Here is a 60,948-nt window from a genome sequence, read left to right on the forward strand (position 1 = left end):
GTCTTGAAGATCTAGCTCACAATTCTGCACTCCTGGGTGTTGGAAGCTGTTTTCTCTTTTTCACCTAATTTATGCCCAATCTTAGGAAACCCTTGACCTTATACGTGTCCCACTCACGCCCATAAATCCAGGGGAAACATACTTAGAAGACTGCAAGGTCTGAAAAAATTATGTAGCAGTTACTCCATCTCACTAGCCCCTGCCCCCGCCCCCCTCCCAGGGTGCTTGACAAACTCTTGACTGACCAGTCACTGAAGGCATGGACTAGGGTCACCTTGCAGTAGGCCTCTTCTTAAGGTGGTTTAGTAGATTTTGTTAAACAGAGAGCATGGGTGAACTCTGTGCTGCTCTCCACAAAAATAACACCCAACCACCATCTAGGTGTGCATCCTTGGATTGTACTAGAGAACCCAAACCCAGACCTCTGGCTTAGTGAAAATTTTTTTCCTGGAAGAGGCTGCTGGACCCTCCCATCCTTCTCCTCCATCTAGTGGTGACAAGTGAAATCACACCTAACCTTCCACCAATTAAGCAAAGATTTCAGAGACTCTGCAGTAGACAACTGAGGCATGTGCAAAGTTGTCTAGACTCTCCAGAGTTCTCAAAGATAAATCTTCCTTCAAAATGATGCTAGACTTCATTAGAAGTGAGAAAGATCATGTTTTGCAGTTTCTTGTCTATGGAGATGATGGTGTCCTCAGTCAATCCATGAAAAATTATCTTCCTGGCATATACTCCCCAAACCACAGATTAAATGGCCCATCTCAACCAAGACCACCAACTCATGTTGAAAATGAAGATGGATGCATCAAGAAGATGATAGAACCCTTAAGCACAGGAGAGAGTGGCATGTGGCCTCTTCTCTTCTTTCTTTGGCCTGGACTCCTTTCCCACTTGCTGTCTATTGAAAAGTGAGAATATATGTTCAGTAGTACAATCGCCAAGAATCAACATCATAAAGGTGAGCTAGTTTCTTGGATCAATTATTAGTTCAGAAATATCATTTGAATAGAGAAGTCACTGAGAAGATACCCCCAAGTGCCTTCATCCTCTATAGCAGTAATTTGTGAACCTGATGAGATTTCAACTTGGATGAAGAATCTAGAATTTTCTAAAGGGTAATATGTAAAACCATGCTTTCTTCCCTTAGCTACCTCAGCATTTTGTAAAATACTTATTATGTACCTCTTTATCTCCCTAAAATGAAGTCTATAGATAAGAACATACCAGCAATCAACAAAACACCTTGACTGGAATACTACAAACTTTTTGAAGGAAGATATTTATACTCAAATATGTTTCACTCTGTAAATGCTTGAACAGGAGGCATGAGGTTAGTGATACAGAAGGTACTCTTAGGCAGTCACTGAATGTAGTTCCTGTGGTTACTGAGGAGTCGGGAAGCCAATGATACTGCTATGGTAGTGTTAGTTATCAGAAATGGGATGGAGTCTGAAAGATGCTGGAATAAGGGTCTCATTCATTTATATTCCTCCATTAAATGAAGTCTGTACCCATTAGCAATGTTGTTTCTGCTGGAGCTTTGCCTTGCAAATAGGAAATCTGGAAACTTTTATTCAGATTCAAAATAGAAGACTACACTGAGCATGTTGGCCTCAGACTAGGTTGCTGATTATGCATTTCCTAGAGGGCAGACCCGAAGTCCTTTGGAGGTAAACTCGCAACCATGGTCACTACCAAGTGATCCAGGAATAGTCACACATCCTACAGCCTCAGCAGAAAGGTTCTTCTGCTCACCAACATTGCCTACTGACACTGCTTAAACATCACTGTCAGTCAGCACCAATCCATAAGACATGGTCCTAGTTTAATTTTGCCTAGACAGCTGTAGACTCATGCAATCTCAGTGCCTTCTCAGATAGTCATCCAAAGGAGACTCATGCAGTCTCAGTGCCTGTTCAGATAAACAGTCATTCAAAGGAGACTCATGCACATTTCAGTGCCTTCTCAGATAGTCATCCAAAGGAGACTCATGCAATCTCAGTGACTGCCCAAACAGTCACCCAAGGGAGACTCATGCACATCTCAGTGCCTGTTCAGACAGCCATCCAATGGAGACTCATGCACGTCTCAGTGCCTGGAAACCACTGATCCATCCAATCCTCTGTGAAGGTCTCATCAGTCTCTATCCCATGGCAGATCCAGAAGGAATCCAGCCTGGGCTCCATCCTTTCTTAGTGCAATTAGAGAACTTTGCCACTCATGCAGGAATTTTCTAGCAGATGTGCATCTATCCGATCCAATAAGGTCAACTCTCCAACTTCAGTCTCGCAGTAGACCCTGAGGAGCCCAGTCAGCTGCGGGCATTTCTGTGAGATGTATCTGTATGAGTCACCAGAAAGGACATTATGACTCAGGCCCATAGCTGGAATATCCACACAAGTCAGTACATCCTTAGGTTCTCCCTATTACCATCCAGAAATGGGCTCCCCTCTGACCACAGAGCCACAGTAAAACTTGGAATAAATCTTTGCATAGACTGCCCCCTAGTACCAAAATGGCTACAGTGGCCACAGCTTAGAAAGCATAATAGTCAGTCAGCTTAGAGTCTCTGGAAATCCAACTGAAGAAACTGATCTCATACATCTACTAATTAGTTAATCATTTAAGTGCCTTCACCACACTATGAAGTCTGAAAGAAGCACCCAACTCTTCACTACACAGACATTGCTGCAGATGTACAAACACCAAGAGCATTCATTCACAGAGCTATGACCCCATCAGAGTGAATAAGGTGCCAATTATCAATCCTGAAGGCACAGTAATATGTGACTTCTCAAACTGAATTAATAGAAGATGTCTTCTATTATTGAGACTTCTATTAATAGAGGCAATATAAAAATAAGAGAAAAGCTCACAGATACTGAACTAAAAATAAATAAATAAATTCCTGAAATAAAAAAGTAACATGAATAAAACGAGAAGCTTGAGAGAGCATTATTCACTAAAGAAGCATGTATATGTCAATCAAAATACTAAATATAGGTTCATAATGTCCAGAATATATACTTATATATTAAGACTGAGAGATGCTGGAGAAACAGCTCAGCCGGCAAACTACTTACTACATGAGAGTGAGGCCTTGAGTTTGGGTCCCTGGGCTCCATGTAAAAAATCCATACATATCTGTAATCCCAGTGTAGGAACAGAGAAGAGAAGATCCCAGCGGCTTGCTAGCATGCCAGTCTTGCCAAACCAGTGAGTTCTGGGTTCAGCGAGAGACCCTGTCTCTCCAAAATCTTTGGATAAGTACTTGGAAAATAGTTCAGACTCTAACAAACCACAGATGCCAACCCAGACTGCTATACCCAGCAAAATTTTCAATCACAATAGATGGAGAAAAACAATTCTATGATAAAACCAAATTTAAGCAGTATCTATCTACAAATCTAGCCCTACAGAAGATGCTAGAAAGAAATATTCAACCTGAAAACATAAGGAAAAATAATCAACCCAGACTAGCAAAAAAGCACATCTCATTAATAACTTTCAACATTAATGGTCTCAGTTCCCCAGTAAAAAGACACAGACTAGCCGGGCGGTGGTGGTGCACGCCTTTAATCCCAGCACTCGGGAGGCAGAGCCAGGCGGATCTCTGTGAGTTCGAGGCCAGCCTGGGCTACCAAGTGAGTTCCAGGAGAGGCGCAAAGCTACACGGAGAAACCCTGTCTCGAAAAACCGAAAAAAAAAAAAAAAAAAAAAAAAAAAAAGACACAGACTAACAGAATGGGTGCAAAAGCAGTATCATCTTTCTGCTGCATCCAAGAAACACACCTTAACGTCAAGGATAGCTATCACCTGAGGGTAAAAAGATAAAAATATATATTCCTTGTTTCCTAGCTTCTCTGAAGCTATGGGTTGTAGTCTGATTATCCTTTGCTTTACCTCTACTATACACTTATGAATGAGTACATACCATATTTGTCTTTCTGAGTCTGGGTTACCACACTCAGGATGATATTTTCTAGTTCCATCCACTTGCCTGCAAATTTCATGATGTCACTGTTTTTTTGTTGTTGTTTTTTGTTTTGTTTTGTTTTTTTTACAACTGAGTAATACTCCATTGTGTTTATGTACCATATTTTCTTTATCCATTCTTTGGATGAGGGACATTTAGGCTGCTTCCAGGTTCTGGATACTACAATAATGCTGCTATGAACATAGTTGAGCAAGTGTCCTTGTGGTATGATTGAGCATTCCTTGGGTATATGCCCGAGGGGGATATCATTGGGTCTTGAGGTAGACTGATTCCCAATTTTCTGAGAAACCACCATAATGATTTCCAGAGTGGCTGTACAAGTTGCACTCCCACCAACAGTGGAGGGGTATTCCCCTTGCTCTACATCCTTTCCAAAATAAGCTGTCATCAGTGATTTTGATCTTAGTCATTCTGACAGGTGAAAGATGGTATCTCAGAGTCATTTTGATTTGCATTTCCCTGATGACTATGGATGTTGAGCAATTCATTAAATGTCTTTCTACCACTTGGGATTCTTCTGTTGAGAATTCTCTGTTTAGATCTGTGGCCCATTTTTTAATTGGATTGTTTGGTATTTTGTTGTCTAGTTTCTTGAGTTCTTTGTATATTTTGGAGATCAGCCCTCTCTCAGATGTGGGGTTTGTGAAGATCTTTTCCCATTCTGTAGGCTGTCTTATCTACTGTGTCCTTTACCTTACAGAAGCTTCTCAGTTTCAGGAGGCCCTAAGAGGGATGTAGGGATCACCTTGGGAAGCAGAAACAGAGGATATCTCCATGAGAAACTGGGGATGAGGAGTGCAATAGAAGGGAATGGATGGGGGATGAGAACATGAGAGAACAGGGTGGTCTAGTTGGGGGAGGGATGGAGTGGGAGTGCAACAAAAGAGTTATCTTGATAAAGGGAGAGATTACGGGATAAGGGAGAAACCTGGTGATAGAGAAATTCCCAGGAATCCACAAGGATGACCCCAGATTAGACTATTAGCAATAGTGGTGATGGTGCTCACCCTTGATGCAGGGGAGAGGAGCTTCAACTGAATGTACCAGGCTTTGCTGTCCCTTCATGGGAGAACTTACCTTTTGGAGGGGGGGAATGAGGGGTGAGTTGGCAGGGGGTTAGGTAGGAGTGTGGGGAGTGAGAGGAATGAGAAGGGAATCTGTGGTAGGTAAGTAAAATGAAAAAAAAATTAAGAAAAAATATATATTCCTAGTAAATGGGCCTAAAAAGCAAGCCAGTGCAGCCATTTTAATACCTGACAAAACAGACTTCAAATCAACACTAATACAAGTGTTATAGAAGGACACTACATACTCATCGAAGGAAAAACTCACCAAGAGAACATTGCAATTGATAACATGTATGCATCAAACAAAAGGGCACCCAAGTCAGAGAAAAAACAAACAAGCAAACAAACACTACTACAGCTTAAATTATGTGTAGACCCTATTGACCCTCACATAGTAATAGTGGATGGCTTCACTACCAGACTCTTGCCAATAGACAGGTCACCCAGACAAAAAACTAAACAAAGAAATTCTGGAATTAACTAACATTATAAACCAAATGGACCAGATATTTACAGCACATTTCACCCAAACAGAAAAGAATATACCTTCTTCTCAGCAGCTCATGGAACTTTCTCCTAAGTTTACCACACACTCAGACACAAAGCAAGTCCCAACAAATGCAAGAAAATTGAAATTAAAAAAAATGAAAATACAGTATGACCAAACTTATGGGATACAATGAAGGCAGTTCTGATAGAAAAGTTCATAGCATTAAGTGGCTATAAAAAATTTGGAGACATCTCATACTAGTAACTTAATAGTATGTCTGAAAGCTCCAGAACAAAAAGGGGAAATAATGTTCTAAAAGAGTAGATGGCAAGAAATAATCTAACCTGGGGCTGAAATCAACAAAATAAAACCAATAAACAAAAAATAATACAAAGAATCAATGAAACAGAGAGTTGTTTCTTTGAGAAAATCAGTAAGCTTGATAAATCCTTAGTGAAATTAATTAAAAGATCAAGGGAAAGATCCAAATTAATACAATTAGAGATGAAAAGGGGTACATAACAACAGGCACTGAGGAAATCCAGAGAATCATAATTTAAAAACCTATATTCAACCAAATTGGAAAATCTAAAAGATATGGATAATTTTCTTGATATATACCACCTACCAAAGCTAAATGAAGATCAGATTAGCAATTTAAATAGATATATAACCCCTAATGAAATAGAAATAATAATTATAAGTCTGCCAGCCAACAAAAGCCTGGAAGCAGATGGGTTTAGTGCAGAATTCTACCAGACTTTCAAAGACGAATCTGTGACAATATTTATCGAATTATTCAACAAAATAGACTCAGAAGGAACATTGACCAATTCATTTTTTGAGCCCATAGTGACCCTGGTAAATAACTAAATAATAAATAAAGACTAAACTAAACTAAATAAAGACCCAACAAAGAAAGAGAATTACAGAGTAATTTTCCTTATGAACATAGATGCAAAAAATTCCCAATAAAATACTTGCAAACAAAATCCAAGAACACATTAAAAAAGGAAGTTTAAGGCAAGTCTATCATCAATATCACATAAATGGGGAGAAACTCAAAGCAAGTCCACAAAAATCAGGAACAAGACAAGGATGTCCACTCTCTCCATATCTATTCAATATACTACTTGAAGCCTTAGCTAGAGCAATAAGAAAACTGAAGAAGATCAACTTGAAACAAATTAGAAAGGAAGAAGTCAAAGTATCTTTATTTTCAGATGATATGATAGTATAAATAAGTGACATAAAAAACTCCACCAAGAAACCACTATACCAGCCAGGCACTGGTAGCACACACATTTATCTCAGCACTCAGGAGGCAGAGGCAGGCAGATTTCTGTGAGTTTGAGCCCAGCCTGGTCTACAGAGCTAGTTCCAGGACAGCTAGGACTGTTACGCATAGAAATCCTGTCTTGAAAAACAAAAAAAGAAAAGAAGAAAAGAAAAAAAGAAGCCCCTACACCTAATAAACAGGTTCAATAAAGTATCTGGATGCAGAATCAACTCAAAAAAAATTCGATAATCCTCCTATATACAAATAAAAAATGATTTGAGAAAGAAATAAGGGAAACAGCACCTTTAATAATAGCCTCAAATTTATTTTATTTAAGAAAATGTTTATTCATTTTGCATATCAACCACAGATCCCCTTCTCATCCCTCTTCCCACTCCCCCCAACCCTGCCTTCCCCCTAGCCCACCCCCCCCATCCTCTCCTCCAAAAGGGTAAGGCCTCCCATTGGGGGACAACAAAGCCTGGAACATTCAACTAAGGCAGGACCAAGACCTAGCCCCTGCATCAAGAGTAAGCAAGGTGTCCAATCATAGGTAATGGGATCCAGACAGCCAGCTCATGCACCAGGGATAGATCCTGATCACACTTCCAGGGGCCCCTCCATCAGACCAAGCTACACAACTGTCTTCTGTGTGCAGATGTTCTAGTCTTATTCATGTAGGTTCCACACTTGTTGGTCTAAAGTTTGTGAGTTTCTATGATCTTGGTTCAGTTGTCTCTGTAGAGTTCCCCATCATGATCTTAACCCCCCCCCCCACTTACTCATATAATCCCTCTTCCCTCTATTAGACTGGACTCCCGGAGCTTGGCCTGCTGATTGATTGTGGATCTCTGCATCTGCTTCAACCAGTTACTGAATGAAGGCTCTATGATGACAGTTAGGGTATTTACCAATCTGATTACCAGGGTATAGCCTCAAATATTATAAAATATCTTGAGATAACTCAACCAAGCAAGTGAAAAATTTGTATGATAAAAATCTCAAGTCTTTGAAGAAAGAAATTGAAAAAGATATCAGAAGATGGAAAGATCTCCCATTCTCATGGAGTAAAAAATGGTATAATAAAATGGCCATCCCACCAAAAGCAATCTACAGACACAGTGCAATCCCCATCAGAATTCCAACATAATTCTTCATAGATCTTGAAAGGACAATATTAAGCTTCATATAGAAACAAAGAAAAAATAAACAACAAAAAAACCAAGATATTTAAATTCAATCCTGAATAATGAAAGAACTACTGGAGGTAGTACCATTCCCAACCTCAAGTTGTACTACAAGCTGTAATAATAAAAACTTCATGGTATTGGCACAAGAACAGACACAATGATCAGTGGGATAGAGTTAAAGACCCAGACATGAATTCATACACCGAGGGAAACCTGATTACTTTACAAGGAAGCCAGAAATACGCACTGTAAAGAAAGACATAATCTTCAACAAATAGTGCTAGTCAAACTGGATTTAAAAGAATCCAAATAGACACATATTTATTGCTTTAAACAAAAGCCAGCAAGACTTAACTCCAAATGGATCAAAGACCTCATCATAAAATACAATGAGCCTGGTAGAAGAGAAGGTGGAGAAGAACCTTGAACTCCTTTGTAGAGGAGAAAAAACTTTCTGAACACCATTAGTTCAGACACTAAGATCAATAATTAATACATGAGAGTTCACAAAACTGAGAAGATGCTGCATGGAAAAGGACACTGTCATTCAGACAAAGCAACGGCTTACAGGATGGAAAAAGATTTTTTAACAACTGCATCTGATACAGGGATAATATCCAAAATATATAAAGAACTCAAAATCTGGACATCAGGAAAACAAAAAAAGCAATTTTAAAATTGTCTAAACAGAGTCTTCTCAATAGAGGAAACTCCAGTTGTTTAGAAATACTTTTAAAAAATGTCAAACATCATCTTTCAAGGAAATGCAAATCAAAACTACTTTGAGATTTCATCTTATCTCTGTCAGAATGGCTAAGATCAGCAAAACAGGCGACAGCTCATCCCAGCAAGGATGTGAAGTAAGTAGCTAGTGGGAGTGCAAACTTGTATGGCCACTTTGGAAATCAATGTGGCAGTTCCTCAAAATGATGGGAACCTACCTCAACGTCCAGCTACTCCACAATTGGGCTCATACCCAAAGGATGATTCATCTTACCAAACAGACACTTGCTCAACCATGTACATTGTTGCTCTATTCATAATAGTCAGGAATTAAAAACAACTTAGAGGTCCCTGAACAGATGAGTGCATAAATAAAATGTGGTACATTTACACAATGCAGAATTATTCAAGTTTAAAAAAAAGACATCATGAAATTTGGAGACAAATAGACAGAACTAAAAAGAAATGATCTTGAGTGAAGTAATCAAGACACAAAAACACAAATATGGTAGTATATGCTTATATGTGAATATTAGCTGTTAAGTCAATGATAAACAAGCTACAATCCATAGAACCATAGAAGGTAGATATAGAGTAAGGTAGTAGAGGAAAAAGAAATTGAAGAAGATATTAGAAGATGGGAAGATGTCACATGCTCATGGATTTGTAGCCTTAACATATTAACAATAGCCATCCCATCAAAAGCAATCTACACATACAATTTAATCCCCATCAAAATTCCAACACGATTCCTATGGATCTACAAAGGTCAATGTTCAGCTTCATATAAAAACAAGAACAAACAAAGAAAAAGGATAGCTAAAGCAATCCTAAATTGTTTTACAATAGTTCTAGTTAGGGAAGGAAAACAGAATGTATATTTATGATGGATGGGAGTGTCTGAAATGGGAGAATAAAATGGAGAGAGACAGGGAAGAGAAGATAGTAAGAAGGAATATAGAGACAGTCAAAATTAAGGGCCATTTGAAGAGTACTATAGAAACTTAATATGGTAGAAACTGTCCAAAATATGTAATATCTAAAGGTAATCTAAATGAAATTACCAAATAATAGAGGAGACTGAGTCCCAAATGAACATCACTTGCCTCCAACTGAAGCTTCCAATACCAGGACTGAGTAACATCTAATAGAGCTGTTGGCCAAAGGGGCCCCACAGAAATCCCCAAACAACCCGGGAGGTTGCCAGGCTATAGATTGCTCTCCACAAACTGACAGAAAGACCCTGTTGCTAAAGATACATACACAACTCACTGAACATGGAGATGTCAAGTTGGTGCCTGAACAGAGCCTTCACAGCTATGCTCCAGAATCTTTGTTACAGAAAGGTACTCTGTATGCTATCAAAAGAGAAACATAAACACCAAGCCAGCCGCAAACTCTTTGTCTACAATGGTGTACTACTTGAAAGATATGCTAGGGCAATGGTGGCACAAAATTTGTAGGAGTAACCAACCAATAACTGCTCTGACTTAAGCCCCATTCCATGAGAAGGAACCCATGTCCAGCATTGCTTGGGTGACCATGAACCTGAGACTAGATAGCTCATGGACCTAGGGCAAAACCAAATAAGACTGGAAAGTCAAAAGAAAAAAAAGTAGTGATAAAATGACTCCTAATGATATTCAGCCATACTCATAGATCAAGTGCCTTCTTCAACCAGAGAAGCTTTCTCCTGCAGTAAGTAGGAATAAAAACAAGGAACCACAGCCAGATATTACACAGACAGTGAGAGACCTTGGGACACTCAGCCCTAAATGGGATGATTACCCTACCCAAGCATGTGAAAGACTTGTATAACAAAAACTTTAATACAGTGAAGAAAGAAATTGAGGAAAATATGAGAAGATGAAAAGATTTCCCATGTTCATACATCAGTATGATTGATATGGCAACAGTCATCCTACCAAAGGCAATCTACAGATTCAAAGCAATCTCATTAAAATTCCAACACAGTCTTCACAGATCTTGAAAGGTCAATATTCAGCTTCATATAGAAACACAACACACACACACACACACACACACACACACACACACACACACACACACACACACGGACAGTTAAAACATTCTTGAATAATGAAAGAATTACTGGAGGTACCAGCATTCTTGACCTCAAATTGTACTACAGAGCTGTAGTAATAAAAACAACATGGTATTGGCACAAAAACACACAAGTTGAACAGTAAAATTGAATTGAATATCCATAAATAAATCCTCACACCTACAGAAACCTGATTTTTGATAAAGAAGACAGAAATAAATACTGCAAAGAAAGACAGCATTTTAAGCAACTGGGACTGGTCAAACTGGATGGCTTTATTAGAAGCATCTAAATAGATCTATACTTGTCACCCTATACAAAACCTAACTCCAAATGGATCAAAGACCTCAAGATAAGGTCAGATGCACTAAACCTGATAGAAGAGAAAGTGGGGAACAGCACTGAACTCATTGGCACAGGAAAAGACTTTCTGAATAGAACACCATTAGTACAAACACTAAGATAACAATTAACAAATGGGATCTCATGAAACTTAAAATCTTCTTCATGGCAAAGGACACCATTAATATAACAAAGCAGCAGGATATAGAATGGAAAAAGATTTTCACCAACCAATCTGATAGAATGTCCAAAATTTATTAGAAACTCAAAAAGTTGATATCAAGAAAACAAATAACCCAATTAAAAATGAGGTACAGATCTAAACATAGAACTCAAATGGCTGAGAAACACTTTTTAAAATGTCTGTGGAGGCCAGGCGGTGGTGGTGCACGCCTTTAATCCCAGCACTTGGGAGGCAGAGCCAGGCGAATCTCTGTGAGTTCGAGGCCAGCCTGGGCTACCAAGTGAGTTCCAGGAAAGGCGCAAAGCTACACAGAGAAACCCTGTCTCGAAGGAAAAAAAATGTCTGTGGCAACATGCTCAGGGTCACCACCACTCTGCATCTGATGGGATCCTGGAGTTGAAAGAAGTGGACACAATGCCCCACTCCTAACCCAGAAGCTATCTCCAGTTTGTGACCACTTGCAAATGAGTATGTGGTTTTCTCCAAGAGAGTCTCACTGGGAAAACAAACTACTCTTAAGAGGAGCCTGCATGTGCAAGCACAAGATGGCCCTCAGAAAATGAACTCAACAGCATCTTTGGAGGCTCCTTGTCCCATAATGTCTTGTCAGGGATTTTTCTTTTAGTTTTATCTTTTCTTAATAATTTTTATTTTTTCGTTTTGGTTTTTGTTTTTAATTTGTTTGTTTTCAGGACAGGGTTTCGCTGTGTAGCCCTTCTGTCCTTGGACTCACCCTGTAGACCAGGCTGGCCTTGAACTCTGCCTGCCTCTTTTTCCTGAGTGCTGGGTGCACTACCACCAACTGGCTATTTTTTCTTAATTTTTATTTTCTTTTATTATTGATTGATTAATTGGTTGATTACCCTACAGGTCCTTGGCATATATATGATGGCTTCTAGTTTTGTGTTTTTATGGGATTCCTGAGTGTGTGAGTGAGTGGGTCTCTGCGTCCATAGATGTTTCTTTTACCTTTTCTTGGGCACTTTTCCTTCTGTTTTTGTCCTATTCCAATGTGTTTGTTTTTGTTTTAACACAATCTATTGTATTATATTTATTTTATTATATTAATTATATTATATTCACTTATATGTCTGTTTGTTTTCTAATGAGAGACAGAAAGTGGGTAGATCTGGTTAGAAGGGGACATGGGGAGGAGCTGGGAGTAGTAGAGGAAGGAGAAATTGAAATCTATATATATTATATGAAAAAATCTATTTTCAATAAAAGAAAAAATGTAGAAGCACAAAATATTAATGGATCAACCAAAAAATTATAGCTTTATCATAATGTGCTCAACCCCTGTTCCAAAGTGTATTCAGCTCTATAACATAAAAAATAAAAACATGTATTTAAAAAAACAAAAATTATATTATACCTACACACACAGATTAATGTCCGTCGTGTCCCTTTTGTCTGTGTGTCTGTGTGCTTATGTCAGATACAGACTCTTTTGATATTACACATTTGTTCTACTGTTTGTACCGGTTCCTGTGATGGTCTAGCTTGATTCCTTCCACTAGAGATCAGGTTGACTATAGTGGGTGTTTGATGGTGGCAGCTTGTGAATTTTGTTATTGTGAGTTTTCTTTTCTTTTTCAGTTTTGAGAAAACTGTTCTTGATATTTTGAAGAATTACATTGAATCTTCAGATATTTTTCAGATAATATATTTTTAATAATATTCATTCTTCCAATCCATGAGCATAGGCTGTCTGTCCAATTTTTATATTTTATATTGTTTCATCAATATCTAAATTTTTTATTTCACTCATTTTTGTTTTCTTGCCTTACTATTCAGGGTTTCCTAGAGAAACAGAACAGAGAAAATGAATAGATACATAGATAGATAGATAGATAGATAGATAGATAGATAGATAGATAGATATAGATAGATAGATAGATAGATAGATAATGAGAATTTATTAGATTGGCTTACATGTTATGGTCTGGGAAGTTGATTAATAGCTGTCTCATACCAGGAGGCTGAGAATCCAGAGGTCACTCAGCCCACAAGGCTGGCTATGTCAGTAGTTCCAATCTGGCACCAAAAGCCTAGAGGATTTCTAGAGGGCTACTGGTCTTCATTCTGCTTTGGAAGCCCCACAAAAAGCTGATTCTAACACCAGCAAAGGCATGCAGCAACAAGAGGACAGGTGGATTGCCAGCAAGAACTGGAAGCCAAAAGCCAAGTTTCCTTCCATCTTCTTTTTTTTTTTTTTTTTTTTTTTTTATTAATTTATTTTGCAATACAATTCAGTTCTACATATCAGCCACGGATTCCCTTGTTCTCCCCCCTCCCGTCCCTTCTTCTTTTAATCTGTCACCACACCGAGGCGCTGCCTCCATTCAGCATGACTCCTGTATGACCCTGGAAGTCCCCAGTGGCTCTTCTTTTCAGTTGACTCCAGATCCAGTCACACTGACGACCATTATTAACCATCATACTTGCTTAAATTTGTCTTGTTAGTGCTTGGTTTCCATTCGTGTGAATGTTTTCTAGCCTTTCACTTCCAGTCTTTACATTTGTTTTTATGTGTGAAGTGAGTTCCTTTTTTGGGTCATATTAATTATTCCTTCACCCACTCAATATCTTTTGACTGTACATTTTAAATTCTTTTACATTAAGGATTTTTGCTGGTAGGTAACATTTATTCCTGCTGTGTTACTGTTTTCCAAACATTTTGCATATTATTTGTCCCTTCTTTTTGCTGTTCATCTTTGTGATTTGATTGTTTTCTGTTGTACTAACTTATTTGGGATGAAACCAGATAAAATGAATCTATGATTTGTTATTGCTGTTAATTTTCATTGTATGTTATTGTATATGGTACCCTGTGTATATACATTAAAGACATTTCACTACAAACACTACTACCCCAGACCTTTTTTCCCTGTTTTCCTAGTCCACTCTGTTACCTAAGACAATTTCACTTACACTTTTATGCAACATATACATAAATGATTTCATATATTTGTTTAAAATTTGGGAAGAATAAAGAAAACAAAGCTATTATCTCTCTGATACTATAGTTTAGGAAAGCTAGCGGCAGAAAGTTAATCACCACGCAGTTGCATCAATTTTCCTACAGATAACATAACTTCATTTTTATGGCTAAAAGTTTCATCATGCATATACACTGTGCTGACTTTATCTAGTCCTCTACTGATGGACAGCGAGGCTGGTTCCATAATTTAGCTATTGAGAACAGCATTGCAACGAGAACCAGTGTGCAAACGGCTCTGAGATGTTGCCTTGAGTCCTTCAAGATCTAGTCTTCATTTTTTAACTTACCTCCATACTAACTTCTGTAATAGCCAAGCTAGTTTATAGTCCTAGCCATAGTAATTTGTCCACACTATCGGAATAATTTGTTATTTTTCCCAGATTGCCCCCTTTTTTTTTTTTTTTTTTGGCCTGGTGGACTCACCATTTGGCACACAACTGAAGGCAATGATAATTGTCTCTCCCCCCAGATTCCGTCACGTGCCAATAGTTCAGCAATGAGTAGTAGAGCTCCATGACTCCATCCTGGCTGTTGACGGGTTCAGTCTTGTGTAGTCCCCATGCAGGCAGCCACAGCTGTGGTGAGGTCATGTTTGCCATGGTGGTGTTATGCCCTAAAGACATTGCACTTCTCTGTATCTTTCAGCTGTGGCATTCTTTCCAATCCCTTTTTACAGTGTTCTCTGAGGCTTAAAGGAAAGTCAAAGGACTATCACAGGGTGTGTCCACATGTGGAACTGAACTCCATATAGCCATAAAAGGCACCAGGATTGAGCTTGATGAAGCAACTGTACATCAGAGAGATTACAGTTAATGACATGCTGCATAGGAGAGAGCTGGTAAGAGAGCAGATTGTGCACATGCCCAGCACCAGAAGCTAAGTAGTCACATGATGCTTATATAAATCACTTGATTTAGTTGCTTGACAATGTGCACACAAATAAGGACATCATGTTTTATATTGTGAACATATGTAAATTTTAATTGCAAAACTTATCATTTTAACAGGAGCTATAAGTACTGATGGAAAATGCAGAAAGTTTTTATATTATTGACCAAAAAAATAAGTGTTATGTAAAGCATCATTTGATATAAATGGACAAAAGGAATTCAAGGAGATTTACTTTTTCTTTCCTCAGACAGAAGGTATGTGGACAGAAGGTACGTGGACAACAGGCTGAGGACCACCAGGGAGGTTGATGGAGTCCCAAGTGACTTATCTGCTGTACCATATGACACTTCCCATTCCAGCATCGGTTCACCTAAGGAAAGATCACAGCCATATTCGCTCCTTCAAAAGTCCGCCTGAAAAGAGAGACTAGGAGAAATACTGTTTGTCATTCTGTTGGGTTCTCAGTCAGACATCAGCACATACTGTGTTCTGGACTCCATCTATTCAAGGCTGTGTCCATCATCACCTTTAAGTGTTTATTTGTTGAGGCCTTGCCCGTGCCAATGCTGAGGCTTTCAAGCAAAGGAAGGATTTAGCCCTCAAGCCTTTTGTTCACCTTCTTGCTTTGGAGAAAAAGAAAACTGCAACTGAAGGACATCAGGGGGAGGACCCCAGCTTCCCACACTGACAAGGTGGCTGCATCCTGGAACCCGCATATGCCACACCAGTTGGTCTATCTCATCTACATGATAATGAGCCAGTGGAGTCCATGTCCATTCCATGATTATCTACAGGAGGTTCTGAACAACACATGGCAGTCAGTAACTCCCGGGTACCCTGAGAGGCCTTCCCTCATTCAGTCAATAACTCCCGGGTACCCTGAGAGGCCTTCCCTCATTCAGTCAATAACTCCCGGGTACCCTGAGAGGCCTTCCCTTATTCAGTCAGTAACTCCCGGGTACCCTGAGAGGCCTTCCCTCATTCAGTCAGTAACTCCCGGGTACCCTGAGAGGCCTTCCCTCATTCAGTCAGTAACTCCCGGGTACCCTGAGAGCCATACCTTCAGACATCAGCAGAGATTCTGTTGGTCAGAGAGAGACTTGAGCTTTGGAAAACCAAAGCTCATTTCCCTTAGAGGAAACAATTTTTTCAGGATCTGAAAAGTGCCTAACCCACAAACACCTGAAAGGGCTCTTCAGCTGCCATAGCACAACTGCCAGGAGAAGGTACCCCTGGAAACAGCATTGGTCCTGAGCTGGTGCCTCCCCAGAGACAAGGGGTCCATACCCCAGTCCCACAGGCCTTTTCACCTCATTTCTCCTTCATTAAAAGATGGGTTTATCAAATATCTGTCTTCCTCCTCTTCCTCCTCCTCCTCCTCCTCCTCCTCCTCCTTCTCAATTCTTCCCATCCTAAAAAATTGAGTCCCCAGGACCAATATCTGAGGGAATTTCCCACTGTCTCCAGTGCCCAATAACAACTCTCCACTCTGCATATTCAATGTCAGTTTTTAAATTCCACACGTAGGTGTGGTTATGTGGTGTTTGTCTTTCTATGCTTTAACTTAGTGTCCTCCAGCCCTGTTGATGATACTGGTAATGACCAGATCTATTTTTTAAAGAAAAACTGTATTACATGATGTAGATATACCACATTTTCTTTGCATATTCTTTAGTTGATAAATAGATGCATTCCATCATTTTAGCACAGTGAATAGTGCTGCAGTGATCAGGAGAGTAGAGATATTTTGTAACTGCATTGTTTTCATTGAGTTCTTAAGCTTTTCTGAACACAACTACATTCCTATCTTCCATGTTAGATGTTGAATATTTTATGTTTACCTTTCTCTTTTAAATTCACAGATGGAATTGTGTGCATCTCCCATGAAAAGTGTGATAGTCTGCCATGCTTCTGCTAGGTGGAATAAATGAATCAAGATAATTAATGCATGCAAGACTCAGTCGCTCATTTTTAATTAGCACTGCATTCTTGTATAAAGGGGTTTCATTATGATGTTGCTGTGCATTCTTAGAATGATCATGTCTACCTCCTCTATTTTTTCTCGCCCTTCCTGCTACCCTCTTTTCTCTTTCTTCTGAATATATAGTAATCTTCCCTCTGCTTTCCAATCTTTCTCCTACACTCAAGTTCTATATATGAAAGAATGCATGTGACCCCTGTCTTTATGGCTGGGGAAATCAGGGTGTGTACACCCAAGTTCTATATATGAAAGAATACATGGGACCTCTGTCTTTATGGCTGGGGAAATCAGGGTGTGTACACCCAAGTTCTATATATGAAAGAATACATGGGACCTCTGTCTTTATGGCTGGGGAAATCAGGGTGTGTATGTACCACACCTTCTTATCACTTTTTCTGTTCATGGCTCCCATGACTGATCCCATAGTGGGCTACTATGAGTAACACCATGACAAACACAAGTTTTCAGGCTTCTCTATTGTAGACTGACTTGAATTCTTCTGGGTTTATACTCAAAAACGATATGGGTGGAACATATGATAGAGTTACTTTTGTTTTGTTTTGTTTTAAGGGACTTAACACTGATTTCCAAAGTGACTGCACTGTTTATAATCCCAGAAACAATAAAAGAGCAATCCTTTTTCTCTGGACCTCCACTAGGATTTGTTATAGCTGTTTGTGTGTGTGCATGTTTGTTTGTATGTGTGGTGTGTGTCTGTATGTGGTGTGTGTGGGTGTGTGTCTCTATATGTGTTTGTGTGTATGTGTATATGGTGTGTGTATGTGGCCAAGACCCTGAAACTGGGCAGGCCCACAGCAAAATGGAAGGCTGTTTCTGATTCTGAGCATCTTCATTTGCAGGGAACAGCTGCCCTACGAACAGAGTAAACGCTTCTTGCCGAGGGCTTTAGTCGTGCTGCACTGAACAAGCAGAATGCTTTGGGCAGTTCACCTCATGGCCAAACTGTTCAATTATTTGCAGTCTGGTGTGTAAGCAGGTGGATGAGCACCACACTCCAAGTGAAAGTACAAAGGAACAGTGTAGCACTGACTGAACACTGATTTAAAGGTCCCCTGATAACCTTCAGCCAAGTATACTTTGGAGGTGTTGACTATGCGGGGGTGGGGCAGGTCAAATCAGGCTTCCTTTTGTCTTCACTCTGTCTTTCTTATGCGTCCAGGGATGCCCTCTCCATGTGCTAGACTCTTGGATCATAGGGATCATTCATAGTAGAAAATATCCCATAAATATTTTCAAGTTGTCAGCCACTCCATGTCAACAACACACATGAACCACTGTAGTGTGGCTGCAGATACCCTGTGCCTATTTGGCTTATATTTCTGCATAGTCCACAATTCTCTTGGGATGGAAGTGAGTGGTAGGGATTCAGGGCAAGAAAATAAGTCTTTAGATTGGGAAGATAACAGGACCAAAAGCTGATGATGTCATTCTAGATCCTTGCCACTATCAAAGACTGAATTCAGTGAAGAGACAAAGAAAAGATGTGGGAGCACTTGGTGTGTTTGTATGTACAAATCAAGGTATGTTCACACTTGCATGTATATGCTTGTAGGATATGTGTGTGCATGTGCACACCTGTGCACACCCACATGTGTAGGCCAAAGCTGGAGGTTGAGTATCCTCCTCAGTTACTCTCTATTTTCTGAGACAGGGTCTCACTGGGCCTAGAGCTGGCTAACTCACCTAGTCTAGCTGGGCAAATAGTATAAGGTGCCTGTCTCTCCTCTGACTCCCAGCTCCAGGGTTACAGGCTTGTGTCACCACACTCAGATGTTATGTGAGTACTGTAACTAGAACTCAAGTCCTCATGCCTGAGCCACCACCATTTTACAGACTGAGCATGCTCTCCTGGAAAATGCACACACTCCAGGGGTGAAAAAGGACATCTCAGGGAGAGTTGATTGTACAGGATTGGGGGAAGGGACATTACTCTAAATCTAGAGGGTTTGACACAAGGGTAGGTAGTTATTCTTTCACGACAGTGACTTAACAAGGGATTCTTTGCTTCTTACTTTTGTCAGAATGCAGGTTAGAAGCTCAGATGTGATCTGAATGCTCAGCGTATAAGAGCGATGGGTGCTCTTCCAGAGGATCTGGGGTTAATTCCCAGCACCCACATGGCAGTTCACAACTTTTTGTAACTCCATTTCCTGAGGATCTGGCACCCTCACACAGACATACTGAAAGACCCTAACCCTTCAGGCTTACATCCCCCAAGCCCCAGGAGAAGGAGGAACTAAAAAGAAAACTAGTTCCAAGGGCAAGCTGACTCAATCATTACTCAACTACCCCCCTGCAACAATGTAACAATGTAAAAAGATTTCTGTTAAGAGATGTGCTCAACTGTGACTGGGATAGTTGCAAGTGTTCCAGGAAGGACCACTGTGACTTTTGTGTAAACTCCACTCCCGCCCTGATACGCCCCTTGAGGTTTCAGGAAGAATGTACATGCGGACGTGACTGTACTCACTCTGTGATCAGACCATGATCTTGTGAAACGAAATTGTATGGGAATTGTAATCTTATGACTTTTGTGGGTTTTTCCTTTAAAAGCCCCCATGTGGCTGCAGTAAGATGCAGCTCTTGCTCTTAGGAGCAGAGTTTGCCTGACTGTACAGCCGCAACAATAAACGCCTCTTGCTGTTGAATCAACTGAACTAGAGTCTGGGTTCTTGGGGCACCCACTTGAGACCCTAGATTTTGGGGTCCAACAATACATGCAGGCAAAACACCAATGCACATAAAAATTTTTAAAAACAAATCATTTTTATAAAAACGAGTCCAGATGCTATCTTCCATTTAATATAAAGCTAAGCTGGACACAGATCCACCCCCTCAACAAGCTACTACAGAAGTTTAGGCTATAAGTTTCTGCTTACTTACTCTTTTATTTTTTATTTTTACTTTTGTTTTGAAACAGAGCCTCACTATGTAGACCTGGCAGACCTGGAACTCACTATATTAACCAGCCTGGATTAGAATTCACAGAGATGCTCCTGCCTCTGCTTTCTGGGTGGGGAGATTAAATATCCACCCCATCATGCCCTACTAATTTTACATTCATCTTGGATTTCATTGCTTTTTTTTCCTTTTTGCTCCTTTGCCAATAAAATTGGCTGTTGTTGGCTGGTTCATTTTCATTATCTGCTTTTTATTATCTGATTCAGGTTTCTGCTTTGTATTTTATTCTTATTTGCTTGTCAACTGTACAGGAGTTTGGTAGCAGTTTGAGTGACACCTGAACCAAAAGAATCAGCTGTGTCCAAGACATGCAGGGTCAGCCTGGGTCGCTGGTTTCCCAGTGCCAAATCTTCAGAAAACCCTTAGGCTCTGACTAAAATAATGACTGAGCACTGACAGGAAGAATGTTCTGTGTCATCTCAGGTGTTAAATGTCTTTTTGGTGAAGCAACATTTTGTGACATCTGTACTTGAGTGTCTTAAAACAAATGTCTGCTCTGTGATGGGGACATTTGTCAGCATCCTTATCTTGGACATTTTCAGTTAGTGTTTGCACTGTGCATGGGATGACAGTACACCTGGTGCCTGCAGAAGATAAGGAATAAAAAGAATTTGACTGACAAAGTTCCATGCCTTAACTCAGAGTCTGCACTTGAACACGTAGCAAAAACACCTGCAACTCCAGAACACCCTGTGTCATAGGTAGAGTCATTTCATGGGCACAAACAATGGGGCTTCATCGTGGGCAACACAAAGGTCCAAATAGAATGCCTCCCCAGTGCCCCTCTTATCTGTCGTCAGATGCTGTACTTAAAGGGCTTAATTGGACACAGAACCAAATTTTTCAGAAACTTCTTACAAGGCTATTGACCAGAAAATGATCATGATAGGAAGATTTAGGGAATTCCCATGGTGCAGAAAAGATTCCACACATTGAAACAATGGGAAATGTCATAGTCCCACAAAGGAATTCTAGAACAAACACAGCAGGAATTACCTTAGGGAGGTGATGTTGTGGTGGGTTTAATTAATATGCCTAGAGATCTCAAATGGAAATTGAAGTCGAATCCAGGCCATTTCCCCCCACAGTCACCATCCTGCATCCACACTGTCCCTTGCACTGCAGAGCCTCCTCATTCCTAGTATTTCTCCCAAGAGAGAGGCAGAAGAGAAAGAAGACGTGAATGACGAGATCCTGATTATCACTGCTGAAAGCCCAGCACATGACTGAGGAGCACATTCAAGCTTTCCACAGGACCCATCACTGACACCCCAGTGTGCATGCAACCCCTGTGCTGAGTGTGGTGCCTTTCACTATTTCAAAAGCAACACTGGGTTCCTCCAGAGACCATGCCCCCAGGCCAAGTTGTCCTTTCAAGATGCCTCCTACCTGGCAAATTCCCAGTATTCAGGCACCATGTCACCACACAAATAACCCACAGGTGCCACCAAATTCTGGGAAGCTAGAGAGTGTTTGGTTTTCAGGGTCTGGATGATCTCACTCAGCATGTCTTCTGCTTCTTCTGCTTTCATCCTTTGACCTGCAAACTTCACGGTTTACTTTTTCTTTACAACTGATTATAATTTCGTTGTATATATGTTTAGCATATTCATTATCCCTTCAGATAAAATTCAATAAGGGTGTTCCGTTTCCTATCTTTTGTATATAGAGAGGCAATGAACATGTCTGAGAAAGCATTTGTGGAATAGGATGTTGAATCCTTCAAGTATGTGCTGAGCCATGGTATAGCTGGGTCATATGGTAAATCTTCTTTCATGTTATTGAGAATTTGCCACACTAATTTTCAGATTAGCTGCACCAATTTTCACCCCACGGAGCAGTGAAATAAGGCTTCCTCTTTCCCCACATCCACACCAAATTTTTGTCATTTGGTTTTTTCATTTGAGCCAATCTGACCGTAGTAACACGAAATTACAAAGTAATTTTATTTTGCATTTCCCTAATTGTAAAGTATTTTGAACACTTTTAAAAGATATTTCTTAGACAATTTCGTTTCTTCTTTTGAGAGCTCTCTGTGTATATCCAGCCCATTTTTTTAATTGATCATTTGTTTTCTTGAATCTTTAATTTTTGGAATCCTTTATATACTCTGGATATTAATGATATATGGGATGTATATACATGATGTATATATGGGATAAATATATAGGATGTAAGTATGGGATGTATATACAGGATGTACATGTGGGATATGTATATGGGGTATATATATGGAATGTACATACTGGATGTAAGTATGGAATATGTATATAGGGTGTATATGTGGGATGTACAAATGAGGTGTGTATATGGGATGTATATAAATGATGTATGTATGGGATGTATATACAGGATATATAGCTGGTAAGGGTACTCTCTTGCTTTGTGGGCTTTAATTTTTTTCTTGATGTATCATGTCTTTTTCAGTCCAGACACTTTGATGTTGTATGAGATCTCATTTGTCAATTGTTGGCCTTAATTCATATGGTGGTGAAGTGCTATTTAGAAGTCCTTTCCTTTCCCCTCTTGCCTGCAAATATAAAAATGAAATAGCAGTTCGGAGAAACATGGGTGGAGCTACAAAAATATACCTTTTCCCCTCATGCTTGTACCCAAAAGGAAAGAAACTGTATGTCAATGCAAAATGCTATCCACAAATGTTCTAAGAGCAATATTCATAGCAATCAAAGACTTGGAGGAAACAAATATCCCTCCATAAAAGAATGGATAGACAAAATATGTATTCATATAAATGAATGTTTCAGCCATGAAAACATAAAAAGTACTGACACCTGCTGCAGTGTGAGTAGGTGTCGTCTGTGTTTTCTTCTAGCATTTTAGCTCTGTAGGCTCCACATCAATGTCTCTGTCCTTTAGGCAGTGATTTTTGTGCAGGGTAATAGATATGGGTCTAATTTCTCTCTCCTTATATGGGGACATCCAGGATTTCCCCCTCTTCGTGGGATCCTGCAACTCAGTGCGTGCTGATATGGCTCCTTAAGAATTGAATTATAATCATGATAATTCTAGGGTGACTAGGGGCAAAGCCAGGTGACAGACTGTGAGAGCCAAGTTTGTACAGCAACCCTGGAATCAGCAAGACACATGCCAACTATGATGAGGGCCAAGAGGTACCCTTAGCTGGAATGTCAGTTGAAACAAAGAGGAAAAATGCAGAATACCTATTTAATGACTTTCAGAATGTTGTCTCTTTTTCTTAATGAAATATGGAAGGACAGACTAATCTTCATTTACAGATCATCTCTCTACAAGTAACATGGAATGACTACGTAGAAACCTCAGTGTTCAAGGACTCCCAAAGGAAAAAAACAAGCAATATCAGAGGTGAGAAAAGAACTTACTGTCAGGATGTTGAAATGGAGTGTTGATTCCCCCATCTTTCAGTTTGACTTTAAGTGCATCAAGTACAAAAAAATGAACCAATATTTGGATCATGTTGGCTCTTCATCAAGAGAATGGCAAGAGAGAGACCCAAGGAAGGGTTCAGGAAATATGAACAGGAGCCATTATTTCATCCATGCAGCCAAACTGATTCCTTTTCCTAAGATATCCACCTTCCCAAGACTGGTTCATGTCACCTCCTTAGAAGAAATATTGTACAGAATAACTATATAGGGAATTACGACAACACTCTGTCCCAGAGATTTCCCTAAAGACCTTGGTGGAAGGTTGAGAACCCATCATTTGTGTTGCTATGGTTTCAGGCCTATCCCCTAAACTAGTAGGTTTTACATCTCTCACACTTCTTAGAGGACCTCCAAAATTTCAGAAGTTCTAGGGCACCTCTTGGTGTGGACAGCTTCCAGGAAGACAAGAAGCAGATTGAAGACAGCCTGCAGAGTCCCTTCCTGGTGAGAGGGACTCCATTCCAACAGTTTATGATTCCAGAAGGCCATTATCGTAAGTTCGTAGTTCAGCCCAGTGTGTTACCAGAGGATTGCAGAGACCAGAATCAGAGAGGAGTCAAGGAAATAAATATGACTGATACAAAGAACCCCAGAAGCACCAGGCATCGCTGTGGACTTCCTTTGGCTCTAATACCAGTTCTCAAGGATAGAAGAACTTTGAAGAAAAAATTGTGGATATGATTGCCGATATCAAACTGTGATTTTTTTCACTCAATCTTCTACAGTTCTAGGTTGTATCTAAAAGCTTAGCTGATAAAACTGAGGCCTAGTTATAACTGCTGTTCACCCTTTATGTCTCCTGAAGCTGAGGTGGAGCTTTCTGTGCTCCAAGGCTGCTGAGGAGAGGAACAAGTACATGGGATATCCTAAGATAGTCCCTGCCTTTGGCTCCTCATTTGTGCTTTACTTTCTTTTTAATGCAGATGTTGCTGTCATAGAGTTTTAGAATGTACTCTGGAATATTCTGCAATTTGAGGTATCAAAGTTCAGAAAATTCTTATTTGTCTAGTATATTTTCCATAGAAGTCAGAATAATAATAGAAAAAACGAAGACTTCTGCTTTTGCAGAAAGCAAAAGACAAATAAAAAAGACCATGCAGAATTGAAACTCCTGTCCAGAAAGAGGGTCTGCATGTCTCCCAGCATGCTGCTTGGGACTTGCACAGTCAGCAGAGAGCATGAGATCCTTGTGTCAGCCCTTCACAAAATCCTCATAGAAAAAAGTAGAAAGGTCAAACCCATCTCCAGTTTTCTTTCTTCTAACTCTTGTCTGCAAATGTAAAGTGAAATAACAATTCAGAGACAACTAGGGTAGGTCCTCAAAGAGATGTACATATATCTCTCCTCCACTGTTTTTACACAAGAGGAAAAAAAATCTTGTGCACAAATGTTCTAGGACCATTGCTTATAGTATCGAAAAATTATAGGAAGAAACAAATACCCAAACCACTGAAAATGGATTTAAAAATGAGTCTTTATATAAAGGAATGTTTTCAGCCATGAAAACATATAAAGTACTGACACCTGTTACAAAATGGATGGACTAGAAAAGTCTGATCTTGAATAATCCACACACAAAAGACAGCATAATGTATGAATCTTTTCATAACATGAATAGAACAGACAAGCCCATAGGGAAACGGGGTAATTTATAGACATGTAGAGGAGGGGAATTCAGACTGAATGTGACCAATAAACTTGGAACAATTTTTAAAGTGGTGTAAGTGTACTGGATCTTGATGACAGTGATAAATGCAGAACTCAGTGAAGATCACTGATCCACAACATACTCATTTTGAGATGGTAAATATTTTGCTATGTGCAGGATGCCCACAACAGTAATGATATATAGTATATATAAAATATATAAAAGGTACATATAAAGGCAAGATTGAAACCGATGATGTTACGACACATAGTGAGGAGAGTGAAGATCTTCTATGGAGACAGCCAGATGCACACATACCTGAGCTGGGTGTTCCAGGGGAAGGACAGCCCCACCTCTGAGGACCAGTTACCCTTGGCAGTGAAAGCTTTGCTAGAGGAGAGTGCTGCTGTGGAGGTGCTGATGTAGATGATGTCACCACTGAGCAATGCTGAGGCTCCAGGCACAGTCTGAGCTCCTCACACCTGCTCCTCCTGTCATTCTCACAGAACCACTGGGACAGTAGTTCATGGACAGTGGGTCAGAATCACATGGAAGGCCCAGGAGCAATGAGATTGCTGATCTTTATGATGCCTCTGATTCAGAAGGCCTGGGAAAGGGTTCATGAATGTGGTATTCTAGCAAGTTCCCAAGAATGCATGTGCTGGTGACTGGGAACTTCACAACAAAGAGTTTTTCCATTGCAGATAAGCAGTCTTGAGTGAGCCAGTTTGCAGGAGTGAGTGTTCCTGCAGTGGAGGTGGAGATGACAAATGGGTTGTGCACCTTCTTAATGAGGGAAAGTAATTTCGATGAATAGCAGACCAGCAGAGATCAGAAACACAACCAAGCTGTTGAATCTTCACCTGTGTCCCTCCTCCCAGCCCTGATCTCTTATTTTGCATGTCCAACTCTGCAGGCATGAGGGTACTAGGGGATGTGGAATGTGAATCCCAAGGTCCTAGGAGATAAATAACCAAGGCTCTGAAAACCGTTGCTTCATTTGAGGAGGGTACCTTCTCCCATGGTACAACACTAGAAAAAAAGGAACAGGACTCAGAAGGGCGTGTGTGTGTGTGTGTGTGTGTGTGTGTGTGTGTGTGTGTGTGGTATGTGTGTGTGAAAGAGAGAGATAGACAGAGAAAGAGACAGTTTATGGAACAATAATAATAAAAAGGAGAAATAAGAAGTCATGAATTTGAGAGGAAATGAAAAGTGGAGAAATTTGAGGAGGGACAAGAGAACTTGATGTGAATGCAACATACATTTGAGAAATTCCTGAAAGTAAAAATAAATATAAATTTTAAATAAATAGGTAAATAAATGATAGGTGAAATACAGTGCTCCATGGCACTCCACAGCACAGCATGGAAGACTTCGTTAAGGGCCATGACTACACTCACAACTGCCACAATGATGAGGCCCTGCAGTGAGGGAGTCACCTGAAGCAACACCCCCAACAGAGGAGAAGTTGGCTTTGTAGCCAAGGAGCACAGTAGGGCTCAGTACATGAAAATACCAAGAAGAGGCATCACAAGTGAAGGGATGCTGCTGGGCACACAGGACTATTGCTGCAGAGAGCCAGTGTGAGCAGATGCTGTCGGGGGCATGTGGAGCAAGAGGATCCTGACCACAGAGGGAGTGTGGTCAGGTAGGGCTGCAGAGAGTACCGCTCCTGCTATAATGGCATTCTGGTTCTTGAACGTAACTGGATGTGAAAAGGAGTGCACAGGGGGACAGCATGAGATGGAGTCTGACATGATTTGGGCCCAGCATCATTTCACAGATTTTGTATGGACAGGGTTTGTTGGTTTGTTTGTTTGTTTGGGGGTTGGTTTTAGGTTTCTGTTTTTTGTTTTGGGGGTTTTGTTTTTGCTTTGGGGTGCGTGTGCGTGTGCGTTTGCGTGTGTGTTTGAGACAGGGTTTCTTTGTGTAACATTCTTAGCTGCCCTGGAACTACCTCTACACACCAGGCTGGCTTCGAACTCACAGTGATCTGCCTTTCTCTACCTCCTGAGTGCTGAGATTAAAGGCATGCTCCACCACTGCCTGGCTGAACAAGTGTTTTGAATGACTGGCGTGAATATTCATACCTTCAGTTCTCTTGATTAATTTCATTCCCTACTCTCCAAAATTTGGTTTCCTAATATAAATTTAATTTCAGAGCACTTTGGGCATGGTAAGGTACAAGTGTAATTTTTTTTCTCCCCTATTATACGGGTCATGGTTGACATTGACCCAGGTTTATTCAGTTATTTTGGTAAGATTCTTGTGGGTACAGCTCCTGGTGTTATGAGGAGAAACAATCTCATCAGCAGAGACACTGGTTCTCTGGCTCTCACCATCTTTACGCTCCCTTTTCCCAAATGTTCCCTGGGCTTTAGCTGTGGGAGTGTTTTGTAGCTGTATCCACTGGGACTGGGATCCTCCACTAGTCAGCATTTTGATCAGATGTGGTTTTCTGGAATATATATGTATATGCAAATACATATATGCATATAAAAACAATTTATTAAAAAAGAGGCCATGGAGTTGAAGAACAGGAAGGGGTATCTGCAAGGCTTTGAAAGAAGATCAACCATGTTCATTGCTGCTCTATTCATTATAGCCCCAAACTACAAACAACCCAGATGTCCCTCAACAAAAGGATGATTTTAAGGTGGGTTAATTTGCCTTATTTAATAAGTGGGGCATAGGAATATTGCTAAAGTAGGAATCTTTAAAATTCTGCTGACTAGGACCAGGTGGGTACTAATATGCTTCTCTTACTCCTTATGCAACATCTTAAGGTTCTGGCCAGAGTTTACAAAGGATAAATGTAGTGTGGATTACTGTTATGTTTTCTTCACTAATAGGATGTAGAAAATTCAAGGGAGTATTTATGACTATGCTCTAAAAGCACAGGCAGACAACTGACACCTGCTGAATTCTTCCAATCAATCCAACTGGCAAACTTCTGGGTTTGATACAGTTTCATCCTAATTTACTGCTGGTTGTCATTCAAAAGTAAACCCTTTAAGTTTTCTATTACATACACTAAAATATACTGAGTTTATATATTTCCACTGAAAATGATTGTTTTTCACTTATGGCTCAATTCGTTTGAATAATACAGATCCACCTAAGTTTACAATTACTACCAAAATCAAGCAATTTATACAAAGCACTATTTCTACATTGCAATAAAGACTCAGAGCAAGCATCATTTTTAGCTCTCATATTTAAGTTATTTGACAGCTTCATTACTAAGGTTATATGGTGACATTACATTGATGTTATATCAGCTAATTTATGTATCTAAGCTGTCATATCTAATCCCCTCATTGACATATACATCAATTTGAAATAAAATAAATGGAAAAATGAAAAAAAAAGAAAGAAGGGAAGTGGAGGGGAAAATGTAATTAAATTATAATCTCAAAAAATAAAAATAAAATGACTATTATGTGAAAGGCCCAAGACATCTGTTTGTTTAGGCAAATTTAAATGCTATGTGGAACTTCAGACACCGAGATGCTAATGTCCGGGGAAGACTGTGTGAGCTTAGCTTTGGGAAACGTGAGTTCCCTAAAGCTGCTGATTCCAATGGGAAAGCTCAGCAAGGTGTGTCAGTTCAGACCTTCTGGCCTCTCTGTGCAGCATTCCTTCTTCCCAGGTGTGGGCAAACCCTCTGGGATGAAGGCCTGCTGTCCTGCTCCCTGACAGGCTAGCTCAGAGAAGCCCTGCAGAGGCAGCTCAGGGAAGAAATGCTGGGTGGGCACTTAGAACCTTTCTGGGTGCATTGCTTGGCAGGAAACGAATCACTGTTCTGATGAACAAGTGGGGCTATTTATCCACCTAGGCAAAAACACAGGGGTCACATTGTTGAAGTGGAATTTTTATTGAGTTTTTGGAGGTAACAGAAGGTTGATAAGAAAAAACAGAATTTGATCAAAGTTTAAAAATGTATTAAGCAGCCAGGTAGTGTTGGCAAACACCTTCAGTCCCAACACTTGGGAGGCAGAGGCAGGTGGATCTCTGAGAGTTAGAGGCCAGTCTGCTCTACAGAGGGAGTTCCAGGACAGCCAGGGCTGTTACGCGAGGAAACTGTGTCTTAAAAACAGAACAAAATAAAGCAGAACAAAACAAAACAACTTTTTATTAAGTCATATTATCAACACGGAAAAAACCATTCACCCAGGTGTCTAAGATAATTGAATGTTATTTATCTGGAAGTTATTTAAAACTCCAAATGTAAAAACAGAAGAACTAACAAAGCAAGTAAAAATCCCTGCTGTCAGAATGGCTGAGTGGGTAAAACTGTCTCCAACCTGAGTCCTGAGTTCAGGTACTCAGATCCCCATGCTACCAGGAGACAGCCTATGGCCACAAATTGTTCTCTTACTTTACTCAGATGACACAGACATATGGGTGTGTGTGTGTGTGTCTGTGTGTCTGTGTGTCTGTGTGTATTTGTCTATGTGTGTGTCAGTGTGTGTGGTAGGTATGTTTATCTCTCTCCATGTGTGTCTGTGTGTATGTAATCACCTTATCAGGATAACAAAACAAATATAAATTTTGAAACTCCTAAAATTCACCACAGCCACAAAATAAATGAACTAACAAAGGGCTAAGAGCTACTAAAGATTGCCTGTGAGTAAGATAACAATGAGAATTCAAATGATGAAAAGATTCTTGACAGCACAGATCCTTGGGAAACACAGCCAAGAGTCACTGCACACACTTGGGGAAGGCATCTTCAGAAAGAGAAACAGAGGACACACTGTGTGTCAGCAAAGAGTCTGACATCAGCACCCTTGGGCACGGCTAGAGGTCAAGGACAGTGGTGCCTGCTCTGTGTGAACAAGGAGAAAACTGGATTAGACACCCATCCGCTGCCCTTCTGAATGTGTACCCAAGCGATTAAAAGCAGAGGTTGGAAATACATTTGTCACCTAGTGGGACAGCAGTGTCACTAGCAAGAAGAAGGTGTAAAGACAGCCAGAGTTGCAACAAAGGCTGAGCAGATAAAGTGAAGATATCCACATGGAGGAGTAACTCAGCCTCAGAAACCATGAGACTGACACATGTGTGGGGACTGCCCACGTTGGAATGGCCATATGGCTTTATACAGTTGGAATAGTGATTTACTTCCATCATGACTGGAGTGTAGAGGGGGAAGCCAGCTTCATCCTGTAGCAGTCCTCAATGTCACACAGAAAACTGAGGGGTAGACAGATGTAGGACTCGGGAGAGAGGAGACACTGAGATCAGAATTTTAGTTTAGGAATACAGAATAACAAACTGCAGATCTATGGTGATGGCAGTTGAAAGACCGTGTGCATGTCCCTAATTCCATGTGCAGCTGAAAGATCAAACTTCCTGTTAGCCTATTGTAACAGTGAAAAAGTTATAGGTCTGAGTTTGTTTCTAAATGGATTCTAAATGGAGTCTTAAGAAGACATAAGCTGGTGAATAAGAATGTCATATAATTTCTTGTTTTAATCAAAGAACTTAGAACATGCTTTAAAAAGGTTTTTGGGGCTGGACGGTGGTGGCACTTGCCTTTAATCCCAGCACTTGGGAGGCAGAGGCAGGTGGATCTCTGTGAGTTAGAGGCCATCCTGGTCTACAGAGCGAGATCCAGGAAAGGCACCAAAACAACACAGAGAAACCCTGTCTTGAAAAAAAAAAAAGGTTTTTGGTGAACTATAATGGGAATATATCACTAGACATTATTTTCTACAGTGTACTTTACTGAATCATGAGGGTTAAGAATATTTATGGTTTATTTTCCTTAGTTGGCAAATAACAAGAGCTTCTACCTACACATTGTAAATTTATAGATGTTCCCTCACTTAAAAGCTGTCCAAACTCTATCTCACTTCCATCACTACCCTCTGTCAAATTAAAGCCCCTAAATTCAATCCCAAGGCAGAGACTAAAGAAACACAATGTAACCTCAGTGATGACAATCAAAGCAGACTCCAAAATAGGTCACTTCCCTGTTGTTCACCAAGGTTTGTGCAAAGACTTCACAACTTTTGCTGTAGCTACAGATGTGAGTTAAGAAAGACCCCAGAGTGAGCAGACAGGATGAGATGCATTACACGTGCCTTGATCCTCAGGACACTCCTCACCCCACTCCATTCCAAGGTTTGCTTGGACCATCTCCTTCCTGTTTCGGGATTGCCTTCCCCTAAAGATTCTTAGAAACCCGGTTGCTATCCTCCCTGATTCTGGGGAGAATGAGCCCAGAGTCTGTAACCACCAGGAGACCCAGCCTAGCTGTGAATTAAAGGGAAAACACTGGGCTAGAATATAACAGCTCATGGAGCAGCACTGGCAATGATTTTATTAAAATCTCTACTTCTAATAGAAGAGCAGAGTTATGTTGGAAATCCACATGGAGTTAACTAGAACCTTCTATCCTGAGTCAAGTGCCAAACCCTCTGTGAGAGGACTTTCTCACCTAATGTCACTAGACTCACACACTCTGCTTCCCTGGAGCAGGGACCCACTGCTCCCTTCCCCACAGTGCACCATGGCAGCCCACACCCAATGCCCCAGGACAGGGTGGAAATCAACATCAGTATGTGCCTGCAGTCCCACAGCCTGGAGGTTCTGTCCAATTGCCCACCCAGCCAATTGCAGGGAGGGGGAACTGGGCAGGAGCAGTGTCCTGGAGCCACAGATTTGGGATTTAAAGCCTGGATCCACATGCAGCTGGGACAGAGCCTGGGACCTCAGCAACCTCTGAAGACCTGAGACTGTGAAGAACACTTGCCCAGCTGGACCTCCCAGGTGAGCCCCAACGCTCCCCCAAGGCAGACTGAGAACTGACACTGGAGGAAAGCCCTAGAGAGACTCCATGCAGGACCATGCAGTTCCCTCAGGAATGAGAGTATCAACTCAACCTTAGCAGACCTGGTGTGGGGATGCAGAGTTGGGTGAATGGGGATCCCAGGAGGTCACCAACATTTCAGGGGACCTATGTTGTTCAGTATCCAAGTAAGTTGAAAGTCAAGGCCCAGGCACAGGAAGGACCAGCTTGTCCCCTAAACTCTGGCTGCCATGGGCATTACTCCAGTAGGAACACGAAACATCATTAGGCATATCACTGCCACAAAAAAACCCATCGGTCTACTGTGGCGGGGTGAGGAGATGAGCATATGCCATGTCTTTTGTTAATTGCCCTATCTTGAGTGTTGCATCAAAAACTTTTAAGACTGGAGCCTGGACTAGTCTGTCCTTCAGTCCCACGTATACAGGTGGTCTGTCATCCAATTAGCCTTGTGACCAGTCCTCATTGAGACAATGAAGTGGGGTTCTGAAGGCACATGCCAGTTATGGGGCAGACAGATTCCTAGCTGCTGTCCTTCCAAGATTTTCCAGAAAGGACATCCCAGAAAGATTTAAGACGGGAAGAAGCTAAGGGATAGTTGCTCTCTATGTGTACACTGGCCAAGAAAAAGATGGCTGGTACCCTCAAATCATGGAGATCTCTTTGTATGTACTATGGATCACACTGCATAAGTCTTGCTTAACTTAACTGAGCTCAATTGGATTGGCACAAAATCTGAGACAACTATGTCTAAAGAAGTTAATTGTGTTAGCCGGGCGGTGGCGGCGGCGTACGCCTTTAATTTCAGCACTCGGGAGGCAGAGGCAGGCGGATCTCTGTGAGTTTTAGGCCAGCCTGGGCTACAGAGTGAGTTCCAGGAAAGGCACAAAACTACACAGAGAAACCCTGTCTTGAAAAACAAACAACAAAAAAAAAGCTAATTGTTCCTTTAAGCTTCTGTGGTGGTATTGTGTTCACTAAAATATCGTGCACCCTAATAAACTTATCTGGGGTCAGAGAACAGAACATCCACTAGATACCAAGGCTAGAAAATGGTGGCACTCACGCCTTTAATCCTAGTACTCCAGAGGCAGAAATCCCTCTGGATCTCGGTGAGTTCAAGGCCAGGCATGGTGACACATGCCTTTAATACCAGAAAGTGAGCCTTTAATCCAAGGGAGTGATGACAGAAAGCAGAAAGGTATATAAAGCGTGAGGACCAGAAACTAGAAGCTTTTAGCTGGTTAAGCATTCAGGCTTTCGAGAAGCAGTTCAGCTGAGAGCCATTCTGGATGAGGACTGAGAAGCTTCCAGTCTGAGGAAACAGGAACAGCTGAGGAACTGGTGAGGTGAGGAAGCTGTGGCTTGTTCTGCTTCTCCGATCTTCCAGCATTCACCCCAATATCTGGCTCTGGGTTTGATTTTATTAACATGAACTTTTAAGATTCCTGCTACAAGCTTCTCAACCAGAAGGTGCATCTAGTCCCTGTGGTGAATTAAGTGCACAGTGCACACACTTCAAATCTTGGAGTCCTAGGCAACTGCTCTTCTTTTTTTTTTTTTTTTTTTTTTTTTTTTTTTTGACTGACGGACTCCCTCTACATATGTGTTTGAAAACAAATGGATTCTTAATCTTTTCAACAATCTTCATGTAAATCATTGATAGAATGGTTCAAATAATTTCATTCCATGGGGCATCCTGAATTTCTGGGGTAGAAATATGATTTTATTGAAGCACTGACATCATCAGAATCTCATTTCTTCTCCATCTCTAGATTCTGGGAACATGATTCCAATTTTCTTCCTGGCCACTCTTTGCTTGGGGCTGGTCTCAGCTGCTCCAACACATGATCCCAGTTTGGATGCTGAATGGCATGAATGGAAGACAAGACATGGGAAAACATACAGCATGGTTGGTACCATGAGAACTACCCAGAGGCAACACAAAGACATTGGTCCTTGCTGTGGCAAATTTAGATGGAGTTCACATCATGAAAGCCAGTTCCTCCCTGGCATGACCACAATTTACGAACACTGATGGCAAACCACCTTATTGACATGGGGTCTGGATTATGGCTTCCATACGTGTACAGCTTCCTTCAGTTTCCATCATCTATAGCAGCAGGTCCACTGAGGGAACTAGGGTTAGGCTTAAATTAAAATGACTATATACTGTATTCCAGAATGAAGAAGGACGGAAGAGAGCAGTGTGGGAGAACAATAGGAAAATGATTCAGCTGCACAATGAGGACTATGCGAAGGGGAAGCATGGTTTCAGTTTGGAGATGAATGCCTTTGGCGACTTGGTGAGTGTGACATGGATTACAGAACATGATTTCTTCTCTTCAGTTCTTTGCACATCATCTCTCCCTTTGCAATGATTTGTTTACTTTTTCTTGAAGACCAATATAGAATTCAAGGAACTGATGACTGGATTTCAAAGCATGGGACCCAAGGAGATGAAGGTATTCCAGGAGCCTCTGCTGGGTGATGTCCCCAAGTCTGTGGATTGGAGAAAGCATGGCTATGTGACTCCTGTGAAAGACCAGGTAGGCCATGTCACATTCTCAGGTGTCAGGGCCCCCCACAAGTCAAGAAAAAAATGCCATCATTGTCTTACTGACTGGAGCCAAATACAGTTCACTGCTTGTGAAATGACTGTGTCATGTGAATTTCTGTCAAATATCTGTATTAATTTTGTGGATGACAGCTTTTTCTTTCTTTTCTAGGGTAGTTGTAGCTCTTGTTGGGCATTTAGTGCTGTTGGTTCCCTAGAGGGACAAATGTTTCGGAAAACAGGCAAACTGGTTCCTCTGAGTGAACAGAATCTAGTGGACTGCTCCTGGTCATATGGCAACAAGGGCTGTGGTGGTGGCTTGATGGAGCATGCCTTCCAGTATGTGAAAGATAATGGAGGCTTGGACACCAGTGCGTCCTATCCTTATGAAGCACGGGTAAGTAGGAATCCTATGTTGTCATTCCAGTTCAGGTTTTAAAGCTCAGAACAATGGTGCAGACAGTACACTGTCCTAAGAACTCTTTTTTCAATGGTAGAATCTATCCTATTAAATCCTAATTGCTGCCATTAAAGTATTAGCCTTTGTATGCTGGTCAGATTCTACGGTTTCCATGCAGCTGTCCCTGCTTCTTTTTACATGGAGTATATGCAAACCATTCCACAAATAGTATGGATTTCTCCACTGTAGAACATTATTATTATTTATCTATGGGATGTCATAGAAGATGCATGAGCTTGTTTCTACCAGCCATTGAAATCTACCAGCTTGTCAGGACATGTGACATTTTATAAACACATACACTTGGAGATCCTAAACAGCAAATGCTGTCACCTGCAGTTTTGACTTATGCTCCGGGGAGGTGGATGGCAATAACCATGTTTTTGTTTTTGTTTCTTTTTTTTAACCTTTGTCTTTCAAAGAATGGAACCTGCAGGTACAATCCTAAAAACTCTGCTGCTAAAGTCATGGGCTTTGTAAAAGTCCCATCAAGCGAATCTGCCCTAGTGAAGGCTGTGGCCACTGTGGGGCCCATCTCAGTTTCAATTGATACTAAGCACCACTCATTCCAGTTCTATAAGGGTGGTAAGTGCTTTTCTTTTCAGTAATCACAAGAAAGAGCTGTGCGTCTGTGGTGGTATTGTGTTCCCTGAAATATTGTGCACCCTAATAAACTTATCTGGGGTCAGAGACAGAACAGCCACAATATTAAACATAGAGGATAGACAGTGGTAGCACACGCCTTTAATCCTATCATTCCAGAGGCAGAAATCCATGTGTTCAAGGATACAGTCCAAGCTTGGTGACTCATGCCTTTAATCCCAGAAAGTGAGCCTTTAATCCCAGGGAGTGATGGCAGAAAGCAAAAAGATATATAAGGCATGAGGACTAGAAACTAGAAGCATTTGGCTGGTTAAGCTTTTAGGCTTTGAGCAGCACAGTTCAGCAGAGACCCATTCTGGATGAGGACTCAGAGGCTTCCAGCTGAGGAACTGGTGAGGTGAGGTGAGGTAGCTGTGGCTTGTTCTGCTTCTCTGATCTTCCAGCGTTCACCCCAATACCTGCTCTAGGTTTGTTTTTATTAATAAGAACTTTTAAGATTCATGCTACATGCATCTCATCACAGTTCATCAACTTGATGGCTCATTTTGACATAAATAACTTGAGTTGTAAATATCACATTCAACAGAAAAAATATTGATATGTTTTGTTTTTGCTTGACATTAATTAAGAACAATCTTATGAACTTGTGTTCAATATTGGTTTTTAATTAGCAAGATCAGGTTTGATGTGGCTTAATTGTATTGAATTTTCTGCAGTTGCTGAATCTTTATGATTTTAAATAGATAGTCCATTTATGTAGTTCAGTCTCACAGATGCTTCTTGATTCCTGTATTTTGTATTTCATGTGTTTTCCTTGGACTGACACACTTTCTAGGTAGTATGGGTTTTTTTTACAACCATTCAAGCAAGTGTTTTCCCTAAGGATTTATGCTAACCTTTATTTCTGTTATGCTACATAAGAGCTTGTGTCCCAAGCCTTGCTAACTCAGAATCACTCCTGTCTGTATGTCATTGCACTGAAATTAGAAATGTTTCCATTATTGTGGGTGACAGCAGTCACTGTGGGGTCACTGGAGCCTCTCATTCAGCTTTGATTTTTATCTGCCAGGTATGTATTATGAGGCAGACTGCAGCAGCAATAATCTGGATCATGCTGTCCTGGTGGTCGGCTATGGTGAAGAATCAGATGGCAAGAAATACTGGCTGGTCAAGAACAGGTATAAATAGCCAAAAACATCTATGTTTGAAACACTAAAGGAAAGTACTGCGTGCAGGCAGTATTTGGGTACAAGTTTCAGCAATTTACCCCACATATTTTGAATACAGAAGTTCCAGGTTGTGGTTATTGTTAATATTCTGATCCTGCCCCTTGGTACCACCCTATGCCCTGACGTAGAAGCCTATTCTTTTTTTTTTATTAAGAAATTTTCGATTCATTTTACATACCAAATACAGATTCCCCCAACCCACCCTCCATTCCCACCTCCCCTAAGTCAAGGTCTACCACAGGGAGTCAGCAGAGCCTGGTACATTCAGTCAAGGCGGGTCCAAGCCCCTCCCTCCTGCACCAAGGCTGCACAAGGTGTCACACCTTAGGCACTGGGCTCCAAAAAGCCCGCTCCGCCCCTTCCTCTCTCTTCTTTTCCAGCTTTCCACCCACGAGGTACGCACCACTCGAACCCCTTGTGTCCCCCCTCTCTCTTTATCCCTCTCTCTCTCCCTCCTCCATCTGTCTTCCTCTTTCTCTTTCTGCCTCTTCATCTCTCTATTATATAATAAAACATTTCCACTCAGATGTATCTCCACCCACCGCCCCACTGCCAATGGGCTGCCCGCTAGCCCACCGCCGCATCTGGGGGTCCTTCCGCATACAATTCTTAACAATTACAATAATAAGATGTCATGATTTGGGAGTGTTAAGATGGAATTTGAACCACTGCATTTCTAATTCTGAGCCAAATGTGGGTGGGGAGATGCCTTGTCCTATTTCTGCTGTGATTCACAGTCCTGTTTCATGCAACATTGGTATTCAAGAGTTGACCCTCTGCCTTCTGGTCTATTAAGTGTGTGTGGCCTCTGTCTCTGTGTTTCAAACAGGACTTAAGTAATGATGCTTCTGCACTGTGTTCTTTCTACCTAATGGTGTATATGCTCTTCTTCCAGCTGGGGTGAATACTGGGGCATGAAAGGCTACATAAAGATGGCCCGAGACCGGAACAACAACTGTGGAATTGCTTCTGATGCTTCTTATCCCATCGTGTGAGGTACTGGACAACAAGAAGGAAGGAGTGGACAAGAGACAGCATGTACAGAGCAGGGCTATGCCATCTACCCCACTGTATGAGCTGCTGGAGAACAGGAAGAAGAGGATGGCATGTGCAGAGGAGGGCTTCCCCCTTCACGACCAGCCTCTGCTGTGGGGGGATGACACCTGAGTCTCTGAGGATCACCATTTAATGTGACTACTGGGACATTTTACGCCAATTAAATGTAACTGCCACTCTGCTGCTGTAAGTAGCTTTGTATCAATATGTTCTGAATTTTCATTTTTTTTGTAAGATGTACACAATTTTTATAAAACCTATGTATGAAAGACTGATGGTTCTTCCTTTTGTCTTTGTTTCGATGGCTTCTCTTAGTCAAACATGCAATTCAGTGTGAAGACACAGACAAGGTGGCGATGGTGTTTAGGGGAAAAGGATGGGTGACTCTGTCGTCAGGTCAATATTCCAGCCATGATCAGATAAAGTCACAGGCTTCGTGAAAGTCCCATCAAGCGAATCTGCCCTAATGAAGGCTGTGGCCACTGTGAGGCCCGTCTCACTTTCAACTGATGCTAAGCACCACCATCAACCATGGTCTGAAAATATGAGAAACTTTCAAAATCTTAAAGTTTTAACTCACACATATTTTCAAAGTGTAAATTATTTGCCATTCTGTGTAATGAGATGGCACTTTGGGCTATTCCATTGAACTGAGCCTGGGCCTTAACGCTTTTTAAGACAGCAGTCCTGTGTTCTGGCTGCCCTGTCACCCTGTGACAGAAGCCATCTCCGTAGCCAGGCCTACTATCACAGGATGCTAGCATGCTGAAGTGACACTTTCATAGCCCTACAGGGCCTTACAATGCTACATGGACACTGCTATTCTTTCACTTTTCTTAATAGTTACCATTGATAGCTCTTAGCACGTATAACAGATATGCATGAACTCAGAGATCCAGTGAGCCAACTATCTCAGAGCTACAGAAGAAGCACAGCTTATCCTGTCCCCAAGCATTTGGTGGTTGCAAAAAGAAACAAAACAGTCCATATAGGTTCAAAAAGAGCTTAACTAAAGAATACAGTTAACTTCCCCATTCTGCCCTTAAAGACCCCTTCTTCCATCTTTTCTGTCATTAAAACAACAAGCTTTGAATTGTGTATCTGTTCTCTCTTGAACTCTGGTCAATGAGTGACTGTGTCTTGTGCCCTGATCACCATGTGACTAGAACTTGAGACATCACCACTCTGGCATTAAATATATCCTGCTCTAGTTGATTTTGATCATCTAAACATCATCTTTTGTTTCTTCCTAACAAACTTAATCCTTATCCTTTCTTACATAAGGTCCATACAGGGCAGAGCTGAGTGGGATGATCAAACATCTGGCTCTTTATAGAAAGGATTGCTGCCAGTGATACATGTGCTGTGCACTGCAGTCAGGTAGTATGATGTGAGATTCAATTTGGGATGTGGACACATTACCATCCTGCTGACCAGGCACCTGTGGTAGGATGCAGGAACTGACACCTGAAGGTCAGGAAGCAGACAGTCAGAGGGAGGACTATGGAAGGAAGAGGGAAGAGCAGGTTCAAAGGGCCTGAGGAACCGACAGTTAACCTTGTCCATGAGAGAGAAAGACAGAATGGTGACTGTGCCAGGCCCAGAGTTTGGGCCTGGAGGTGCAGCTGATGAGTGCTGCGGAATGTGACTAGGGAGGGTAATATCTCACAGATGGAGTGGTGAGTTTAATTTGACCCAGGCCTGTGAGGCAGGTAGCTGTGAAGATTGCCTTAGGGTCAGAACTCCATCTCCCTGTCAGGCTTCAATGCCAGGTTCAGGGGAAACTGGAGCCTTGCTAGCAGGAGTCATTGACAGCCAAGGAAGATGTGCAGGTGTTTTCTGGTCTTATCTAGGCTCTGGTACTCTGTAAGGAGAAAAGAAATGGAGGCAGAAAGTCCCATGTAGGTGCTTTAAGCAAGTTGTTAAAACTCAAGAAGTGAGTATCACCTATCCTCCAAGACTACCTTCATGATCTTCTGGAGGATTCTAGGTCACCATTCTTGACTCCTGGCAGTTGGGAGCTGAGTTCACTTCTCCATCTGACCTCAGCCTGTACTGCTTTCCAGAGGTCTCTCTTCACCAAAGCCTTTGGGCTTTGACTGAAACACAGCTGAGAGTGACCGGAGAAGAATCTCTGTTGCCCCACGTTTGTCAGGTTTTGGTGAGGCAGTACTGTGTAAGCACTGTACGTAAGCCTCCTCAAACAAATGGCTCCTCTCTGCTTGCAGCCAAGCATCAGCATAATTATCTCAGACACTTTCAATTAGAGTTTGCACAGCACCAAGCATGGGGACAACACAGCACTTGGTGCTTGACAAGAGATAAGAAAGGAAAACAATCTATGATAAAGTACCCCGTTGTAGATAGTCTGGAGTAAGTCACACATGGTACAGTAAATTCATTGTCACTCACAATAAAGATTCCAAATGGGTGAAACAAAGGCCTGAACAGAATGTCTCCCCAGTGCACTCCACACACACTTATCATCAGATGCCATATTAAAAGGACTTATTTGGACACACAACAAAATTTTCAGAAACTTCTTACAAGGCTATTGACCAGAAATTAATCGTGATCAGAAGATTTAGGGAATTCCCATGGTGCAGAAAAGAATCCACACATTGAAACAATGAGAAATGTCATAGTCCCACAAAGGAATTCTAGAACAAACACAGCAGGAATTATCTTAGGGAGGTGATGTTGTGGTGGGTTTAATTAATATGCCTAGAGATCTCAAATGGAAATTGAAGTCGAATCCAGGCCATTTCCCCCCACAGTCACCATCCTGCATCCACACTGTCCCTTGCACTGCAGAGCCTCCTCGTTCCTAGTATTTCTCCCAAGAGAGAGGCAGAAGAGAAAGAAGACGTGAATGACGAGATCCTGATTATCACTGCTGAAAGCCCAGCACATGACTGAGGAGCACATTCAAGCTTTCCACAGGACCCATCACTGACACCCCAGTGTGCATGCAACCCCTGTGCTGAGTGTGGTGCCTTTCACTATTTCAAAAGCAACACTGGGTTCCTCCAGAGACCATGCCCCCAGGCCAAGTTGTCCTTTCAAGATGCTTCCTACCTGGCAAATTCCCAATATTCAGGCATCATGTCACCATACAAATAACCCACAGGTGCCATACAGTGCCTTAATTTGTTGTTGAGGATTTCATACAGTAGGACTGTGTCTATTCATTTCCAATCCTCCCTTTCCTTTCAATTCTTCTTATGTCCTCCCACCACATCTCTCAGATTCAGGACCTCGTCTATAAATTTTATTGTAGATAAAACCTACAAAATCCACTTAGAGTTGCTTGTATGTATATGTGTTTAAAGATGACCTGGGATTTTGTAATTTATCCAGAGACTTGTCCCTATACAAGACTGATTCTCCCGCACAGCAGCCATTGATTGCCTGGGGTTCTTCATCTGAGAGTGGAGCCTTGTGAAATTTCCACCATCTGTGCTGGCATTTCATAGGCTTTGCTGCTGGCTAGGGCTATTGTTTGCTTCTTTTCCCTTAGCAAGTGCATAGCATGTTTGGTAATGGAATATGATATATGACTTAGGGATCCGTTATACATACACCTTTGACCAATAACACAAAAGGAGGTTCCCTGTCGCCTGACACTGAGGTTTTTCTTAGTTTATGGCTCTTTGGAGAAGCATTATCACCCCATGTGATAGAATTCCAATAAAGCCACACAAGCGCGCGCGCGCGCGCACACACACACACACACACACACACACACATATATTGCATATGCATTTTTAAGAAAACATAGGATGATGCTCCCCTATGGGTTTTTCAGTCGCCTTTGGTGTTATTCACCCCTGCACCCCCCTCACTGTCCCCATTACCCTCCCCCCAGGAGACTGTCAAAGTGCCCCCAGTTTGTCTCAGCACCCCCATAGCATCTAAGTCCTGCTATCCCCCTCTACAGCTCCTTCTTCCACCTCAGGACCACTTTTTACTTTTCTGCTTTCTGTGATTACTCCAGGTTATATTCTCACGTCTAAAGACTCAAAGCTGGAATCCACACATAAGAGTGGACACGAAACATTTGTCTTCCTGGTCTGGGTGCCCTCACTCAGTGTAATGCTTTCTGCTTCCTTTCATTTACCTGCAAATTTCTGATAAGGCTGGGGTGGTGGAGTCTTAAGTAGCTCTAGCTAAACTCACTAGGTAGATGTGCTAACTAGTTTTATGCCAACTTGACATAAGCTGGTGTCATCAGAAAGGAAGGAGCCTCAGTTGAGAAAATGCCTCCATAAGATCAAGTTATAGGCAAATCTGTAGGGCATTTTCTTAATTAGTGATTGATGGGGGAGGGCCCAGCCCATTGCAGGTCCTGCACTGGTGGTCCTGGGTTATTAAGAAAGCAGATTGAGCAAGCCAGGGGAAGCAAACCAGTAAACAGCACCCCCTTATGGCCTCTACGTCAGCTCCTGCCCACTTACAGTTCCTGTGCTGACTTGATTCAAGGGTGGAACACTGATGTGGAAGTGTAAGCCAAATCAGCCCTTTGGTTCAGTCATGGTACTTCATCACAGCAATGATAAGCCCTTAACAGTAGACCAGGCTTGTAGCTAGAGTTTTCCTGCCTGGCCCACAGTCAGGACAAATCTCTCTCACCTGCCAGTCCCACAGCCGCTCAAACCCGACCAAGTAAACACAGAGACTTATATTGGTTACAAACTGTATGGCCATGGCAGGCTTCTTGCTAACTGTTCTTACAGCTTAAATTAATCCATTTCCATTAATCTATACCTTGACACATGGCTCGTGGCTTACCAGCATCTTCACATGCTGTTTGTCATCTTGGCGACTGGCAATGTCTCTCTGCCTCAGCCTTCCACTTCCCAGCTTTATTCTCCTCCTTGTCCTGCCTATACTTCCTGCCTAGCCACTGGCCAATCAGTGATTTATTTATTGACCAATCAGAGCAACACATTTGCCATATAGAACATCCCACAGCACCAGGCTGGTTGGAATTCACAGAGATGAGCTGCATCTGCAGCCTAGTGGCGTGCTGGAATTAAAGGCATATACCAATGCTCTCACTTTTCCTTATGATGGATGCAATAAAATTTCAGTATGTACATGAATTGCATCTGTACTATCATTCACAATTCAGTATTCTTCGTTTATTTTTTATATTTACAATCTGTCATCTACTGTATATAGAGTAGCGGTGAACATGTCTGAGAAAAGTCCTTCAGGCATATGTCTAGAAAGATGCAGGAAAGACAAATAGTAGATTTTTCAACTAACATTTAGAGAGTTACCTACCCTGATTTCCATAGGGGCCACACCAGATTGCACCAATAGTGAATAAGTGTTTCCTTTCTCCATATCCACAGCAAATGTGTTGTCTTATTTTTAAATCAGCTGTTATGAATGGGTTCAGATGAAATCTGAAAGCAGCTTTGATTTGAATTTCCCTAATTTCTAATGTTGTTCACACTTTTAAAGATATTTCTTAGCCATTTTTATTTTTTCTTTTTAAGACTGTACAAATCTACATCTGAATTTTTTATAGTTTTGTTTATTCTTCTCCATACAATGCATCCTGACTACAGCTTCCCCTTCCTACATTCCTCCCAGCCCCCACCCACCCACATCCCCTCTCCTTCAGATCCACTCCACCAGTATCCCCCCCACCTAAAAAAGAGCAGGCCTCCCAGGGACATCAGAGGAACAGGGCGCAGCAAGATACACTAAGATGAGACACAAACCCTCACATCGAGGCTGGGTGAGGCCAGCCAATAGGAGGGAAACAGTCTCAAGAACAGGGGGAAGAGTTAGAGACTCCCCCATTCTCACTGTCATGAATCCCCCAAACACCAAGCCAATGATCATAACATAGTTGCAGAGGACCTTGCACAGAACCACGCAAACTCCATGACGGCAGCTTCTCTGCGAGCTCCCACCAGCACTGCTTAGTTGATTCTGCAGACCTCGCTCTCCCAGCTACATCTGACTTTTAATTGGATCTTTTGTTTTCTTGACTGTGTTGGAATTCTTGTTACAGTATGGATAGAAATCCCTTGTGAGGTGTGCAACTGGCAAAGTTTGTTTTCCATTCTATGGGCTTCCTCTTCACCCCAGTGACTGTTCCCAATGCACTACAGAAGTTTTGTAGATTTGTGAAGTCCCATTTGTCAATTGCTGGCCTGATAGCCTGTGAGAATGGAGTCCTAGTAAGGAAGTCTGCACCTGTACCTACAGGGGAAGTTACTGTGTTTCCTTATAGGCTTTTAGCCTTGCAGGTTTCACATCGACCTCTCTGTGCACTTGGAAGTGATTTTGTGCACCATGATAGATGTGGGTCTAACTTCAGACCCCCCATGTGGACATCAAGGATTCCCACCTCTATGTGGAATCCCACAGTTCAGAGTGCAGAGCCGGGCGGTGGTGGCACACATCTTTAATCCCAGCACTTGGGAGGCAGAGGCAGGCAGATCTCTGTGAGTTCAAGGCCAGCCTGGTCTACAGAGCGAGATCCAGGACAGGCACCAAAACTACACAGAGAAACCCTGTCTCAGAAAAAAACTGAGCCAGAAAAAAAAACCACCACCACCACCAACAACATACTAACAGAAGTAAGACGGTGGGGACTGAGAAAGGAACACAAAGGGTTAAGTATGGTCCAAGTAAGTTCTATGCACATGTGAAAACATCAGTGTTAACCCACTACATTGTACATACAATGAATACAGCATAGTAAAAAATATGAAAGTGAAGAGAGACTGTAAACAGAAACAGGGTTTGGGGAAAGAGGAAAGAGCAGTGAAGGGACAATGGATATGGTGGAATATGTTATATTCATCTATTAAAGAATTGCAGAACAACCCATTATTTTATAAAATTAATATGTGATAAGAAAAATAAAATTTAATTATCTGCATTTTAAAAAGAAATAAAAAAACTGAGCCAGAAGCAGGGTGCCCAGGGGTAGAGCCAAGTGACAGATTGTGAGACCCTGGTTTGTGCAGAGAGCCTGGAATCAACAAGACATGTCCCAACAATGATGAAGGTCAAGAAGTACCCTTAGTTGGAATATTTTTTTGAAAAACAAAAGAGAAAAAGAAAACCCAGGACATATACTTAATGATTTTCACAATGTCGTTTCTTTTTCCTGATGAAACCTGGAAAGACAGACTAAACTTCATTTACAAAGCATCTTTCTACCAGTAACATGGAAAGACTACATGGAAATCTCGCTGTTCAAGGACTCTAAAAGGAGTAAACCAGCAAGCTCATTAGATCCATGGAGAAGAGGAATTACAAAACCTACATGTAATTGAATGAAGTTATGATTTTTCCATCTCTCAGTTTGACTGTAGGCTCCTCAAGTATAAGGAATGCGCCAGTGTTTAGACCATGATTCTTGTTCACAGAGCATGACAGGAAAGAAATTCAAGAAGGGTACAGGGAAATATGAGCAGGAACTATCTTTTCCTCCATGAGGCTGCTGTACTTTCTTTCTCTTAAGTTCTTGGCCTTCCCAACCATCTTTTCCTGTCACACTTTATACAGGGAATATTGTGCAAAAATCACTGCATAGGAAACAATAGCAAGACTCCGTCCTGGAGACTGGCCTGAAGAATTGGAGGAAAGCTTGAAGACCCGTCATTTTTCCCACTATAGAATCAGCCCCATTCTCTAAGCTAGCATATTTTACAATTCTCACCCTTTGGGGTAAATCTCAAATTCATTCATAGGTTCCAGCTTCCTGGAACATGGGTGCAAACGGAAGAAAGCTTGCAGAGCCCCTGCTGGTAGGAAGAGACAAGCTCCCACAGTTCATGGTAACAGAGAGCAGCACACAAGTTCACAAGTCAGTCCAACTTCTATTCACTCTAGTGTAGTGCAATGGGATTCTACACATGTACTCAGCTCAAAGCTGCAACCACGTACAGTGCACGGTTTCCCAGAGTCAGTGAGGTTGGCCTTCGGACACTATGTCATTTCTCAAGGATAGACCAATTATTGAGGAGGAAATTCTGAATGTGACTGCCTTTATCAAAATGCGATGTTTAATTTTTCTCTCAATCTCCCTTTTTTTAGGCCTAATTTATACTTTAACGTGGATGACTGTTTTACCTGCATGTGTGTCTGTGTATGACATGCATACCCAAATATTTCACTCAATCTTATGCAGTTGGGGTGGTCTCTATGATTTTAGAGAAAAAAAACCTGAGGCCTAGTCATATCTGCCATTCAGCCTTTATGTCTTCTGAACCTGAGGATGGAGCTGTTGATGCTCCAAAGCTGCTGCAGGAGATGAGCAAACACATGGAGTATCCTGAGACCGTTTCTGCCCGTGGCTCCTCACTTAGGCTTTACACTTTCTTTTCAATGTAAACATTGCTGGCATACAGTTTTAGAATGGAATTCTAAAGCATTATGCAATTTGAGGTATCTAGGTTCAGAAATTTTAGCAAAATATTCTTATTTGTGAAGTCCATAGTCTACCACAGTCAGAATAATTAAAGGAAAAAGAGGAGATTTCTACTTCTGCAGAGAGCATAAGACAGAAGAAAAGATCATGGAGAACTGGAACTCCTGTCCAGAGTGAGGGTCTGCATGTCTCCCAGCATACTGTCTGGGACCTGCAAAGTCAGCAAGAGCATGGAATCCTTGTGTAGCTGGTCAGCCCTTCACAAAATTCTTGAAAGCAGAAAGGTCAAACTCATTCCCAACTATCTTCCTCCCACCTGTTGTCTGCAAATGTGAAGTGAAATAGCATTATGGAGGCAACAAGGGTAAGTCCTCGAAAAGATGCACATATATCTCTCCTCAAATATTCTACCCAAGAAGAAAGAAAATGCATGTTCATACAAAATCTGTGCACAAATATTCTAGGGCCATTATTTATAGTACCCAAAAGTTACAGGAAGAAGCAAATACCCTTCCACTGAAAATGGATTAAGAAAATGAATACTCAACCACTTGACTAAATGTGTTTATCAGCTGTAGGAGTTCCCTGATAGAATTTTTGGGTTTACTTATACATACATTATCATATCATTTGTGAATAATGATACTTTGACTTCTTCCTTTCTAATTTGTATCCCCTTGTTGTCTTATTGCTCTAGCTAGAAGTTCAGATACTACACTGAATAGATATAAAGAGAGTAGACATTCTTGTCTTGTTCCTGGTTTTAGTGGAATTGCTTTGAGTTCCTCTCAATTTCATTTGATGTTGGCCATAGGCTTGCTGTTCATTTCCTTTATTTTTTAGGTATGTTCCTTGTATCCCTGATTTCTCCAAGACCTTTATCATGAAAGCGTGTTGGATTTTGTCAAAGGCTTTTTCAGCATCTAATTAGATGACCATGTGGGTTTTTTTTCTTTTAGTTTGCTTATATAGGGGATTTCATTGGCAGATTTTCATATGTTCAACCATCCCTGCATAAGAGTAACTCAAAAAATTAATAGCCCTCCTATATACAAATGATAAATGGGTTGAAAAAGAAATCAGGGAATCAACACTTTCACAATAGACTCAATAATATAAAGTATCTTCGTGTAACTCTAAGCAAGCAAGTGAAAGACCTGTATGACAAGAAATTCAAGTCTCTGAAAAGAGAAACAGAAGAAGATCTCAGAAAATGGAAAGCTCTCCCATGCTCATGGATCAGTAGGACTATCATAGTAAAAATGGCAATTTTACCAAAGGCATCTACAGATTCAATGCAATCTCCATTAAAATCCCAGCACAATTCTTTACAGACCTTGAAAAAACAATACTAATCTTCATATGAAAGAATAAAAACTAGGAGAGCTAAAATAATCCTGTACAATAAATGAACTTCTGGAAATAGCACCATCCCTGATTTCAAGCTCTACTACAGAGTTATAGTAATAAAAACCACATGGTATTGGCATAAAACAGACAAGTAGACCAATGGAATAGAATCAAAGACCTAGATGTAAATCCACACACCTTTAGACACCTGGTTTTTGACAAAGAGGCCAAAATTATACAATGGAAAAAGAAAGCACCTTCAACAAATGGTACTGGTCTAACTGGATGTCCGCATGTAGAAAAATGCAAATAGATCCATATCTATTACCCTGCACAAAACTCAAGTCCAAGTGCATAAAAGACTTCAACATAAATCCAGATACACTGAACCTGATAGAAGAGAAAATGGGGAATTAGCCTTAAATGCAGTGACACAGAAGAACACAGAGTGACTTCCTGAACAGGACACCAATAGTGTAGATACTAGGATCAAAAATTAGTAAATGGGACTTCATGAAACTGAAAATGTTCTGTAAGGGAAAGGACACTGTCAGTGGGTTCAAGGGAGAACACCCAGACTCTCTGGGAAGGAGAAATAGAAGAGATTTCATGAGTGGACTGGGGGCTGGTGGTGATGGGAACATGAGTGATCAGTTTGGGAGGGTTTGGAGGGAAAGAGTACTGAAAGAGACAACTGGAAATGGGGGAGGGGAGCATTTTGAGTTCAGATAAAAACTTGTCACAGGGAAATCTCCCAGGAATCTACAAGGATGACCCCAGCTTAAGACTCCTAGCAATAGCAGATACATAGCCTGAACCAGCCATTTCCTGTGACCAGGCAGGACTTGAAGTGAAGGAGTGGGACACCAACCCAGCCACATAACCTTCAACCTGCAGTCTGTCCTGCCTATGAGATGTGCTGGGGTAAAGGTGGCCTAAAGATTGAGGGAGTGGCCAATCAATGATTGGTCTAGCCTAATAACCATGCAAGGAGAATAAGCCCACCCCTGACACTGCCTAGAGCACCTGGACCCACAGGCTGGATAGCCCAGGGACCTAGGACAGAACCCAACACAACTAGAGGAAAAAATATAATGTCAATGTAATGATGCCTAATGATACTCTGCTGTACTCATAGGTTGGTCTCTAGACCAGGTGTTATCAGAGAGGCTTCATCCACCAACTGATGAAAGCAGATGCAGACCTACATTAGGGGGAGCTCAGGGAATCCTTTGGAAGAGGCAAGGATTGTAGGAGCCAGAGGGGTCAAGGACTCTACAAGAAAAACCACAGAATCAACTAACCTGGGCTCATAGGGGCTCACAGAGACTGAACCCACAACCAGGGTGCCTGCATGGAACTGACCTAGGCCCTCTGCATATATGTTACAGTTGTGTAGCTCAGTCCTCTTATGGGACTCCAAACAATGCGAACAGGTCAGTCCTCTAATGGGACTCCAAACAATGCGAGCAGGAACTGTCTCCAACTCTTTTACTGACTAACCTTGCCCAGCCTTGAGACATAGGGAGGTGTTTAGTCTTACTACAACTTGATATGTTATGTTTTGTTGATATCAATGGGAGGAGACCTGCCCTTTCCTGAACAGAAATGGAGAAGGGGTGGATTGAGGGGTGGGAACAGAGGGGGGGTTGGGAGGAAGGACTGAGGAGAGAGGAAGAGGGGTGAAAAGAGGCCATAGTATAAAACTAATTAATTAATAGAAAATCAGTATTCCTATAAAGGAATGTTTTCAGTCATAAAACCATATAAAGAATTAACACCTGTTACATTGTGGATGGACTATAAAAGCCTCATCTTGAACAAGCCAGACACAAAAGACAGCATAATGTATGAATATTTTTATAACATGAATAGAGCAGACAAGCCCAAAGGGAAAAGGGATAATTTATAAAAATGTAGAGGAGGGGAATTCAGACTGAATGTGACCAATAAACTTGGAACAATTTTTAAAGTGGTGTAAGTGTACTGGATCTTGATGACAGTGATAGATGCAGAACATAGTGAAGATCACTGATCCACAACATACTCATCTTGAGATGGTAAATATTTTGCTATGTGCAGGATGCCCACAACAGTAATGATATATAGTATATATAAAATATATACAAGGTACATAAAAAGGCAAGATTGAAACCGATGATGTTACAGCACATAGAGAGGAGAGTGAAGATCTTCTATGGAGACAGCCAGATGCACACATACCTGAGCTGGGTGTTCCAGGGGAAGGACAGCCCCACCTCTGAGGACCAGTTACCCTTGGCAGTGAAAGCTTTGCTAGAGGAGAGTGCTGCTGTGGAGGTGCTGATGTAGATGATGTCACCACTGAGCAATGCTGAGGCTCCAGGCACAGTCTGAGCTCCTCACACCTGCTCCTCCTGTCATTCTCACAGAACCACTGGGACAGTAGTTCATGGACAGTGGGTCAGAATCACATGGAAGGCCCAGGAGCAATGAGATTGCTGATCTTTATGATGCCTCTGATTCAGAAGGCCTGGGAAAGGGTTCATGAATGTGGTATTCTAGCAAGTTCCCAAGAATGCATGTGCTGGTGACTGGGAACTTCACAACAAAGAGTTTTTCCATTGCAGATAAGCAGTCTTGAGTGAGCCAGTTTACAGGAGTGAGTGTTCCTGCAGTGGAGGTGGAGATGACAAATGGGTTGTGCACCTTCTTAATGAGGGAAAGTAATTTCGATGAATAGCAGACCAGCAGAGATCAGAAACACAACCAAGCTGTTGAATCTTCACCTGTGTCCCTCCTCCCAGCCCTGATCTCTTATTTTGCATGTCCAACTCTGCAGGCATGAGGGCACTAGGGGATGTGGAATGTGAATCCCAAGGTCCTAGGAGATAAATAACCAAGGCTCTGAAAACCGTTGCTTCATTTGAGGAGGGTACCTTCTCCCATGGTACAACACTAGAAAAAAAGGAACAGGACTCAGAAGGGCGTGTGTGTGTGTGTGTGTGTGTGTGTGTGTGTGTGTGTGTGTGTGTGTGTATGTGTGTGTGTGTGTGTGTTTGAGACAGAGTTTCTTTGTGTAACATTCTTAGCTGTCCTAGAACTACCTCTACACACCAGGCTGGCTTCAAACTCACAGTGATCTGCCTTTCTCTGCCTCCTGAGTGCTGAGATTAAAGGCATGCTCCACCACTGCCTGGCTAAACAAGTGTTTTGAATGACTGGCGTGAATATTCATACCTTCAGTTCTCTTGATTAATTTCATTCCCTACTCTCCAAAATTTGGTTTCCTAATATAAATTTAATTTCAGAGCACTTTGGGCATGGTAAGGTACAAGTGTAATTTTTTTTCTCCCCTATTATACGGGTCATGGTTGACATTGACCCAGGTTTATTCAGTTATTTTGGTAAAATTCTTGTGGGTACAGCTCCTGGTGTTATGAGGAGAAACAATCTCATCAGCAGAGATGCTGGTCCTCTGGCTCTCACCATCTTTAAGCTCCCTTTTCCCAAATATTCCCTGGGCTTTAGCTGTGGGAGTGTTTTATAGATGTATCCATTGGGACTGGGCTCCTCCACTAGTCAGCATTTTGATCAGATGTGGTTTTCTGGAATATATATGTATATGCAAATACATATATGCATATAAAAACAATTTATTAAAAAAGAGGCCATGGAGTTGAAGAACAGAAAGGGGTGTCTGCAAAGCTTTGAAGAAAGGGAAGTGGAGGGGAAAATGTAATTAAATTACAATCTCAAAAATAAAAATAAAATGACTATTATGTGAAAGGCCCAAGACATCTGTTTGTTTAGGCAAATTTAAATGCTATGTGGAACTTCAGACACCGAGATGCAAATGTCCGGGGAAGACTGTGTGAGCTTAGCTTTGGGAAACGTGAGTTCCCTAAAGCTGCTGATTCCAATGGGAAAGCTCAGCAAGGTGTGTCAGTTCAGACCTTCTGGCCTCTCTGTGCAGCATTCCTTCTTCCCAGGTGTGGGCAAACCCTCTGGGATGAAGGCCTGCTGTCCTGCTCCCTGACAGGCTAGCTCAGAGAAGCCCTGCAGAGACAGCTCAGGGAAGAAATGCTGGGTGGGCACTTAGAACCTTTCTGGGTGCATTGCTTGGCAGGAAACGAATCACTGTTCTGATGAACAAGTGGGGCTATTTATCCACCTAGGCAAAAACACAGGGGTCACATTGTTGAAGTGGAATTTTTATTGAGTTTTTGGAGGTAACAGAAGGTTGATAAGAAAAAACAGAATTTGATCAAAGTTTAAAAATGTATTAAGCAGCCAGGTAGTGTTGGCAAACACCTTCAGTCCCAACACTTGGGAGGCAGAGGCAGGTGGATCTCTGAGAGTTAGAGGCCAGTCTGCTCTACAGAGGGAGTTCCAGGACAGCCAGGGCTGTTACGCGAGGAAACTGTGTCTTAAAAACAGAACAAAATAAAGCAGAACAAAACAAAACAACTTTTTATTAAGTCATATTATCAACACGGAAAAAACCATTCACCCAGGTGTCTAAGATAATTGAATGTTATTTATCTGGAAATTATTTAAAACTCCAAATGTAAAAACAGAAGAACTAACAAAGCAAGTAAAAATCCCTGCTGTCAGAATGGCTGAGTGGGTAAAACTGTCTCCAACCTGAGTCCTGAGTTCAGGTACTCAGATCCCCATGCTACCAGGAGACAGCCTATGGCCACAAATTGTTCTCTTACTTTACTCAGATGACACAGACATATGGGTGTGTGTGTGTGTGTCTGTGTGTCTGTGTGTATTTGTCTATGTGTGTGTCAGTGTGTGTGGTAGGTATGTTTATCTCTCTCCATGTGTGTCTGTGTGTATGTAATCACCTTATCAGGATAACAAAACAAATATAAATTTTGAAACTCCTAAAATTCACCACAGCCACAAAATAAATGAACTAACAAAGGGCTAAGAGCTACTAAAGATTGCCTGTGAGTAAGATAACAATGAGAATTCAAATGATGAAAAGATTCTTGACAGCACAGATCCTTGGGAAACACAGCCAAGAGTCACTGCACACACTTGGGGAAGGCATCTTCAGAAAGAGAAACAGAGGACACACTGTGTGTCAGCAAAGAGTCTGACATCAGCACCCTTGGGCACGGCTAGAGGTCAAGGACAGTGGTGCCTGCTCTGTGTGAACAAGGAGAAAACTGGATTAGACACCCATCCGCTGCCCTTCTGAATGTGTACCCAAGCGATTAAAAGCAGAGGTTGGAAATACATTTGTCACCTAGTGGGACAGCAGTGTCACTAGCAAGAAGAAGGTGTAAAGACAGCCAGAGTTGCAACAAAGGCTGAGCAGATAAAGTGAAGATATCCACATGGAGGAGTAACTCAGCCTCAGAAACCATGAGACTGACACATGTGTGGGGACTGCCCACGTTGGAATGGCCATATGGCTATATACAGTTGGAATAGTGATTTACTTCCATCATGACTGGAGTGTAGAGGGGGAAGCCAGCTTCATCCTGTAGCAGTCCTCAATGTCACACAGAAAACTGAGGGGTAGACAGATGCAGGACTCGGGAGAGAGGAGACACTGAGATCAGAATTTTAGTTTAGGAATACAGAATAACAAACTGCAGATCTATGGTGATGGCAGTTGAAAGACCGTGTGCATGTCCCTAATTCCATGTGCAACTGAAAGATCAAACTTCCTGTTAGCCTATTGTAACAGTGAAAAAGTTATAGGTCTGAGTTTGTTTCTAAATGGATTCTAAATGGAGTCTTAAGAAGACATAAGCTGGTGAATAAGAATGTCATATAATTTCTTGTTTTAATCAAAGAACTTAGAACATGCTTTAAAAAGGTTTTTGGGGCTGGACGGTGGTGGCACTTGCCTTTAATCCCAGCACTTGGGAGGCAGAGGCAGGTGGATCTCTGTGAGTTAGAGGCCATCCTGGTCTACAGAGCGAGATCCAGGAAAGGCACCAAAACAACACAGAGAAACCCTGTCTTGAAAAAAAAAAAGGTTTTTGGTGAACTATAATGGGAATATATCACTAGACATTGTTTTCTACAGTGTACTTTACTGAATCATGAGGGTTAAGAATATTTATGGTTTATTTTCCTTAGTTGGCAAATAACAAGAGCTTCTACCTACACATTGTAGATTTATAGATGTTCCCTCACTTAAAAGCTGTCCAAACTCTATCTCACTTCCATCACTACCCTCTGTCAAATTAAAGCCCCTAAATTCAATCCCAAGGCAGAGACTAAAGAAACACAATGTAACCTCAGTGATGACAATCAAAGCAGACTCCAAAATAGGTCACTTCCCTGTTGTTCACCAAGGTTTGTGCAAAGACTTCACAACTTTTGCTGTAGCTACAGATGTGAGTTAAGAAAGACCCCAGAGTGAGCAGACAGGATGAGATGCATTACACGTGCCTTGATCCTCAGGACACTCCTCACCCCACTCCATTCCAAGGTTTGCTTGGACCATCTCCTTCCTGTTTCGGGATTGCCTTCCCCTAAAGATTCTTAGAAACCCGGTTGCTATCCTCCCTGATTCTGGGGAGAATGAGCCCAGAGTCTGTAACCACCAGGAGACCCAGCCTAGCTGTGAATTAAAGGGAAAACACTGGGCTAGAATATAACAGCTCATGGAGCAGCACTGGCAATGATTTTATTAAAATCTCTACTTCTAATAGAAGAGCAGAGTTATGTTGGAAATCCACATGGAGTTAACTAGAACCTTCTATCCTGAGTCAAGTGCCAAACCCTCTGTGAGAGGACTTTCTCACCTAATGTCACTAGACTCACACACTCTGCTTCCCTGGAGCAGGGACCCACTGCTCCCTTCCCCACAGTGCACCATGGCAGCCCACACCCAATGCCCCAGGACAGGGTGGAAATCAACATCAGTATGTGCCTGCAGTCCCACAGCCTGGAGGTTCTGTCCAATTGCCCACCCAGCCAATGGCAGGGAGGGGGAACTGGGCAGGAGCAGTGTCCTGGAGCCACAGATTTGGGATTTAAAGCCTGGATTCACATGCAGCTGGGACAGAGCCTGGGACCTCAGCAACCTCTGAAGACCTGAGACTGTGAAGAACACTTGCCCAGCTGGACCTCCCAGGTGAGCCCCAACGCTCCCCCAAGGCAGACTGAGAACTGATACTGGAGGAAAGCCCTAGAGAGACTCCATGCAGGACCATGCAGTTCCCTCAGGAATGAGAGTATCAACTCAACCTTAGCAGATCTGGTGTGGGGATGCAGAATAGGAAGGATTGGCATCCCAGGAGGTCACCAAACCTTTCTGGAGGCCAGGTGTGTGCAAAATCTCAATAATGTGAAATCAGGCAAAATTGTACCCCTGAGTAAGCAGAGCCTAGTAGACTGCCACTGGTTACATAGTACAGGAAGTGCCAGTTTTCCTCTATATAATTTGCCATGGCCATCACTTCCTATGCCAAAAGAGATCATCTTTCTCATGTAAATGAAGGTCAGGGACAAGCGGCTGGTTTCATCGGCATGTGCCCAAAGAGCAGCATGTGGCATGACTCTGGCATGGCCCTTTCTAGAGTATCCCATGCAAAACCTTATAAAGCTTAAATCTGGCATTAGTATATCCTTGTTTCTCCCCTAAATTGATGGCTAGGCTCTGCATCCTGTACTCAACTATGGGACCCTCCTCACTGAAACAGTGAAGGAGAATTCTGAAGGCTCTTCCCAGTTGTGGGGCAGACAGATTCTTAACTGTTGTCCTTCCAAGATTCTCTAGAGAAGGCATTCCAGAAAGATTTCAGAAGGGAAAGAGTCAAGGCACAGTCTTACTACTGGTGTATACTGACCAATAAACGATGTCTTGTGATCCCGCCCCTGTCTTGCAGATCTCTCTGTATGTAATAGGAGAATATATTGTGCTTAAGTCATGGTTAGCTTAGGAGACCTTAGTATCAATGAAATAAAATGTAGGCCAACTATGTCTTAAGAAGAACCTTCTGAACCTTGGGTGCCTGCAGGCCCTGTGGTGAGCTAAATGCACAGTACACACACACTCAAAGTCCGGGAGCCTGGACAGCTGCTCTTCATTTTGTTGGACTCATGGAATTTTTTTGTTCCTGTATGATTGAAGCCAGCCTCATTATTAGCTGTGTCAACAATCATTGAAAGATGGATAAAATAGTTTTATTCTACCACAGTGGCCTTAATATCTTATGTAGAAATAAGAATTTATTGAAGAATTTCTATGATCATAATCTCATTTCTTCACCCTCTCTAGGTTCTGAAAGCATGATTCCAATTTTCTTCCTGGCCACTCTTTGTTTGGGGCTGGTCTCAGCTGCTCCAACACATGATCCCAGTTTGGATGCTGAATGGCATGAGTGGAAGACAAGACATGGGAAAACATACAGCATGGTTGGTACCATGAGAACTACCCAGAGGCAACACAGAGACAATGGTCCTTGCTGTGGCAAGTTTATAGAGAGTTTATACAGTGAAAGCCAGTTCCTCTCTGTCATGACCATATGGCATGCTTTATGAGCACTGATAGCAAACCAACCTATTGTCATGGGGTCTGGATTATGGCTTCCAGAGATGTACAGCCTCCCTTGGTACTCACCATCTGTAGAAGCAGTTCCACTGAGGGAACTAGGGTTAGGATTGAAGTAGAATACACACTGTATTTATTCCAGAATGAAGAAGGACAGAAGAGAGCAGTGTGGGAGAACAATAGGAAAATGATTCAGCTGCACAATGAGGACTATGCGAAGGGGAAGCATGGTTTCAGTTTGGAGATGAATGCCTTTGGTGACTTGGTGAGTGTGACATGGATTACAGAACATGATGCCTTCCCTTCAGTTCTTTGTACATCATCTCTCCCTTTGCAATGATTTGTTTACTTTTTCTTGAAGACCAATATAGAATTCAAGGAACTGATGACTGGATTTCAAGGCATGGGACCCAAGGAGATGAAGGTATTCCAGGAGCCTCTGCTGGGTGATGTCCCCAAGTCTGTGGATTGGAGAAAGCATGGCTATGTGACTCCTGTGAAAGACCAGGTAGGACATGTCACATTCTCAGTTATCTCCACGGCCAAGTCAAGAAAGAAATGCCATCCCTGCCTTGCTGACTATGGGGCTCCATGCAGTTCACTACCACTTGTGAAATCATTGTGTCATGTGAATTGCTGTCAACATCTGTATTAATTTTGTGGATGACAGCTTTTTCTTTCTTTTCTAGGGTCATTGTGGAGCTTGTTGGGCATTTAGTGCCGTTGGTTCCCTAGAGGGACAAATGTTCCGGAAAACAGGAAAACTGATTCCTCTGAGTGAACAGAATCTAGTGGACTGCTCCTGGTCATACGGCAACAAGGGCTGTGATGGTGGCCTGATGGAGCCTGCCTTCCAGTATGTGAAGGAAAACAGAGGCCTGGACACCAGAGTGTTCTATCCCTATGAAGCACGGGTAAATACAAATCCTAAGGTGTTGTCTTTCTTGATCAGGTTAAGAAAGCAGAATAATTGCAGATTTAATTTACTGTCCTTAGAATTTGTTTCCATGGTAGAATCCATCCTATTAAATCCTAACTGCTGTGGTTAAAGTGTCAGCCTTTGCACTCTGGTCGGATTCCATGGTTTCCATGTGGCTGCCCCTGCTTCTGTTCACATGGCGTACATGCAAACCATTCCACAAATAGTACAGATTTCTCCACTATGAAAAGTTATTATCTATAGGAATATGCATGGCATGTCATGGAAGATTCATGGGCTAATTTATACCAGCCACTGAAATCTACCAACTTCTCAGGTCCTGTGACGTTTTTATAAGCATATACACTTGGAGATCCTCAGCAGCAAATTCTGGGTCAGCTGTGTGGATGACAACTCAGCTGAGTGTAGTTCTGACTCATGTTCTCAAAGACGTGGTTAGCAATAACCATGGCTTTTTTTTACATTTGTCTTTCAAAGAATGGACCCTGCAGATATGATCCTAAGTATTCTGCAGCTAATGCCACAGGCTTTGTGAAAATCCCAGTTAGTGAGGATGTCCTTATGAGGGCTGTGGCCACTGTGGGACCCATCTCTGTTGGAATTGATTCTCGTCACCATTCCTTCAGGTTCTATAAGGGCGGTAAGTGTGCTTCCTTCCAGTAATCAGGGGAATGTGCCTCCACCAAAGCCAGTGAATTTGATGACTTTTTGGTATATAAAATTTGATGTAAATATTTTGAGTTATAGATGTTACATTCAACAAGAGAAATATTTATGTATTGTTTCTATTTTACACTAATTAAACACAATCCCATGAACATGTATCATGTTTTTTTTAATTAGCAAAATTGTGTTTTATGGGGCTTAATTTTATTGAATTTTCTGCAGTTGCTGAATCTTTATGATTTTAAATAGATAGTCCATTTATGTAGTTCAGTCTCAAGGGTGCCTCTTGATTCCTGTATTTTGTATTTCGTGTAGTTTCCTTGGACTGACACATTTTGTAAGCAGGTTGAGGTTTTTGCAACCATTCAAGCAAGTGTTTTCCCTAAGGATTTATGCTAATCTTTATTTCTGTTATGCTACATAAGAACTTGTGTCCCAAGCCTTGCTAACTCAGAATCACTCCTGTCTGTATGTCATTGCACTGAAATTAGAAATGTTTCCATTATTGTGGGTGACAGCAGTCACTGTGGGGTCACTGGAGCCTCTCATTCAGCTTTGATTTTTATCTGCCAGGCATGTATTATGAGGCAGACTGTAGCAGCAGTAATCTGGATCATGCTGTCCTGGTGGTCGGCTATGGTGAAGAATCAGATGGCAAGAAATACTGGCTGGTCAAGAACAGGTATAAATAGTCAAAAACATCTATGTTTGAAACACTAAAGGAAAGCACTGTGTGAAAGTTTCAGCAATTTACCCCACATATTTTGAATACAGAAGTTCCAGGTTGCACTTAGGATGATAAGACGTCATGGTTTGGGAGTGTTCAGATGGAATTTGAACCACTGCATTTCTAATTCTGAGCCAAATGTGGGTGGGGAGATGCCTTGTCCTATTTCTGCTGTGATTCACAGTCCTGTTTGATGCAACATTGGTATTCAAGAGTTGACCCTCTGCCTTCTGGTCTATTAAGTGTGTGTGGCCTCTGTCTCTGTGTTCCAATCAGGAGTTAATGTAATGATGCTTCTATACTGTGTTCTTTCTACCTAATGGTGTATATGCTCTTCTTCCAGCTGGGGTGAATACTGGGGCATGAAGGGCTACATAAAGATGGCCCGAGACCGGAACAACAACTGTGGAATTGCTTCCTATGCCATCTACCCCACTGTATGAGCTGCTGGAGAACAAGGAAGAAGTGGGGATGGTATGGACAGAGGAGGGCTTCTCCCTTCACGGACCATCCTCAGCTGTGGGGGGGTGACACCTGAGTCTCTGAGGATCACCATTTAATGTGACTACTGGGACATTTTACTCCAGTTAAATGTGACTGCCACTCTGCTATTGTAAGCAGCTTTGTATTTATGAGTTCTGAATTTTCATTTTTTATAAGATGTACACAATCTTTATAAAACCTATGCTTAAAAGGCTGATGGTTCTTCCTCCTGTCTTTGTTGTGATGGCTTCTCTAGTCAACATGCAATTCAGTGTGAAGACACAGAGAAGGCGATGATGGTGTTTGGGGGAAGAATGGATGGCTCTTCTAGTCATGAGGTCAATATTCCAGCCCTCATCAGAGTTCTTTCCAGACTTATGTCCTCACCATCAACCATGGTGCAATGAATAATAAAAAATCTAAATGAAAACTCTTGACATTTGAATTTTTTAATCCACACAAAATATCAAAGTTTAAATTGTTCACATTTTGTGCAGTAAGATGGCACTGTGGGCTGAGCCCTAACGCCCATTTCGAACACATCTGAACAAAGTTATCACTTTCCTTCAATCAGTGATTTTGTCTACACTTTTCACTTTGAAAATTTTTACCATACATATTTCTTTGAATTTCTTTGAATAGGAAAAACTGTTGGGTCTAAAGGTAGGACACTACAATTTCAGTGAGTTATTTATCTCCTACTTCAGAGGGAAAATGAATGTTAAACAAGATACACAATGTTTTTTTTTTTTTGGTTTTTCGAGACAGGGTTTCTCTTGTAGCTTTGCGCCTTTCCTGGGACTCGCTTGGTAGCCCAGGCTGGCCTCGAACTCACAGAGATCCGCCTGGCTCTGCCTCCTGAGTGCTGGGATTAAAGGCGTGCGCCACCACCGCCCGGCGATACACAATGTTTTACAGACAGAGCACAAGAGTTTCTTTCTGTACATATAATCCCTTTCCAAACACAGGCATATGTGGAGATGCATTAACTAAATTAATTCTAAATTAACTAAATTAATTATCGGGGGGGGGAGGGGCAGGGGAGGCGCGTTGGAAGAAGTTGTCAGTGCACTGGGCTGGTTATCAAGATGAAAGCAGGTTTTCCCGCCCTGAACTGTGAAAGCATTGAACTAGATGGCTTTGTTTATTATTTGTTTTATTTTACAGAAATTTGTCACTAGAACACTTCAAATAAAATAATACTAAGTAACAAAAAATAATGTAATATTAAAAGCTAGCAGTTCCAATCCAACCCCACTTCCTCCCACTGCCAACGTCACTGTAAACAGTTTGCCCGAACATTTTTCTTTATTTTCTTTTTTAAGTTTTCTGTTTTTCTTTTTTTTTTTTTTTTCAAGACAGGGTTTCTCTGTTTAATAGCTCTGGATGTCCTGGAACTCATCTTGTAGACCAGGCTGCCCTAGAACTCATAAAGATCCACCTGCCTCTGTCTCCTGAGTGCTGGAATTAAAGACGTATGCCACCACCACCCAGTCTTCTTTGTTTTCTTTATGAATAAACACACAACTATTTACCAGCTTCATAGATAAAGCCTTTAAATTTTATTTGCCCTGTAATGATATTATGTGAATCATGTTGTTCTAGGATTTCACTTTTGTACTCAGTGGTGAATGCTGAACCCCTTCCATGTCTCTAAACATATAACCGTATTTAATGTTCTCTGGTAAACATTTAACATTACTTTTTAAAATCATTAAGTATGTGAGATACATAATACTGATGCTTGTGTGTTCACTTCTGAGAGATGACAGTGGGTTTCCAGGTACGACAGTATGCTTATTCAAAAAGCATTTGCCATTCCTCAGTTATTGTCCACACCAAGCAACCCACACCAGTCTCGGGAGCAAAC

General features: G+C 41.6%; 2 protein-coding genes across 2 annotated transcripts; both read left to right on the top strand.

Moving 5' to 3' along the window:
* Positions 1 to 33,862: 33,862 nt before the first annotated feature.
* On the top strand, positions 33,863 to 37,938 carry LOC128103660 (procathepsin L-like). The gene is made up of 7 exons (XM_052728231.1): positions 33,863 to 34,006; positions 34,278 to 34,400; positions 34,497 to 34,643; positions 34,824 to 35,048; positions 35,534 to 35,696; positions 36,784 to 36,892; positions 37,839 to 37,938. Exons 1-7 carry the CDS (start codon positions 33,881 to 33,883, stop codon positions 37,936 to 37,938), a joined length of 993 nt encoding a protein of 330 aa, XP_052584191.1. The 5' UTR covers positions 33,863 to 33,880.
* An 18,062-nt stretch (positions 37,939 to 56,000) lies between these two features.
* On the top strand, positions 56,001 to 59,244 carry LOC128103852 (procathepsin L-like). Its single transcript, XM_052728496.1, has 7 exons — positions 56,001 to 56,126; positions 56,405 to 56,527; positions 56,624 to 56,770; positions 56,952 to 57,176; positions 57,680 to 57,842; positions 58,442 to 58,550; positions 58,939 to 59,244. Exons 1-7 carry the CDS (start codon positions 56,001 to 56,003, stop codon positions 59,036 to 59,038), a joined length of 993 nt encoding a protein of 330 aa, XP_052584456.1. The 3' UTR covers positions 59,039 to 59,244.
* The last annotated feature ends 1,704 nt before the right edge of the window (positions 59,245 to 60,948 follow it).

Source organism: Peromyscus californicus, unplaced genomic scaffold (genome assembly GCF_007827085.1).
Source record: "Peromyscus californicus insignis strain IS unplaced genomic scaffold, ASM782708v3 Scaffold_8__1_contigs__length_139910024, whole genome shotgun sequence".
In the NCBI taxonomy this organism is placed as follows: Eukaryota; Metazoa; Chordata; class Mammalia; order Rodentia; family Cricetidae; genus Peromyscus; species Peromyscus californicus.

Bases quoted from the DNA above. Each gene is read 5' to 3' on its own strand.
- LOC128103660 (XM_052728231.1), top strand. From the start codon at position 33,881: ATGATTCCAATTTTCTTCCTGGCCACTCTTTGCTTGGGGCTGGTCTCA. The intron at 34,644-34,823 runs GTAGGCCATGTC...TTTCTTTTCTAG, and splicing joins TGACTCCTGTGAAAGACCAG to GGTAGTTGTAGCTCTTGTTG. The intron at 35,697-36,783 runs GTAAGTGCTTTT...TTTATCTGCCAG, and splicing joins ATTCCAGTTCTATAAGGGTG to GTATGTATTATGAGGCAGAC.
- LOC128103852 (XM_052728496.1), top strand. From the start codon at position 56,001: ATGATTCCAATTTTCTTCCTGGCCACTCTTTGTTTGGGGCTGGTCTCA. The intron at 57,177-57,679 runs GTAAATACAAAT...TGTCTTTCAAAG, and splicing joins TCTATCCCTATGAAGCACGG to AATGGACCCTGCAGATATGA. The intron at 57,843-58,441 runs GTAAGTGTGCTT...TTTATCTGCCAG, and splicing joins CTTCAGGTTCTATAAGGGCG to GCATGTATTATGAGGCAGAC.